Below are 72,089 nucleotides of genomic sequence, written 5' to 3'. Positions count from 1 at the left end.
AAAACATAATCCAAAGTATAACTTAGAACATCTTCAATTTTCACTTTCATCCTCTTATAGATCAATAGTATCATAGAAACTTGTAAAGAAAATGCCCCTGACAAAAAAATGCATGGTCCCATGGGGAAGCCCGTCCCGCCCTGCTGAAACCCGCCAAAGTCTACGGATTAGGCAATGCGGGTTAGGCGGATTTTTTAAGTTTTATGGTCTCAAATTTTTAATCCAGTTCGTTTTTTTTTTTTGCTGGTTACAGGGGCCGGCCCAGCAGATTTTGGCCCATTTGTCCTCCTAGACAAGAGGATTGTAAATATTGAAGTAAAGGAAAGAACAATGAAGTAGTGTATTTGAAGTTGAACAAGAGAAAGTGTATGATTTAGGAAAGTAATTAATGAGTGAGATATCAAAGGTTTCAAAGATGTTTAACTCTTAGAAAAAGTAATGCTTGTTGTAACACCCTAATTAGCCTAAGCTCTACCTCGCGTCGTAAAGTAAAGGTTAATCAGAGATTACGACAGTTCTAAGCTCATACGTATAATATATATAGAAAGAATAGTATAATCTAAAAGCCCGATGAAGAATATAGCTCAAAAACCAAATTTGAAAAGCGCAAACGTACTAACGAAACTTCTAACTTAAAGCACAAGAAACAGATAAGATATATCAAAATATAATAGTATAAAGTCATAAGAATCTAGCCACGGCTCGCGAAGTTTAAGCCGGCTAGCCATATATACAGACATACAACAACTTGACAGTAAAACAGCTTATACATGTTTTGTTCTCTCAAATACAAGCCTCTAGGCAAAACAAAATACAAAAGTGAGAGACATATACAAAATAGACCACAAAGACTCAAAAAAAAGTCCAGATCCTCTGCTTCTGTCACCAACCAAACAACTCACCGAGGTGGATTGCGACCTGCATCTGAAAAAAACACAACAGAAAATATGGTATGAGAACCGAAAGTTCTCAGTTTGGTAACAGTGCCCAGTGATATAGGATATAAGATCCCGGGACGCCAAAAGCAATCCTAAGCTCTATATCCATCACAAGATTCAAACTTAAAGCATTCTAAAATAGTAAAGCATGATTATATAGACCTTAACATAAATAAACTGGGTAATCTATCTTAAGGAATTTCTACTCTAACCAAACACCGCTGTCCCACAGCCTTCACCAACCGATCCTCCATGCGATCCCATCGCCACCGACTTCCGAACCTCCTCAATCCTAGTAGAAAACACAGATAATATACAATGCAAGTAAATCACAAGTAGAAACATATAAGGCAAATAATTCAAATAGCAATTAGGCATGTTATACAAATAGGCAAGCCATCTCAAGTAGTCAAAGCATACAAACAGATAAGAAATGCATATGATGAATGCCTGTCCTACTGGCTGTGATATCACATTGTTGGTTCAACTGCCAACCCAACACATCTCCATGGAGATGTCGCCCTTCAGAATCATCAATGGGAACCCCCAAGATATAGTGCTCGGATCACTGTCCAGGGTTTTGCGCCTGCACGCTCTATTGATCCAAAGGGATGTGAGCGGGATACTCTTACCTCAGACCTCACATTTCAATGTAAGCGGGATTAACCACCGTCCCTGCCGGGCGCATAACGTCTCAGAATCTCAGTAAAAATAATATTTCAGTGGTTTTCAGAAAACATTTTCAGTATCCATGAATCCACCATCTCATTCAGTGTCCTTGACTCACCTCAACCACTGTCCGTTCACATTTCAGTTTCCGAACATCAACAATTCCTAATTTTTCATCTCATATATCAATCACCCTTCACATGACATCAAACCATCCTCAGCACGCCAGAAACCTAGGCCTCTGTTTTCTAAGTTTTCCAAATAATATCACCTAGATCCATTAAATTCTTTCCCATGTTTTACCAAAACTAGGCCCAATAGTCTAAAAATGGTGTTAAAGAAGCTTACAACCTTGTTGAGAAGGTAGAATAGTTGAAAATAAAGAAAAATTTGAGAAACAGTGCGAGTGCGTCCGGACAGGGGTCTGCGCGCGCACGCTCTGGAGAGTTTTAAAATGTGTGCGTACGCACAGGGGTATGCGTACGAACAGGTGTCAAAATTTACAAGATCTGTTCACTCACACAACCTGTGCCAGCGCCCCCAATAGACTGGCCTTCTCAACGTGTGCGGGTGCACAGATGTGTGCGGACGCACAGGTTGCAATTCATCCTTAGATATGTGCGCGCACAAGCTGTGTTGGCGCTGCAAACAAAACGCATTTCCCTGCCTATGCGTGTGCACAGGTGTGTGCGTCCGCACAGATCAAAATTTTCGCAGTGTTGTGCGTCCGCACAGGGGTGTGCGTGCGCACATATCAAAAATCATAAAATTCTGCAACTTAGCAAAATTTCATATTTTCAACACCAACTTTGAATGATCATAACTTCCTTTACAAAATTCCAAATTTTACAAACTTTATATCAATATAAAGGATTTTCAAAGATCTTTAATTATAAACAAATCTCATCAAAATTTGAAAACTGAGGCATAAGTTATGATCGAACAAAGTTCACCAAAAACCCAATTTTATCAAACTTCACAATTTTCACAATTTCTTACCATACACATTCCAAACCATACCAAACCATTCAAAACTACATTTTTCATCAAAATTAACTTGTTGTGCCCTAATACACCAATATTACCATATTTCCCTTCACATTTCACTATTCTCAATCTCGACATCAGCTATATAACACTTATCATCAAACCACATTCAAATTTACCATTCCATCAACCTCAATCTCACATATATCACAATGAACCAACTTTCTAATCCATACACTCATTCAACATCATAATATCACTATAAATCATCATAATTGAACCCAACATTCATCAACTCATCATGAACCATCATTCATCAACATTCAACACACCAACAATCATTTTATTTCAAACCTATCCTATTGGTTACTAGTCTAAGTGTCCATGAATATTATATACTACATAGAGAAAATCGAAACCATACCTTGGTCGATCACCTATATGTCCAAAAATCAAAATTGAGCACCAAATGAGCTTTCAACCAAAATCCAACCACCAATGCAACTCCAACAAGCACCAACAAGCTCCAAACTCACGATAATCAAGCTATATACATATAAATCACCACAAATCAACCTAGAGCTCAACATAAATCAAAATCTTATAAGAGTTCAAAGTCTCTTACCTTGTTCAACAGTTTTGGTAGCCAAAACTCAATGCTAAGCAAGGATTAGAGCGAACCTAAACACCCAAAAATCACAAATCTCACTTAATCACAAACCCTAAAACTCGAAATTTTGGAGAGAAGAATAGAAAATATTTCGTGGTTACCTCTTCAGTTTCTTGTATGGGTTTTGTAGAGTTCTTCACAAGGAACGCGTAGCCGCAAACGGTGCGGCGATCGGAACTCTGTAGCTCAAGATATGAGCTAGAGAAGAAGAGGGTGAATAGTGTTTCTTCTTCCTCTCTTCCCCTTTCTATTTCAGCATGAGTGTGTTGTGTTTATGTGTGTGTGCTCGAAATAGGTTCATTAATGAACCTTATATATGTTGGGCTTGGGCCCAACCGGTTAACGTTTTTAACCCGTTTGACCTAACTTCGGGCCAAAACTTTAAAATTAATGCCCGATTTTTAACTTCTAATATTTTTCTAAGGTTTTTGACGGTTTTTACTTTTTCTTGTGCGGTACCGGACAGACTTCAACCGGTTCAACGGCCAGTTCGCGGTTTTTCGCAGTTTTTCGCAGAAAACACATTTCCTGACTCAGAAAAACCTACTGAGTCCAAAAATCACCTTTAAATCCTCAAATTCTCACTCTAATATTTCGGAACCTACTTTGGGTAATATAATCACTTAATTAACCGATTGATTAGTTGCGGTTCTTACACTTGTGCGTTCCTACTTTGACTCAGGTAAAAATCTTTTCACAGCAAATCGTTTATAATCAAATTCTAATTTCTTGGCAATTTAATTTCTCTTAACTTAATTAATCGTCAATCTCCTGGTCAACTAATTAAGAGAAAAGGTGAAGTACAATTTTGATTTATAGCCACACAGTTTTCAAAATACTATCCCTAGTTAAGTTGAGAATCATGAGAAAGAGTTTTAAGCTAATTCTGATATTAAAATTTTTAAAGTAATAAGAGAACCTAAGACATAATTAGAATATTTTTCAATACTTCTAATAATTAAAGATGAAGAACGAGACTCAATCTTGAAAAAGTAGAAAAACTATGAATCAAGATAAAGAAAACACTTACATTACTAATCCATAAAATCAAACAGAGCTCCTAACCTTTAATAAAAGGAGGTTTATTTACTCATGGCAGAAAAAAAAAGAACCTAAAACTAAGAGTTCCTTGATCCATAGATTGATAACTCTCCCCCTCTGTGAACCTTGTTCACTTATTTATATTCTAACTTTCTAAGTATTTTAAATTCAAAAACTAATCTTATCTTCTTATCTTCGAAGAATAAGATAACAACTTTCACAACAATAATTCAAATATAATCTAATCTAAACTAAATCCAAACAACCAAATTTTATCTTTCTAGAATAAGTTAATGCTAACTAATCATTTAAATCTTGAATCTTCTTTTGAGTTTAGAGCTTCCTAGAGTGGATTATGATCTTAGCGCGGACTTCATGGATTGGCGCTGGACTTTAAAAAATTCTAGGCCATTGGAAGTTGGAATTGCACTTGGATCTGGGCTCCAGGTTTGGGCGCCCAGTATGTAGGAGTTATGGCGCTGGACTCCACTTTTAGGAGCTGGGCGCTAGCCCATTCTAGCTTCTCTCAGGCACGAAGGCACCGGGTTTGGAGATGATGGAGTTGGACACCTATTTGGGCGCTGAGCTTGGAGGCATGGGCGGTGGGCACTGGTTCCTTGGAGTTGGGTATCTAGTTCTGGCGCTGGACTCCCCTCTGCTGTGAGTGTATTTATGTTTTCTTATAAAGTTCATCGTAATTTGCTTTAAACATGTCTTAAAAACAATCCTTCTAAATCAACTCCAAACATATGATTAAATATAAAAATTTTATTAAAACATAATAACTTTGGTTCAAACATAAAAACATTATTCAAAAAAAAAATCTAAAAACAACTAAAAATACTTAGACATAAATTTTTTTTTAATTAATATTTTTTATTTATATGTAGATATATATTAATTATTTAATTAATAATTTTCTTGTTCTCAAACTATACTTATTTTGTTTAAATAATTTTAAATATTTTTTATTTATGTATACGTATATATTAATTATACGTAAATATGTTTAAGTCATATAGGTTAATTATTTTTTTTGAATTCACATTCATTCGATGATTCTTTTATTCTATTAATATCACATACGTGTAATAATATTCCTAAATCATGATAATTTATATATATATATATATATATATATATATATATATTTGTGTAATTAATAATTTTTTTATTCTTAAAATATATTTATTTTATTTAAATAATTCTAAATATTTCACTATTTATATATACGTATCATATTCATTGTAGATAAATATATTTAAATTATATATATTAATTATTTTTTATTATAATTACTTTTTTATAATTAATAACTTTTTTATGTTTAAGATATATTTATTTCTTAATTATAATTATTTATATATATATAATATTATTTTTAAACCTACAATCATTCAAGAATTTTTTTGTTCCTTATTATTAATATTAGCGTAAGTGTAATATTCACAAAATCATGGTAATTTTCGTTAATTATGGTAATCTTCATAAACCACTATTAAAAATATAACTTTGTATGGATATAGTGGTATAATAGGAATAATAAAATTATGGATAGTATTATGATTATGTAAAATAATTTTTAAGCTATTCTAGTCCTTAGACACATATAGATTAGAGTCATTTTTGTAATGACACCCAATTAAAACAATATCATCAACTCGAACATTTAGAATATATGCAAATGCAGACTATTTTCTTGTTAAATAAGCTTCATCATCTACTATTCATGTAATGCGACAAGGTATAAAATAGTTAAATTGAGAAACTAAATTGATATTTATTCCCATCAATGGTATTGCATTTGTAACACCCTACTACACAGAGTTTTACGCTTAAGTCGTAAAACAGAGGTAGCATGATATTATGACCTCTAAAATAAAATGTACTATGTATATTAATTGAACGAATGGAGTATTTTAGGAGCCTTGAAGAATAGGTAAGGCAAAGTCGCAAAATTAAAAGCGCAACGCTCAGAAATAATGATTACTTACGTGAGAAGAAGACTAAATTTCATAAGAGTAATTAAACAAAAGTAGAAACAGAAGGTCAAGAGTACAAAATAACAAGCTCCTAACTCAGCCTGCGAAGCTAAGGCTGGCCGGAGAATATTTACATACATATACACATATCCCAAAAATCTAAAATACATAGAAAAATTCTAACTCTCTTTAAACCTCTAAGAGGGACAAAATAACAAGTTGTTCGGAGAGAAAGTTAAGGCTAAATACACAGAAACTATACAAACAAAAGGAACCCATAAATTCCGCTTTAAAAGCCCAGACGCCTAGCGAGGTGCCTCTCGACCTGTATCTGAAAAAAATAACAACACAATATCGGATGAGAACCGAAAGTTCTCAACATGGTAAAAGTGCCACACACATAAGATATAAGGTCTTGGGAATGCCAGAGGCAATCCTAGAACTCCGATACTCAAATTATAAAGCTTAAAGTATTAAATAGAAACCTTAAAAGGTGGTTTTCTAAGAGTATCTAAGTTTAACTTAACATAATCTTAACTCTAAGTCTTACCGCCTTTCCTCCACACCTCCATCTCCGACAACATATCACAACATATCACAGACAAATAAGCAGATAAGGCAATCACAAGAAGGTTACAAGCACTATAGGTAACAAATATACATTTAACATAGCAAGTACATTTAGGCACACCCAGTGAATGCACAAACAAGTAATTCAAGTAATATGCACATGATGCATGCTTGTCCTATGGCTGATGAGTCTCATCTGTCAGTTATCAAGCCAACCCGACAAGTCCGGTTTGCTAAACCCTTGGACTATCCCTCGTTGCGCATCCCAAGAGTCTATGCATAGCTTTTTCTCATATATAAATATCAATTGCTCAATGGGGTACTATTCTCCGGAATTTATACGTGCCCGGTCACTTTTACGACGTAGGGTCAACAGAGTATCGAGTTTCGACCTGGTACACGTGGTGGCAAGCCACGGTACTTTACCTAGAAAATCTCGTATCTCAGATCATTTGATTGTTTAAGCCAAGTATTATACATAATCATTTATAACATTTCATATTCAATTCATCACTTTTTCAGCTTTACTTCGTCTCCAAGTTATCCCCATTTCCTAACTTCATCTGATTATCAGGCTTAATACTATTATTTATGACTAGAAGAATGAAGATAGAAGTTTAGAAGTTTGAAATTATTTTGAAATCACAAAAATACATGTGTTGAGAAACAGGGTGTGTGCGTACGCAAAAATGTGTGCGTGCGCACACTTACGTAAAAATCCAAGGAGAGCGTACACACTAGGTGGTGTGAGTGCTCCCAGCAGCACGCATAATTGTTCTTATGCGTACGCATCAGGGTATGCGAGTGCTCCTAGCAGTGGGCTTTCCCCTGTGTGTAGTGCGCATGCACGTTTTTGAAAATTTTGCAGGGGTGTGCATTCGCACAAGAGTGTGCGTACGCACAAGTGAAAACTTGGCCCTGCTCAGAGCATGCGCACAAGGGTGTGCGTACGCACATATACCGAAAATCTTGGTTCTGCCAGAACTAAAAAAAAATAACTTTTTGTTCAAATTTTTCGATGCCCATAAATTTTTCGATTTAAAGTATTTTTCATCTATTCTTCGAATGGCGTAAACTTCACGAACCAAATTTTCATTTAAAATAAGTTGGAAATAATTTGAGGGTCCAAAAGTTAAGTTATAGCTCGCCGAAGTTTGGCCAAATCCAACTTTTCACAAACCCTTTAAACCTCTATTTCATTAATTTACCATTCACACATCAACCATTCCACACCTGAAATCAGTCCTAATATATACAATATCCCAGCAACATAACTTTACACCATTCTAGCATCCATCATACATCAATATTACACAATCTCACGCCTCAACAATTTCATCATACACTTACTCAATATGTATATAATCATATCATCACCAACTCAACCACTTTTCACACTATTATCAATATAGCAACAATCACCATCACATAACCAACTCACATCATAAATATCAAAGATACTAAGCATTATACATTTCCGTGCGTTCCAGGTTATCCTATGGTCATCTAGCCTAAGTTTTCACAGAACATTAAATATTATATACACGAAACCTAAATCATACATTGGCCGGTTTCCACGTAGTGATCAAGGAAACTCACCAAAACAAACATAGCCCTAAAAGTTCAATAAAACACTAGTGCTCAACCTCCACCAAGTTCCAACGTCCACAATTTCAAACTCCAATTATTTATACACAACCTAAAACATGTTCATAACACATGTACACCCAAATTTATATATCCATATCAGTATTCATACACTAATTCAGTGAATTAATTAGGGGCAATAATCCTTACCGTACTCACAGATCCAGAGAATCAAGTTCAACAAATTTCGCAAACTAATTCGAACCTAGAGAACTAAAATCAACAAATTCTCCAAGTTAGACACTCACAATTTTCGAAAATTAGGAGTAGAAGAACTGGAATGATAGAGTGGCTTACCTAAAAAATTACTCCAATAGAATCATAGAGGTCGACGCGGTGGTCGCGTGGCCGCAAACAGTGCGGCGATCGGAGTTCGGAGTGAGAAGTTGCGTGGGTTTTATTTTGGCATTAGGGTTGAATCTTCTTCTCCCCTTCCCTGGCTGTGTTCAGCGTTTATGCTGAATGGGGAGGAAGAAGATGAGCTTCAGCTCATTTAAGTGTTGGGCCGGTTGGGCCTACGGCCTCGGTTTGGGGCCCGTTCAACTAATTCGGCTCGTTCGGTCCAATCTTGAGTTGAATTTTTTAAAATTAGTGTCAAAATTTTCGTTTTGATGAGCTCTATCCTAATATAATATAATATTTATATTTCTAAATTTTTTTATTGAATTTTAATTTATTGACTAATTATTTACTAATTTAACGGGGTTTACAGCATTGATGCACCAAAAGACCGGTAGTTCCTGAAAATAAAAATCACAATATATTATCAAATTATTTTTATTATGAAAAACTTAAAAATTTTTTAATACACTAGCAATCTTTGAATTGCATCTCCAAACTTGACATAATTCTAGCAAAAGTGAACCTAAATTGAGAAAAGTCAAACTCATTATATGCTCCACTTCGAAAATTTTTTCAAAAATATTTTGGTTGACATAGAGAGTATAGAAAAGATGAAATTTAAACTTAGCTTATAAAACTCCTTAGAAGCAATTGCTTGATAAACAAAAAGAATAAACTTAAATAAGAACAATTATCAAATTATCAAAAGAATAATAATATAATGACTACATAAAAAAATATCATAAAAATTTATAACGTTAACTTGTATCTTAAAAAAAAAATTTCATAAAAATTATAACTTATAGAAAAATAATAATTTATAAAATATTATTTAATGTGAAATAACTTAATTTATAATTATAATATATATTCCATAAATAGATTAAAAAATAATAATTTTCTAATAATACATTATCCCAAAGACGTATGCTTGTACTACTTGTTTGAAGGGAATACACACAAGATATAAGGGAATACAACCAGCCATACATGAAACATGAATGAACATACACACAAGATATAACAACTTTTACAATACAATAGAAACATAAATCAAACAATATATAGTTACTTCTCAAATTGCTAAAAAGAGCACGAGAAATGTGTGATTGAATTATGTATTTACTTTTGTCTTAAAATTCTGAAATGTCTGAAATTAATTACTATTTGGTCACAAATATGATTACAAAAAAAAAAAAAAAATCACATTACTCTAATTTTGGAGATCAATAAAACTAAGAGTTTATTTCAAATACAATTGGATCGCCTTGATGAAGAGAAAAAAAAATATGAATTTTTTCAAGTTATTTGAAGTCCAAACAATCACGAGAAATTCTCTAAATCTAGACTACCTCTAAGTTGGTAAATTTAATTTAGATTTGGTAATTATTTGAAATTCAAGTTGATTATGATTAGGATTTTTATCGTTAGTTTAAATTTTAAGTAGGATAGTTTAGATTTAAATGTTAAGTGTTGTTAGCTTTGTCAAAATATTTGATTTTTTAGCAATATTTTTAGGAGTTTAATCATATTTGATCTAATCTCTTAAGATTTAATTACCATATCTGTTAGGAATTTAAAGTTCAAATCTAAGTTAATCTAATATATTAAGATCAAATTTTATTTAAATTAGATAGAATCATATATTTAGTTTTATTTCAAATTTTATAACTTTATTATTTTAGGGAGAGCTAACCCACATCAAGGCTGATCAATATGTAAACAATTTTGTAAGATATTTTAAAAAACTTTTGATGAATAAATTCTTTAGTTCTTGAGAAATATAAAATATTATGTATTTGAGTGATTTGCCTTTGCTTGTTGTATGAATAAATTGAAGGATCTAATCTACGATAATTCTTAATTTTAGTTTTTTCAATTTATATCTTTGATCTATGTATTAAAAATAGGTTCTTTAAAGAACTAATAAAAAAAACTACTCTTCCAATAACCTAAATGACTAAGAACAACTGTTTTTTGTTTTTAAAAATCTAGTAAAAAATAATTATCGATGCCTCTATCTTTATCTTATTATTTTCATTGTGGTTTTTATTCATTGTTTATTTTTTTTTTTTGGTAATGCTAGGTAGACAAAAAAAAAACAGTCAGAATTCATCTTATTTAGTATTAAACTATTAATTAATTGTCGCAATAATTAATAAATGCTAAATAAGGTAAATTATGGATGTTTTTTGCTGATTTTCTTTGGTTACCAAACATTTCCCCTTTTTTTTTTTTTTTATCATTGTTGGAAGACGGTAATTTCTCAAATAAATTAATTGTTTTAATGAACAAGTAGTAAATATTTTAAAATATAGTTTCTGAGATAGTTTTACATTAATGCTCTTGGATTACTCCCACCCAACCCTCTTATGCTTCTATTCCCTTTTCTTCTTAAATAAGAGTGATCTATCTTTTGCACACAACAAAAAATTGTAATTTCTAATCTAACACCAAAATCCTTGCTTTCTATTTGAATAGACACCCACTCTTAAGTGTCGAGATAACAATTTATAATCTTTGACAAAATTATCCGATTAAGATATATAGTGGCTCCTAATTTGAGGTTACAATCATTCAGGAGGTGTGTGAGGCTAAGTTGGTGGAGCAGCACCTTTGCATGTGCACATCCAAAAAATAAAAATAAAATTTCATAGCATTTCTCATTTTATTCTCAAAGTCTAAAGTGCACTTTTCATGACAAACAAACACATTGAAAAGAGGAATAGAAACCAAGCGAATACCTTAATGGCAAGCAACATGAAGCTTTTGGAAGTGTTCCTCCTACTGATTTTGATTCCATCAACCACTCAAACAGAACCCAATCCGGCGAGGAACCAAGACCTCGTTGCCGCGACTGCGGAGATGCAAAGGGCGAATTACTTCACATTCGTGATGCTCGTCAACATGTCCCCGCCGGACGTAAGACTCGAAGAAAACGTGACATTCTTGATGCCAAATGATAGAATGCTATCTAACATTTTGTTACAAGAAGGGTCAGTTTCAGGGTTCTTGCTAAGGCATTCAATCCCATCACCATTGTTATTTGACACATTGAAACAATTCCCAACAGGCACAACAATCCCAAGCTCATTGCCAAATTGCATGCTCAGGATCACAAACAATGGTAGGAAGAATTATGTTATCAACAATATTAGAATCATTAGCCCAAATATTTGTGTAGCAGGATCTTCAATTAGGTGCCATGGCATTGATGGGGTATTATCAGAATCTTGTGTGCCATCATCATCAATGAATAATAATAACTCTAGTGTTCCCACACTAAAACCATGTCCTAATAGCACAGATTCTTCTTCATGTTTGGCCTCACCTCCAATTCCATCTCCTCCGTTGTTACCTTCCGCACCTTCTAGTAGAGATCCCAACCTCCTAACCCCAAGATCAAGTCCAAGCCCAAGCCCAAGCCCAAATGTTAAGTCAGCAGGTTCATCCTATTTGCTTTCTTTTGATGGATCATTAAATTTTGTGGCTTTCTTGGTATTGTCTTTAGTAGGGATTTATCTTTAGTCCAAGAAAATTTTGAGGTGTTTCATGCAAATGAAGGTCATGAGGAGCTTACTTATTGTTTGTTAGATGACATAATTAAGTTCAAAAATAAAACTTTTTTATTGTTGTAATGGGTATATTCTTATGTTGTAATGAGTTACTTCCAGCTCTCTTTTAATTTTCACCCTTTAAAAATAAACTCTAGTAGTGGTGTTGATATTTAGCTGATATAACAACTTAAATTCTAGTTTATGAGCACAGAACCAAGTAAATACACTAAATTTGATTTGCAGCATGCTTCTTGTTCTGAGGCGAATAAGACCATTTTTAAAGGGACCAAAAATTTTAACCGCCAAAAAAATTGATGGCATTTTATGATAAATTTGTAAATATTTTTAATTATTTTATAATATTGTTAAAGCAATTTAATATACTTATTATTGGGGCAATTTACATAAATAAATTGTTTTTTTTTTTATCAAAGATAGGAGACTCGAACCCGTAATCTCTTAATTGAGTATGGGGAGACTATGCCATTTGAGCTATTACTCATTGGCTTACATAAATAAATTGTTACAACTTCAAAATTATGTAAATGCATTATTTCCAAAATGAAGACGCAAATACATTGTGTTATGTATCTATAGAAATCGCTACTGGCAGTAGCGGTTTACACAAACACAGAATCCACTGTCAACTGCGGATTACGTTGAAATGTGGCAGTATAGCCTGCCGCAGTTTCTGCTTGATTTGAGTTGGTCATAAAACTGCGATTTATGTGTATTGGACACGTGCGTAAATCGCTAGAGACAGCAGCGGTTTACGTTAAATATGGGTTGTGTTCTTTGCTGTTGATTTGCATTTGAGGTTCTAGCTAAATGAATTTTTTTATTTTATTTGTGCAACTTTGTTGTCTTATGCCAAAAGCTAATGTAATGGGAAAATAAAAGTTATAGCTAGTGCCTGCTTAATTTTGGTATGAGCTATTTGGTGCACTTAAAGTTTGGAGGAGGATAATTATATGAATTACTTTTCACCTTTTCATCGACTCAATAATAGTTTGATTTGTCACAAAAAAAAATACTACTTTAAAAAAAAAATCTCATAAAAGAACTTTCTAGTAAGAATTTTTTAAAAACCATAACAATTCTAGTTAAGTTGAGAACTTTTTAGAATTCGCGCTATATTAAGTATACTATCAGCAAATGCTTTGATAAAATAGGCCATCATCCGCTGCATAGTATCGCTATCGGGGTGAGGTAAGCATGAAATTTTGTCCAAGTAAAACATTTGCATTCTCAACATTACCAACAGCTATATGGTTTGCATAAGTAAAAAGCAAATGGATTAAGCATAAACCCCTTTCCTCATATTTAGTTTCTTAAAATGGGGCGTGGAGATCTCAAACTAGATGAAGTTGATATCATTGAAACGAATTCATTATGATTATTATAACACAAAAACACACACCTTGAAATCATAACTAATGTATGGAGAAGAATAGAGTGAAATTAACGGCTGCACGATCTATTCAGCCGTTTTTTCTATTATTTTTTAAAGAGATATATATTTTCTGTAATTGTAGAAGCCTTTTGTTAAAATTATATTTTATTTACATATTTAAAAAATTAAAATAAAATTAATTTTGTATTTTAAATTTTAAAATATAAATTTTTATATATTTATTAAATCTATGTTGATAGAGAGGTATAATTATTCTGATAGGTATTAGTGATTTTATTTTTTTTAATTTATAAAAATAAATTAATATGTATTTAAAAAATCATCTTTAAATCTTAACCATTGCATTAGCTTTTGGCATAAGACAATAAAGTTGCACAAATAAAAAAAAATTCATTTAATTAAAACCTCAAATACAAATCAACAGCAAAGAACACAACCCATACTTAACGTAAACCGTTGTTACCTCCAGTGGTTTACGCACGTGTTTCAATACACATAAACCGCTACTGCCAATAGCGATTTATGACCAACTCAAATCAAACAGAAACTGAGGCAGGCTACCATGCTGCCACATTTCAACGTAATCTGCAGTTGGTAGCAGCAAATTTTGTGTTTGCGTAAACCGCTACTGCCAATAGCGATTTTTATAAATACATGAAACAATGCCTTTTTATTTTAAAAACAATGCATTTACGTAATTTTAAAGGTGTAACAATTTATTTACGTAAATTGTCTTATTATTGGACTACATTTTAAACTTGCCCCGAATAATACTGTTATATATATATATAAAACTTAAATCTTTTTTTTTTACCAAAGATATGAAGACTCGAACCCGCAATCTCTTAGATGAGTATGAAAAATTTATGCCATTTGAATTATTACTCGTTAGCATATAAAACTTAAATCTTTGATCGGGAAGAATCAAGTGAAACTATTCTAATAGAAAAAAAAAATAGTTATTTGTCTGAATCACACATATCATTATTCATATTAATTTGTTACTTTACATTCTTATATTTGTTTAATAAATTTAAGCATAAGGTTGTTTAGAAAAATAAAATATAGATAAATTTAATATATAATATAACAATTCGAATTTTTAAAAATTATTTTAAAAAATCAATTTTTTTAAAAAATAATTAAATTAAATTTTTATGATATTTTAAATTTATAATGAAATATTTCAAAAGAAAATATAATAAATAAAAGAATTTTAATTATTATTATTATTATTATTATTATTATTATTATTATTAAAAAAGGAAGCAAAAGTAAAAAAAAATGAAACGTGGCTGATATTCATGTGAATATATATACATATATGACACTTGCCCTTTTATTAAAATATATCATGATCATCATCCAATTTTATTTCTCTTATCATTCACGGTCAAGAAGAAAAGGGAAAGATAGCCGTGAGTGAGGGAAGAAAGAAACCGTGGCACCGTTGAACTTCTAACTTTGATTTCCTGAAATTCGTAAATAAAAAATTTAATCCAGTAAAAGTGTTCGAATTTTTCTCTTTTATACGTTAGCGTTATTTTTGTTCAGTAAAAGTTAACAGTGACGTAGCTCCTCTTCTCCTTGAGTTCGGCTAATTGAAATTTTAGGAGATACAGACAATTTCTGATATTTTCTTTTTCAACAGCTCGATCAGAAAATTTTTTCAAAAGTTCCGTTGGTTTGATTTCGTAGGAAAGTAGGAGATTTCATGTTAAAATTAACTGTTTTTAATTTATGAATATCATGGAAGTCTAGTAGATATTTGCAAATAATTTATGATTGTTTGAAATGACTGAATGATAAGGTTAAATTGCATTTGTGACTGAATGTGATGAATATGTATTTGATTTTTTGATTGTTTAGGAATGCTGAGAATTCTGATTGTTGAGTTGGAAAGTCGGTTTGATTTGTTGGTATTGAACTTATTTGAAAATGATTTCTGATTTTGGAAATATTTGAAAAGAGGTTGAGAATGGTTCGGTTGGGACCCGAAAAGAGTGGCAAAGTCCGAGTTTTAGGAGAGATACTATTGAAATTTTATTATGAAACTTAAGACTTTTTTTGAAATATATAGAAAAAGGTTGGACTTGAAAAATTGTATTATTTGACTTTTGATTTATTAAGAAAAGATTTACGTTTGTGTTTGATTTTTTAAGAAAGACTTTATGTTTTGAGTTTGACTGTCGTCCTCCCTAAAGTCTCAAGACTCTGCCGTGAGATTTACTTAATAAATGATTTTTTTAAAGAGGTTTAAACCTGAAATGGTTTTGAAGTTGGGTTGGAAAAATCATGGTTAAGAAAGAACTGATTTTTGTATGAAAGAAAAACTTGTTGTAAGTAAAGTGGTTTCAGAGGTTTGGAAAGATTATAAAGAGAGGTATTGGTTTTTAAATAAAAATGACTTGAATTCGGTTAATTAAGTAAAGGGACCTCTGCCACAAAAGAGCAGAGAACAGTGACTGAAAAGATATTGAGTGTTGTTGGGCCTTAGTGCCAAGTGTCTAGTGAGGACGGCGATACGTAACGCTCACTTGACACAATAGAGACGTCTCAGTGAGGACGGCGATACGTAACGCTCACTGGAGGCCGTGGGCTTTATGTGTGAATGATTGTGCGGGGATACCCATGTGTATGGAATGGCTTCCAGGAGAAAGTGGCACATGCTTCAGCTGGAGAATTAGCGCCTGCAAGTACTTGTAGAGGTCATGTTCGGCATACTTCAGCTGGAGAATCAGCGCCTGCAAGAAGTAAAAACTTGCAGAGGTTATGCCGCTGGAATGCCTTATCTGACTTGCGAGTCAGATTGCGTCGAGTGCGAGTCGAAACCGACAAATGAGCTCATTACCTGTGATAGGACTAGACATGCATCATCATTGTTTGCACATTTGCATTTGATTGAGTTTGCTTATCTTGTCTCTTTGTGATTGTGCTGTTTTTCTTATTGCTATTTGTTTGTGTGTTGATCTGTTTCCTGTGCTATTAGTTTGTGTATTGAGGTGACTGAGAACAGAGGTTATGATTAAGATTTGTCTTAAGTTCTGAAAATTTAAAGAAGGTAATTAATTATATAAAGTAATAGTAAAATTTCAAAAGGTTTGATAAAAATATAGTTTTATTGAGTAAAGTTAATTATTTGCATTTTATTTCATTACTCTTACGGCATTTCCATTTCCTACTGAGAACGCGTGGTTTATTCTCACTCTAAAATCTTCCACCCTTTCAGTGACACAGGTTCGAAGACTCAGTTTGAAGCTGCGGGCGATTATTAGTCTTATTTGAGTTAAGTTTATGCGTTGAGTCGCTTTCCTAGAATTCCCTCGCTTTTGTTAGTTAAGATTTTATTTTATACAGAGGAATAGGAGTTATATCTGAATTTCATTTGAATTCTTTTGTATGATATTTATTATTATTAATAAATATGTGACTAGTATTTCTTGGAGATCTTTGATATATGATTTTAATTAATAGAAACAAAACTTTTCGGCTTTTTCCTAAAAATTGAAACGCGAAATCGAACTAAAGGCTTAGTATTAATAGTAAATATGGAAAACAGGTCAGTAATGCCTCACTTTTAGTACGATCATGACGTGCTAAAAGTTAGGGTGTTACATGTAAAGTTACATACAAAAATTACTCTGAATAATTTCCATTCTTATTTTAAACGAAAAGTCTAAGAGGCCAGCATTTTGATTAAAATTTAGCCAGTATTTAACCAATAAAAAAAGAGTGTATAATCACACTATTACTATCAAATGCATTGAGTTTTTTTAGATTGATGTATAAAAATATCAATGATGACTAATTGATGGCCAAAAAACATAAAATATATTGCCCCCAAGCAATATTCTTTTTTAAACCTTTGATTAAATATAATTAAACCATAAAATTATTTTTTTAGAAAGAAAATGCCAAAATGTAAAATATAAGAGTGGTTAAAGTAAAAGTAATAAAATTTTATCACCATGTGTTTTGTCGATTTTTAGGAAATCGATGGTAGTTCGATTCTAATGGTTTGGGAGCGAAACCAACTCCTCTTTTGCAGGTACCAGTTTTCTATAAATGCATTAAAGTGCCTTCGATTAGACGAAATTTGAAATAACAAATAAATTGGAATTTGTAAAAGAACAAAAGAAATAAAAGTAAAGCGTTCGAAAAAGAAATTAATTGAAACCGAAAATGTTGCGTTGAAATTAAAAGAAAGCGAGTAAAGTACCTTCGACTGAGTCAAAAGGCTTTTGACATGAAAATTAAAAATACTGAAGTGTAAATTGCATTCGAAAGTTAAATCATTGCTTGAAACGTAAATTTGCTTGAAAAGTAAAGTTTACAGAAAGATAAATTGAAAGGATAAAGACATGTGGAAGGAACCCTACAGATAATTGACTCGAGGCAGACTCAGAAAGTCTCTGGGGATGTGAGTGTGCGTGAGTAATTTCTGAAACGAAGTTCCAACCTGTATTCCCTAAAACTTTCTAATATTTATAGTCTACTTTTTAACCGATTATCGATTACATGGTGCTGTCTTGAATGTCTTGAATGCGCACTACTTGGTAACCGTTCCCTCTCTTTTGCTAATGAAATGTTACCCATCAATTCCTCACGTGGTAAAAGCCTTCAACTTCTCCACTTATGTAACCGTTCGATCCCTTATTCGAACAATTATTCGATTTCTCATTCCACTACTTTATTCGATCAGTCCCGTTTGATTTAAGAAGGAATCCAAAATCGAGTCCATGACAAGCAACTCCCAACTAATGCTTGCACGTGCACCTTTTTTGACATCTGCTTCCCTTCTGATTATTTCTTCAATACTTCAAATTAGCATCACCTAATCGAAAATATTTTTTGATTAACAAATTTCCCCCTTGGATTAATGTGTTTGTCTTCGAAATCATTTTTGGAAGATAAAACACTTAATCCAAATTCAAAACTTCAATTTCCTGAGTCAGTAATAATTACCATTTAACTTCCCATTAATACTGATCCGTTCGACACATTTCCCATGACTCGCGCTTTCTCTCTCTCCACCACTTCGTCTTCTTCACGAAGTTACCTCTTTTTCCTTTGAATTCATAATGGCTACAGTAAAATTCCATTTAAATTCGACACTTCTATTTTTTGTCAAACTTTTTCGAACCTTTATTCTCTTTATTCCTCTTGCATCCATCTTTTACGCGACCACTATTCTTCAATCCCCAAACTTTACTTTTCTCTGTTCTGCAATGGCTGCTTCATCATCTCATGCTGCCACTCAAGACAATGGCAAAGGCCCTGCAGTAGAACCACCGGCTCCACCAGCTCTTCATATATTAAATCAAGTCAATGATGAAGTTATTGATGATCCTCAACTTCAAGTCAGTGATAACAGAATCCTGATCCCTTTTAATGTGGGTGGAGATGTTCATTGTTTCCTTGGGCCTGTCGAAACCTTGGAAAGGGCAAACAAGAAGCTACCTTTTTTCTCCAGTGCTCAGGGAGAGGATTTGTTGATCAACCAAGTCCTTGACATCTCTTTCTTCATCAATCAGAAACCTTTCAAGAACAATCCAAAGGTTAACCCTTGAAGGGCTGACTTTACAGCCTGGCATTAGCGCCTTGCCCCTATAAAGAGCACTGCTTCGGGGACTCTGGGATTCAAGAACTTCTAAGGCTTTCCCATTTCTCACCTTCAACGCTCCCTTGGATGATTGGAGCTGTAACCTATTTTTGGAACAGGACAACTAATAATTTCCACCTCCCTTGTGGAATGATTGTCTCTTTTGGATGTAGCCGCTATTACAGGGTTTCCAATAAATTCTCCAAACTGCACTTCTGACATGCAACCCAAACACCAATACAACATTGCCTCTACCAATTCCTATAGTGAATTTATTGCTCATCACATGGGTAGGGAGGGAACTGCTGTTACAGACGATGAGCATGTGGCCTTTCTGTTTTATTGGCTAAATGCAATTGTTTTCTGCTCCCGAAATGTCCAAATGTCAAAGTTTTTTCTTCCTCTGGCTGCTTTGCTTCATGAAAGAAATAATCTTAATTTGGCCAAGCTTCTTCCAGGGCATATTTAAGAAGAGCTTGGTCAATTTATAAATTGTCTCCGAAATAATTATCTGATAAGTACAGGTGGCCCTCTCTGGCTTCTCCAACTATGGCTCAATACCATTTTCGAAAAGTATATGACAAAGCATGGAGGTGGTGCTACCGATAAACAGCACATCGAAGGCTTTCGATTGGCTGATTATAAGCCAAACTTCCTGAATACACAATCGGATGAAGACCGATTTTGGGCTGTCTTTTCTCTCTTCCATTCTTGTAAAGACTTTTATAATGAAAACCTCAATTTCGCCCCCTTTTTGTGTCAAAATTGTGGTCCTGCATGGCTCGATCGCTTGCTTTTTCCACATGATGCTGAGGAAAATGAACTGGCTAATCGTAATTGGGCGAATTTGCTGGCCGTTCAAGTAATTCCTACAGAGCGGCCCCAGCACAAAAAAGAAAAGTTCAAGATAACCCTATATGCCCCTCATTTCACAGCCAGGCAACTGGGTTTCTCACAGGCCATTCCAACCCTTCTTCCTCGAAACAACAAACCATTTTTCCACATCACTCTGACTTCTCAAAGTGAACTTGATTTCTGCCTCTTAAAAAATCAACAACAAAAGGAGCATTACAATTTCCTCATTTATGATCGCAGCTCATATATCACCAAGTCTTGCTTCAAATGGTGGACTGCTTACTACTCTAGGTATAGTCGTACTTTAGAGGAAATTCAGCAATCTGCCATTCGAAAAGCCCCTACTGCTGAAGGTTCTCCCAAAAAATATCAAAAAAAAAAAGTTGACACCACAGCCTCCTCACGACAACCACAACACAAGAGTCGAAGGACTCCCACCAGGACTTCCAAAAGGGTAACTATTTCTACACATACCCATGCAATTTAAATTGAAATATTCTGAAAATCACATTTACTTAACAACTCTTAATTTTGATTTTTCCATCAGTTACGGTTAAACCGTCAAGTGAGAGCTCTGATGGAAGTGAGTAATCCATCCGGAACATCCTTGCTGCTTCCTCTCAATCAGAGGATACATGATAAACCACTATTTTATGGTTTATCTTGTACTCATTTGAGTGATTTTTATCAAGTCCTTACCCACTTATTCATACAAATTGCATGATTTTACAATTTCTTCCTAGTTTTGTTCTATGGTTGAAAACTTGCTTCCTAGAAATCTTTAATTTGTATATTTTAATTCCCCTTTATACAATTCGATGCTGTGATCTGTGTGTTAAGTGTTTTAGGCTTTATAGGGCAGGAATGGCTTAGAGAATGGAGAGGAAGCTTGCAAAAAGGAAGGAACATAAGAAACTAAGGAGATAACCAGCGAGCATCGACGCGCACGCATGGCTCACGCGAGTGCGCGATATGGAGAAATTTGCAGCGACGCGTGCGCGTGCCTGATGCGTACGCGTGGATTGGAGTTTGCACAAAGACGCGTGCGCGTGACTGACATGTACGCGTGACACGCCAAAACGACCAGCGACGCGCATGCGTGACTGACGCGTACGCGCGACATGCGCGATCTGCAGAATTAACAGAAAACACTGGGAGCGATTTTGGGCCGGGTTTTGACCCAGTTTTCGGTCCAGAAACACATACTAGAGCCAGAGAACATGTAGAGACTCAACATACATTCTCATTAGCATAGTTTTAGTTTTTAGATCTGAATCTAGAGAGAAATTACTCTTTCTCTAGGTTTTCTTTTACATTCACATATTCTTAGTTTTATGCTTTTGCTTTGGATATTGAAGAGTCATCACCTCCGTTGAAGATATTATTCTAGTTTGTTTTCTTATTTCTTTATTATTCCATATTCTTAATTCTTGTTTAGAGTTACAATTGGATTACTTTTAGAATTTATTAATGCAAAGGATTACTTTTACTTTTAATTAAATTGTAGTTATTGTCTATCATGTCTTTCTTTTATTCCTTATTTAATTCTATGCAAGTAATTCTCATGTCAATGGAGTAGATTCCCAACTTGACATGGGGGTTGATTAAAAGGAGACACTTGAGTTGGAATGCTCAAGTGATTAGTTAAATTAGAAGTTGTTGGCTAATTCTGTATTTACTAACGCTAGACCTTCCCAAGGGAGAGGACTAGGATTTGCAAATAAGAGTTAGCTCAATCACTTGACTTTCCTTTATTTAGTAAGGGTTAACTAAGTGAAAATAACAATCTCTTTATACTACACTTGAGAGAATTCCAACAAGGATAGAATTTCCGATTAATCATTCCCCCAGTTAAGGCCTTTTATTTTGAATATTATAAATCTCTTTTAATTTTCACTGCTTTAATTTACAATTATTTTTTTGCCCATTGCCCAAACTCAAAATTACCCAGAAAACTCCTGATTAATAAGATAGCACCCTTTTGTCAACTCGTTGGGAGACGACCTGGGAGTCATACTCCCAGTATTTTTATTCTAATTTTGTGACAACCTTTCTAAATTGATGAGGCAGATTTTTGATGGTTAAGAGCTATACTCGCAACGTATTTCCTATATTTATTTCTTAATCGGTCAAACTTACGCGAAGCATCAATTTTTGGCGCCTTTGCCGGGGAGTTGCAATTGTGTGCTAAATTATTAATTAGTGTACATATTTTTAATTTTTGCGCATTTTATTTTATTTTATTACCATGAGCTGTATGTTTCTTTCATTGAATAATGCGTTTGTTGCCTGATCCGAGCTTAGCTGCATTTGATCCTGAAATTGAAAGAACTCTTTTCACATATTAGGCGAGCTCGGCGTCGGTTAGCCTCTAAGGGTGGTGAAGTGATTGTTATCGATACACCAGTCTCATCTGAGGGCGAATCTGAACCGCCATCTGAGGAGAAAACAAGCTCTTTTACTACTGATTCAGTTGATTCACGTGCAGATAACATGGCAGCACCTAGGAGGATTACTCTCCAGGAAGCTGGAGCCCCAGATTTTACACTACAACCGTATCAAATGCCTCATCCAAATTTGGCTGCAGATTTTGAACTGAAAACTGCACTAATCAACTTGATGCCCAAGTTTCATGGCTTAGCTGCTCAGGGGCCTATCAAGCACCTAAGGGATTTTCAGACTGTCTGTTCTACTGTTAGGCATCATGGTGAAAATGAAACTTCTATTCTGTTAATCGCCTTCCTGTTTTCTCTTGAGGGAAAGGCGAGGGAGTGGTACTACTCCCAACCTGAAGCAACTGTTACCAACTGGGATATGCTTAGGAGAGAATTCTTGGAAAAATACTTTCCAGCTGAAGTTACAGATAGATTGAGGAAAGAGATCTCCTGCATCATTCAAGGTGAATCAGAGACTCTCTATGAGTACTGGGAGCGCTTCAAGAACCTTCTGGACGCCCCCTATCATATGATTGACAAGTTGGTGTTGATCAGCTACTTCACTCAAGGCATGAAGCCTCGGGATAAAACTACATTGGATGGTGCTAGTAATGGTTCTCTGAAAAAGTACAAGACCGCAGATGAAGCATGGCAACTGATCAGTGACTTAGCTGAATCCACTCGGAATCACAGGCACAGGAACAGTCACTCAAAGGCTGTTGCAGAGGTTTCCTCTGGCATTGAGACTTCTGCTCTTACACAGAGTATATGTGAGATGACCAACCTACTGAAGCAGATGCATTTGAATCAATAACAATCTCAGCCTCCCCCTCCACAACAAAGCCAACAGTTGGTCCCCCAAAGAGTATGCAGAATTTGTGCTGATTATAGTCACTACACTAATGAATGCCTGCAGCTCCAACAAGAAGGCAACACTGTGGCAGTGATAGATGAGTTTTGCTCGATGGTCTATATTTTCTTCTTATAGAAATTAGAACTTCGTTGTAAGCATAGTTCTAAACCAAAAAATAATTCCCACATAAAAAATTTGAGTTGTCACATGTAACAAACCCCAATGAAAAATAACCGAAGTATTTAGACTATGGGTCGTCTCACAAGGAATTGCAATGAAATGGTCAATTATTGGCTATGAAGGATGTAAGGGGGGGTTTTGATTGATAAGGGGGCAATAAAATAAATGACAAGAAAAGTAAATCAAGCAAGTAATTAAAGAAAGCAATTAATAAAGAGAGACATTCATAGCAAGGTTTGAGATCATAGGCTTTCTATCCTAGTCATACAATATTAATTCATCTTATTTAGTCAACTCCAACAAATGAAAGAAGGTATCATGTTATCTTCACATAGGGAGAATGTCAAACAAGACTAATCAATCATATCACAATAATAACAAGAATCTATCTCATTTTGTCATCCCCAACATTGGAAGAAGGTGTAAGTTATCTTCCATGAGAGAAAATCAAACAAGACTAGTTAATCTCAAATCAAAATTCCTAATCAAGTCACTAATTGAATTAGCAAAAGATTAGAGTCATTGAAAATGATATTAACTAACAATTCTAAATCACCAACATAGGTTGGGTTTTCATGATTCAAGATTGCTCAATTACTCTTCCCAAGCCAAGAATGCTCTAAATCTACTCTAAAGCCCAACCAAGAATTTTGTCAAACACTTGGTGGGTACAAATGGAAAGCATAATAAATTGCAAGAAATAGTAAAATCTAACAACTACCAATTGCAAGGAAAGTAAGATCACAACTCAAATCAACACTAAAAGAACATCAAACATTAAATTTCATTGAAAGAAAATCCAAATCCAACAAGTACATCCATGAACATAAAAGAGAGAATAAAAGGAAAATTAACACTACAAATCATGAGAATGAAAGAGTAGAAGCAAGAATTCATAAAGGAAATAAGATGAAAACATGAGATTGAACCTAGATCTAGAAGAGATTAACCTAACCTAACCTAATTCTAGAGAGAAGAGGGAGCTTCTCTCTCTAGACACTAACCTACATGATGCTATACTACCAAACAATTGCTCCCCCCTTACCCAAGCTTGAATTCTGCATGAAATAACATTAGAAATGAGTTAGGTTGGGCCCAAAGTGCTTCAGAAATTGCCCCTAGCGATTTCATCTTTAGTGGGCCACGAGCAGCATCAGCGCACACGTGTATATGGCACATGCGCGCCCCTAAACGCGAAGCAAAATATGAAAAATTTTATATCATTTCGAAGCCCCGGATGTTAGCTTTCCAACGCAACTAAAAGCGCCTCATTTGGACCTCTGTAGCTCAAGTTATGGTCGATTAAGTGCGAAGAGGTCAGGCTTGACAGCTTTACGGTTCCTTTATTTCTTCATGAGTTCTCCCACTTTGCATACTTTTCTCCTCACTTCTTCCATCCAATACTTGCCTTATGGACCTGAAATTACTCAACAAACATATCAAGGCATCGAATGGAATTAAAGTGAATTAAAATCACCAATTTTAGGGCCTAAAAAGCATGTTTTCACATTTAAGCACAAATCAAGAGAGAATTGCAAAACCATGCTATTTCATTGAATAAATGTGAGAAAAGGTGATAAAATCCCCCTAAATTAAGCACAAGATAAACCACAAAATCGGGATTTATCAGGCAGCTACTCATAACTTCTATGACTGCCCGAATCAAGGATACAATCAACAAGGCAGCAACTACAACCAAGGTGGGAACTATAACCAAGGGTGGCAGGACAACTCCAACCAGGGTTAGAGAGATAATTCCAACCATGGCTGGAGGGACAACTATAACAGAAGAGGCAGAGACAACAATGGAAATCAGAGGCAGAACAACAACAACAGACAGCAGAACCAGAACCAGCCTTACAGAGCACCTCACCTAAGGCAGTCCTAAGGACCCCAGCACAACCAACAACAGGTCCTTCAGATCACTTATCCTCCTTCTTCATCAAATGACGAGATGCTTCGTTCTCTTGCACAAGGACAACAAGACATGCATACTACACTAAACTCTACTCTAAATGGTCTGAATGCCACTTTACAAGCTCTCGTCTCCCGGATAAATTCATTACTTGCTTCCACCAACCAGCCTTCAAGCTCTAGTGGAATTCTTTCTCAACCCTTACCCAGTCCCAAAGGTGGCATTAATGCCATCACTTTGAGGTCTGGAACCACACTGCAAGAGAGGAACCAGGAGGATCCAAGCCCACAAGAACACACCCCAGTTGAAGACTTAGTTGAAGTGGAAGATGCTGAAGAGGAAGAGGAAGTACAAGACAAGGTTGAAGAAGAAGTAGCTCAGCCAAGGAATGGAGCACCAAAAGACACAGAAGCTATAAGTGGCGCCATTCCTATCCCATTTCCACACCTTGCACGGAAGCCCAGGAAGCAGATGAAACTTGATCCCCAAAACGGTAGAAATTTTCAAAAAGGTTGAGGTAACTGTTCCCCTTTTTGATGTTATTCAACAAGTACCTAAATATACAAAGTTTCTGAAAAATTTATGCATACATAAAGATAAAATTAATGAATTAGAAACTATTCCTTTAGGTAGTTCTATATCTGCTTTAATGGGGGGTATACCTGAAAAATGTAGTGACCCAGGTCCATGCATGGTTAACTGTACCATTGGGGGTTTAATATTTTCTGACTGCATGTGTGATTTTGGAGCGTGTGTTAGTATGATGCCATTGTCTATATATGATACTTTGAGGCTTCCTCCCTTAAAAAGGTCGGCAGCTCGTTTTGTGTTAGCAGATAAGAGCATTATTACAGTGGTTGGAATTGCTGAAGACGTGCTAGTGAGCATTAAGGGGCTCACATTTCCCATTGACTTCTATATCTTGAAAATGTCCCCTAACGACTCAGGAAGACCATCATCAATCCTGCTTGGAAGACCATTCCTGAAAACTTCAAAGTTCAAGCTGGATGCCTTCTCAGGAACTTACTCCTTTGAGATAGATGACAGAGCTGTAAGTTTCAGTTTAAATAAAGCTATGAAGCACCCTCCGGAAGATCATTCTATCTTCCAGTGCGACATCATTGATGAAACTGTAGCTGAAGTTCACCAAGAAGAAGTAGAAGAGAAGTATATGGAGCAAGGTCTAAGTGTGGGGACACCCTCTGAACACAATGAGGACACTTTGCCATTATCACTAGCTCCAGATGATCCAGAGCCCAGCCATGAGCAGACATTGGAATTAAAGCACCTTCCATCCCACCTCAAGTATGCTTACCTTCAGGATAATCAGAAGCTCCCAGTTATCATTACAAGGGAACTCACTTCCCAACAAAAGGAGCAGCTGCTCAGTGTGCTAAGAAAACACAAGAAAGCAATTGGGTGGAGCTTGGCGGATATACTAGGCATCAGCCCTCAAGTTTGTGAGCACAGAATATTCTTAGAAGAGGGATCAAAGCCTGTCCGTCAACCCCAAAGAAGATTGAATCCCACCATCTTAGAAGTTGTCAAGAAAGAAGTGACCAGGTGGTGCACAAAATTGTGATAGCCAGGTTTAAACAATACCTGGCACGTGAGCTACTTGGTACGCGTAATCATGATTACACATTCATAATTTGTCACAACTTCGATACAACTAACCAGCAAGTGCACTGGGTCGTCCAAGTAATACCTTACGTGAGTAAGGGTCGAATCCCACGGAGATTGTTGGTATGAAGCAAGCTATGGTCACCTTGTAAATCTCAGTCAGGCAGATATAAAGTGATAATGGTGTTTTCGAATAATAAATAAAAGACTAGGGATAGAGGTACTTATGTAATTCATGGGTAGGAATTTCAGATAAGCGAATGGAGATGCTTTTCGTTCCTCTGAACCTCTGCTTTCCTGCTATCTTCATCCAATCAGTCTTACTCCTTTCCATGGCTGGCTTTATGTGATACATCACCACTGTCAATGGCTACTTTCGGTCATCTCTCGGGAAAATGATCCAATGCCCTGTCACGGCACGGCTAATCGTCTGGAGGCATCACCCTTGTCAATGGCTTCATCTTATCCTCTCAGTGAATAATATGCTCACGCACCCTGTCACGGCACGGCTATTTATCTGTCAGTTCTCGATCATGCTGGAATAGGATTTACTATCCTTTTGCGTCTGTCACTAACGCCCTGCAATTGCGAGTTAGGAGCTCGTCACAGTCATTCAATCATTGAATCCTACTCGGAATACCACAGACAAAGTTTAGACCTTCCGGATTCTCTTGAATGCCGCCATCATTCTAGCTTACGCCACGAAGATTCTGGTTAGGAGATCTAAGAGATACTCATTCTAGCTTAATTCATGTAGAACAGAAGTGTTTGTCAGGCACGCGTTCATAAGGGAGAAGGATGATGAGCGTCACACATAATCATCACCTTCATCACGTTCTTGGGTGCGAATGGATATCTTAGAAGCGAAATAAGAAGAATTGAATAGAAAACAGTAGTACTTTGCATTAATCTTTGAGGAACAGCAGAGCTCCACACCTTAATCTATGGAGTGTAGAAACTCTACCGTTAAAAATACATAAGTGATGGTTCAGGCATGGCCGAGATGGCCAGCCCCCTAAAACGTGATCAAAGGATCATAAGGTAATCCAAAGATGCCTAATACACTAGTAAGAGGTCCTATTTATAATAAACTAGCTACTAGGGTTTACATGAGTAAGTATTTGATGTATAAATCCACTTCCGGGGCCCACTTGGTGTGTGTTTGGGCTGAGCTTAAGTGTTGCACGTGCAGAGGCCAATTGTGGAGTTGAACGCCAGTTTTTGTGCCAGTTTGGGCGTTCAACTCTGGTTTTGGATCCTTTCCTGGCGCTGGACGCCAGATTTGGGCAGAAGGCTGGTGTTGAACGCCAGTTTACGTCGTCTATTCTTGGCCAAAGTATGGACTATTATATATTTATGGAAAGCCCTGGATGTCTACTTTCCAACGCAATTGGAAGCGCGCCATTTCGAGTTCTGTAGCTCCAGAAAATTCACTTTGAGTGCAGGGAGGTCAGAATCTAACAGCATCAGCAGTCCTTTTTCAACCTCTGAATCTGATTTCTGCTCAAGTCCCTCAATTTCAGCCAGAAAATACCTGAAATCACAGAAAAACACACAAACTTATAGTAAAGTCCAGAAATGTGAATTTAACATAAAACCCAATGAAAACATCCCTAAAAGTAACTAGATCCTACTAAAAACATACTAAAAACAATGTCAAAAAGCGTATAAATTATCCGCTCATCACAACACCAAACTTAAATTGTTGCTTGTCCCCAAGCAACTGAAAATCAAGTAGGATAAAAAGAATAGAATATACTATAAATTCCAAACTATCAATGAAACATAGCTCCAATCATATGAGCGGGACTTATAGCTTTTTTTTGCCTCTTGAATAGTTTTGGCATCTCACTTTATCCATTGAGGTTCAGAATGATTGGCATCTATAGGAACTTCAGATTTCGAATAGTGTTATTGACTCTCCTAGTTCAGTATGATGATTCTTGAACACAGCTTTTTTATGAGTCTTGGCCGTGGCCCTAAGCACTTTGTTTTCCAGTATTACCACTGGATACATAAATGCCACAGACACATAATTGGGTGAACCTTTTCAGATTGTGACTCAGCTTTGCTAAAGTCCCCAATTAGAGGTGTCAAGGGTTCTTAAGCACACTCTTTTTTTTGCTTTGGACCTTGACTTTAACCGCTCAGTCTCAAGTTTTCACTTGACACCTACACGCCACAAGCACATGGTTAGGGACAACTTGGTTTAGCCGCTTAGACCAGGATTTTATTCCTTTAGGCCCTCCTATCCACTGATGCTCAAAGCCTTGGGATCCTTTTTATTTGCCCTTGCCTTTTGGTTTTAAGGGTTATTGGCTTTTTGCTCTTGCCTCTTGGTTTTAAGAGCTTTTGGCTTTTTCTGCTTGCTTTTTCTTTTTCTTTCTATATTTTTTTTTTCGCCTATTTTTTTTTCTGCAAGCTTTGTTCTTTGCTGCTTTTTCTTGCTTCAAGAATCATTTTTATGATTTTTCAGATTATCAAATAACATGTCTCCTAGTCATCATTCTTTCAAGAGCCAACATATTTAACATTCTTAAACAACAATTTCAAAAGACATATGCACTGTTCAATCATACATTCAGAAAACAAGAAGCATTGTCACCACATCAATATAATTAAACTAAGTTCAAGGATAAATTCGAAACTCATGTACTTCTTGTTCTTTTAAATTAAAACAGTTTTTATTTAAGAGAGGTGATTGATTCATAGGACATTCATATCTTTAAGACATAGTTACTAACTACTAATGATCATGTAATGAAGACACAAACATATATAAGCACATAACATATAAAAACGAAAAACAGAAGAAATAAGAGCAAGGAATGAATCCACCTTAGTGATGATGGCGTTTCAATGATGTTCTTGAGCTCTTCTATGTCTTTTCCTTGCCTTTGTGGCTTGATTCCTAGTGATTTTTGGTATTTCTATCCTCAGTTACTTCCCATAATTACGTGGAGGGAAGTGCATCTCCTGAGGTATCTCAGGGATCTCTTGATTTGCAGCCACATGTTCTACCACTGAGCTATAGATCCTTTACATAATTGTTTTACCACACCAAACTTAGAATGTTGCTTGCCCTCGAGCAAAAGAAGAAGGAATAGATGAAGAAGAAGATGTGGAAATAAAAACTAGGATTATGAGAAGGTAAAGTGGGGATCCTGTGGGGTCCACAGATCCTGAGATGATCCTGTGGTGTCCACAGATCCTGAGGTGTCAAGGATTTATATCCCTGCACCCATTAGGCATGTAAAATGCCTTTGCACACAACTCTGGGCGTTCAGCGCCAGGTTGGTGGCCATTTTGGGCGTTCAACGCCCATTTGTCTGCCATTTCTGGCGTTGAACGCCAGAACCATATCTGTTCTAGCGTTCAGCGCCCATAAGATGCCTATTTTGGGCGTTCAGCGCCAGAACCATGCTCTGTTCTGGCGCTGAACGCCAGACAGATGCTCCTCCAGGATGTGATTTTTCTTCTGCTGTTTTTGATTCCGTTTTCAATTTTTATATTGATTTTGTGACTCCACATGATCATGAACCTAAGAAAACATGAAAACAAGAATGATAGGGTTAGATAAATAAACATTGGGTTGCCTCCCAACAAGCGCTTCTTTAATGTCAATAGCTTGACAGTGGGCTCTCATGGAGCCTCACAGATGTTCAGAGCATTGTTGAGATTCTCCAACACCAAACTTAGAGTTCAGATATGGGAGTTCAACACCAAACTTAGAGTTTGGTTGTGGCCTCCCAACACCAAACTTAGAGTTTGACTGTGGGGGCTCTGGTTGACTCTGCTTTGAGAGAAGCTTTTTCTGCTTCCTCTCCATGGTTGCAGAGGGAGATCCTTGAGTTTTAAACACAAGGGAGTCCTCATTCCATTGAAGGACTATTTCACCTCTGTCAACATCAATCACAGCTCTTGCTGTGGCCAGGAAAGGTCGTCCTAGGATGATGGATTCATCCTCTTCCTTTCCAGTATCCAGGACTATGAAATCAGTAGGTATGTAAAGGCCCTCAACCTTTACTAATACATCTTCTACTTGTCCATAAGCTTGTTTTCTTGAGCTGTCTGCCATCTCCAGTGAGATTTTAGTAGCTTGCACCCCATAGATTTCCAGTTTCTCTATTACAGAGAGGGGCATGAGGTTTATTCCTGAACCAAGGTCACACAGAGCCTTAAAGATCATGGTGCCTATGGTACAGGGTATTATGAACTTTCCAGGATCCTGTCTCTTCTGAGCCAATGTCAGTTGATCCAGATCACTTAGTTCATTGATGAACAAGGGAGGTTCAAATTCCCAAGCATCAATGCCAAATAATTTGGCATTCAGCTTCATGATTGCACCAAGAAACTTGGCAGTTTGCTCTTCAGTGACATCCTCATTCTCTTCAGAAGAGGAATACTCATCAGAGCTCATGAAGGGTATAAGGAGGTTCAATGGAATCTCTATGGTCTCTAGATGAGCCTCAGAGTCCTTTGGTTCCTCAGAGGGAAGCTCCTTATTGATCACTGGATGTCCCAGGAGGTCTTCCTCCTTGGGATTCACGTCCTCTCCTCTCCTCACAGGTTCGGCCATGGTGCTTATGTCAATGGCCTTGCACTCTCCTTTTGGGTTCTCTTCTGTATTGCTTGGGAGAGTACTAGGAGGGATTTCAGTGATCCTTTTACTCAGCTTATCCCATGAGTTCAGGCTATTCTTAGGTTGAGAATCCAACCAGAGTCTAGCTCTGTCTCTTACAGCAAAAAGGGAAAAGCATGAGCCTGTAGACTTTAGGATCTACTCCATTAGTCTTTACAGTATCACATATCTGCAAGAATTTGGTTAAGAACTGAAAAGGGTCTTCAGATGGAAGTCCATGAAACTTGCAGTTCTGCTGCATCAGAGAAACTAATTGAGGTTTCAGCTCAAAGTTGTTTGCTCCAATGGCAGGAATGGAGATGCTTCTTCCATGTAAATTAGAATTAGGTGCAGTAAAGTCACCAAGCATTCTCCTTGCATTATTATTATTTTCAGCTGCCGTTTTCTTTTCTTGTTTGATAATTTCTGACAGGTGCTTGCTGGTTTGTTATAATTCAGCTTCTCTTAGTTTCCTCTTTAGAGTCCTTTCAGGTTCTGGATCTGCTTCAACAAGAATGTTCTTGTCCTTGCTCCTGCTCATATGACAAAGAAGAGGGCGCAGAAAAATAATAATAATAGAGATCCTCTTTTTTTTTTTTTTTGAGTGAGGGAGAGATGTTAGTGGATGAATAAACAAATAGAATAAGGTGAGAGAGGGGAAATTTCGAAAATAATTTTTTTTGAAAAAGAGTTAGTGATTTTTGAAAATAGTTTTTTGAAAAAGGTTAGTAATTTTTCGAAAAAATTTTAAAATAAAAAAAATAAAAATAAAAATAATTAGTTAAAAAGAAAATTTTTTTTGAAAAGGAGGGAAGATATTTTCGAAAATTAGAGAGAGAGAGTTAGTTAGGTAGTTTTGAAAAAGTTAAGAAACAAATAAAAAGTTAGTTAGTTAGTTGAAACAAATTTTGAAAAGATAAGAAGTTAGGAAGTTAGAAAAGATATTTTGAAAAAGATAAGATGAGAAGATATTTTTGAAAAGATATGATAGAAATTAGTTTTGAAAAAGATTTGATTTTTAAAATCACAATTAATGACTTGATTCACAAGAAATCACAAGATATGATTCTAGGACTTAAAGTTTGAATATTTCTTAACAAGCAAGTAACAAACTTAAAATTTTTGAATCAAAACATTAATTGATTATGGTATTTTCGAAAATTTGATATAAAAATGAGAAAAAGATTTTTGAAAATTATTTTTGGAATTTTCGAAAATAACCAAGAATTTTGAAAAAGATTTGATTTTTGAAAAAGATTTTGAAAAAGATAAGATTTTCAAATTGAAAATTCGATTTGACTTATGAGAAACAATTTGATTTAAAAAATTTTTGAAAAAGTCAACTCAAATTTTCGAATTTGATGAGAGAAAAAGGGAAAGATATTTTTTTGATTTTTGAATTTTTATGATGAGAGAGAAAAACAAGAAAAATGATGCACTGCATGGCAATTTTAGATCAAAATTATAAATGTGTGCAAGAATGCTATGAATGTCAAGATGAACACCAAGAACACTGTGAATATCATGATGAACATCAAGAACATATTTTTGAAAAATTTTATATGCAAAGAAAACATGCAAGACACCAAACTTAGAAATCTTTCATGTTTAGACTCTAATAAATAAAAAAATGTACATGTAAAACAAGAAAAGACACAAAACAAGAAAAACATCAAGATCAAACAAGAAGACTGACAAAGAACAACTTGAAGATCATGAAGAACACTATGAATGCATGAAATTTTCGAAAAAATGCAAGATGCACATGCAATTGACACCAAACTTATAACATGACTCAAGACTCAAACAAGAAACACAAAATATTTTTAATTTTTATGATTTTCTAATTTTTTTGTATTTTTTTTTCGAAAATTATTTGAAAAACAAAAATAAGGATTTCAAAATTTTTAATATGAATTCTAGGAATCTCGCCATGTTAGTCTTAAAGCTCCAATCAAAGGGTCAGGCATGGCTTAATAGCCAGCCAAGCTTTAGCATATAATTACATGGACTGGAGTGATTAGTTGAATGCCAATCCCAAAGTAGTTTGGGTATGGCTTTACAGCCAGATAGGCTTCAACATGCTTCATGAAACACTAGAATTCATTCTTAAAAATTCTGAAGAAAAATAATATTTTTGAAAACATTTTTTTTTTCGAAAACAAGTGAGAAAATTTTGAAATATTTTTGAAAATTTTTTGAAAAGAAAACAAAAAGAAAATTACCTAATCTGAGCAACAAGATGAACCGTCAATTGTCCAAACTCGAACAATCCCCGGCAACGGCGCCAAAAACTTGGTGCACGAAATTGTGATATCCAGGTTCAAACAATACCTGGCACGTGAGCTACTTGGTACGTGTAATCATGATTACACATTCATAATTTGTCACAACTTCGATACAACTAACCAGCAAGTGCACTGGGTCGTCCAAGTAATACCTTACGTGAGTAAGGGTCGAATCCCACGGAGATTGTCGGTATGAAGCAAGCTATGGTCACCTTGTAAATCTCAGTCAGGCAGATATAAAGTGATAATGGTGTTTTCGAATAATAAATAAAAGACTAGGGATAGAGGTACTTATGTAATTCATGGGTAGGAATTTCAGATAAGCGAATGGAGATGCTTTTCGTTCCTCTGAACCTCTGCTTTCCTGCTATCTTCATCCAATCAGTCTTACTCCTTTCCATGGCTGGCTTTATGTGATACATCACCACTGTCAATGGCTACTTTCGGTCATCTCTCGGGAAAATGATCCAATGCCCTGTCACAGCACGGCTAATCGTCTGGAGGCATCACCCTTGTCAATGGCTTCATCTTATCCTCTCAGTGAATAATATGCTCATGCACCCTGTCACGGCACGGCTATTCATCTGTCGGTTCTCGATCATGCTGGAATAGGATTTACTATCCTTTTGCGTCTGTCACTAACGCCCTGCAATTGCGAGTTAGGAGCTCGTCACAGTCATTCAATCATTGAATCCTACTCGGAATACCACAGACAAAGTTTAGACCTTCCGGATTCTCTTGAATGCCGCCATCATTCTAGCTTACGCCACGAAGATTCTGGTTAGGAGATCTAAGAGATACTCATTCTAGCTTAATTCATGTAGAACAGAAGTGTTTGTCAGGCACGCGTTCATAAGGGAGAAGGATGATGAGCGTCACACATAATCATCACCTTCATCACGTTCTTGGGTGCGAATGGATATCTTAGAAGCGAAATAAGAAGAATTGAATAGAAAACAGTAGTACTTTGCATTAATCTTTGAGGAACAGCAGAGCTCCACACCTTAATCTATGGAGTGTAGAAACTCTACCGTTAAAAATACATAAGTGATGGTCCAGGCATGGCCGAGATGGCCAGCCCCCTAAAACGTGATCAAAGGATCATAAGGTAATCCAAAGATGCCTAATACACTAGTAAGAGGTCCTATTTATAATAAACTAGCTACTAGGGTTTACATGAGTAAGTATTTGATGTATAAATCCACTTCCGGGGCCCACTTGGTGTGTGTTTGGGCTGAGCTTAAGTGTTGCACGTGCAGAGGCCAATTGTGGAGTTGAACGCCAGTTTTTGTGCCAGTTTGGGCGTTCAACTCTGGTTTTGGATCCTTTCCTGGCGCTGGACGCCAGATTTGGGCAGAAGGCTGTCGTTGAACGCCAGTTTACATCGTCTATTCTTGGCCAAAGTATGGACTATTATATATTTCTGGAAAGCCCTGGATGTCTACTTTCCAACGCAATTGGAAGCGCGCCATTTCGAGTTCTGTAGCTCCAGAAAATCCACTTTGAGTGCAGGGAGGTCAGAATCTAACAGCATCAGCAGTCCTTTTTCAACCTCTGAATCTGATTTCTGCTCAAGTCCCTCAATTTCAGCCAGAAAATACCTGAAATCACAGAAAAACACACAAACTCATAGTAAAGTCCAGAAATGTGAATTTAACATAAAAACCAATGAAAACATCCCTAAAAGTAACTAGATCCTACTAAAAACATACTAAAAATAATGTCAAAAAGCGTATAAATTATCCGCTCATCACCAGGCTACTTGAAGCAAATATCATTTACCCCATCTCAGACAGTGAATGGATCAGTCCAGTACAAGTGGTGCCCAAGAAGTCTGGAGTCACAACAGTAAGGAATGAGTATGGAGAGCTCCTGACAACTAGAGTGTAGAATTCATGGAGAGTTTGCATTGATTACAGGCGTCTCAACCAAGCTACTTGCAAGGATCACTACCCCTTGTCATTTATTGATCAGATGCTTGATCGCCTGTCAGGTAAATCCCATTACTGCTTTTTATATGGTTATACAGGCTATTTTCAAATTCATATAGCTCCAAAAGATCATGAAAAGGCTACTTTTACATGTCCCTTTGGAATGTATGCATATAAGAGAATGCCTTTTGGCTTATGTAATGCACCGACTACTTTCCAAAGATGCATGATGAGTATCTTTTCAGATCTTATGGATGATTTTAGCGTATATGGTGATTCCTTTAAACTTTGCTTGGATAGTTTGGCTAGAGTATTGGATAGGTATGTTAGTTCAAACCTTGTATTGAATTTTGAAAATTGTCATTTTATGGTAAGACAAGGGATTGTTCTAGGACATGTTGTCTCTAATACTGGTATTTCTATGGATCTAGCAAAGGTAGATGCCATTTCTAGTTAACCTTACCCCTCCTCCGTGAGGGAAGTCCGTTTGTTCCTTGGCCATTGAAGAACGAAACTCTCGCATGATCTAGAATTTTTACAAATAAATTTGCGTTGTAAGTATAGCTTCTAGACCGACAAGAATTCTTTTCTTACAAAAGTTTTGGTTGTCACAAGTAACAAACCCCTTTGAAATTGATAACCGAAGTATTTAACCTCGGGTCGTCTTCTCAAGGAATTGCAGGGACGTGTTCTTATTATTGGTTATGAGTCTTGTAAATTGGGGGTTTTGAAAGTAAGGAACAGGTAATTTAAATGACAAGTAAAATAAATTAACAATAATAAAATCTCTTGGCAAGGTATAAGAACTGGAAGTCCTATCCTAGTTATCCTTATCAATTGTGATGAGAATTGAATTTTTCTCCCACTTTGTTAACCTCTAACTATGAAGGTAAGTTAAGTGGATTAATTAATTTTGATTCCTCAGGTCCTAGTCTTTCCTTGGGAAAGGCTAGAGTTATTGGAACTCGAATTAATTCTTGAAGAATTCCAATTTTCAATCAACAATGAGTTTGATAACTCAAGTGTCTCCAATGACTCAACCAAAGTCAAAAGGGAAAATTCTAAATTAAATTAAAAGCATTCATAAATCTGAAACACATCAAATTACGTCTAAACATAAATTCAACTCTAACATGGAAAGGTTCATAAGTCAATTGGGCAACATAAATCAAATACAAATAAAAGTATTAGAGTAAATAAAAGTAGAAAATAAATATTGAAGGAACATAGAACCTGGAATGAAGAGATCATAGCTTAAACATAATAAAAATCCTAAATCCTAATCCTAAGAGAGAGGAGAGAACCTCTCTCTCTAAACACTACATCTAAATCCTAAAATTGTGTATTATGAGCTGATGATTGTGAATGGATGAATTCTCCCACTTTATAGCCTCTAATCTGTGTTTTCTGGGCCGAAAACTGGGTCAAAAACAGCCCAGAAATCGCCCCCAGCGATTTCTGGTACGTTCAGGTCGCGGGAAAGTGACACGGAAGCGTCGTCCACGCGTTAGCGTGGATTGGGGTTTTGCCAGGTCACACATCCGCGTGATCCATGCGTTCGCGTCACCTGGCTTCGGGGAAGCTATGGCAAATTATATATCATTGTGAAGCCCTAGACGTTAGCTTTCCAACGCAACTGAAATCGCGTCATTTGAACCTCTATAGCTCAAGTTATGGTCATTTGAGTGCTAGGAGGTCAGGCTGGACAGCTTTAGCAGTTCCTTCAGTTTCCTGTATTCCTTCCACTTTGCATGCCTCCTTTTCATCCTCCAAGCCATTCCTGCCCTGTAATCTCTGAAAATACTTAACACACATATCAAGGCATCTGATGGTAATAAGAGAGGATTAATATTAGCAAATATATGGTCAAAGAAGCATGTTTTCAATCATAGCACAAAATCAGGAAGGAGAATGTAAACTCATGCAAATAGTATGAATAAGTGGGTAAAGAGTTGATAAAATCCACTCAATTGAGCACAAGATAAACCATAAAATAGTGCTTTATCAACTTTCCCACACTTAAACATTAGCATGTCCTTATGCTAAGCTCAAGAGAAGCTATAAAGATGAAGAGGAATGGTAGATTAATATGAAATGCAACCTATCTATATGAATGCAACTACATGCAAAATATTTCTACCTACTTAGTTAAAAGTAAACAAATCTTTCAAGAAGAAATATGAACTGGATTTCACTAATTCAAATCATGAAAATGAAGTACAAATAGACTTGCAAGAAGAAAATAGCTCATGAAAGCAGGGAACAAGGGATTGAGCATCGAACCCTCACTGGTAGTGTATACACTCTAATCACTCAAATGTTTAAGGTTTGATTCTCTCAATTCTCTACTAACCTTGCTTTCTAAGGCTTGCTCTTCATCTAACAATCAACATAAATTTAATGCACAGATACACATATCAAGAGGTCTTTTAAGGGTTGTAATGGGGTTAGGGTCAAGGTAGGATTGTATTTGGCCAAGTGGACTAAAATCTGAATCCTTAATTAACTTAAACTTTTCCCACCTAACTTAAGACTATCCATGTAATTACAATGCAAAATCTAACTACCCATTAACTATGTTTTCCACATATTCATGCATCCGATTTTGAGTACAGTACATATGCATTGCTTTCATCATTTACTTTGGGGTATTTTGTCCCCTTTTTCTTATTTGCTCTTTTTGTTTTCTTATTTTTTTTCTTTTGTTTTTCTCAATGCATATGATTAAATTATTGAATGCATGAACATGTCTCAAATATTTCTTTCACATTTTCAGAAAATTCTAACATACTCAATTCTCAAACCAAATGTTTCCAAATTTAACTTTCCCCATACTTTATTCATGAGCACTCTCACTAGTCTAGGCTAACCAAGGATTCAAATTAAGGACATTATTGTTTTCTGCTTAGAGTTAATGATGTGCTAAAGTAAAGAACAAAGGGGTAAAATAGGCTCAAATTGGTTTGCAAAGGATAATGAAAGATAAGGCCATATGGGTATGTAAGCTCAGTGAAACAAAGGCCTCAATCATGTAAGTGTATGCATACATCAAACCATGGAAATATAGAATTAAGCAAGACAAAGATCACAATTTTAGAGAGAAAAACACACACCAAAAATAAAATATTGGTTGGTAAAATGCAACCAATTCCAATAGGCTCAAAAATCTCACAGGTTTTGTGTGTTCGAGCTCTAAACCATGTTCCAGTAAAATATTTCTTCAAACAATTAACATTAAATTTTATTCAAATTAGTGAAATGCTCTAAAAGTATTTGAAAAAGAAAATATTTCTTCAACCAAGTGGTAAAATATGCACAAAATCAAACAAATATGCAATCAAACATGTAAATGTAACAATTAACAAAGAAAATAAAATATTGGTGAAGAAAATAACTAACCCATGGAGATCGGTATCGACCTCCCCACACTTAAAGATTGCACCGTCCTCGGTGCATGCTAAGATGTGCAAGTGGACCGGTTGCTTCAACTGACGCTTTTCTCATCAAGGAATGTGCATAGGAACTTGTTTGTCTCTCCCATGCAAATGTCTTCCGGTTCTTTTCTCGGTGGCTATCCTGAAAGAAAAAGGGAAGAAAAGTAACCCAAAACAAAGATAAAAAAACAATTAAAACATGGGTTGGTTAATGCCAAATAATGAGGGTCTCAATTACATGGTAGCTACAACATACAAGTGAGAAAACAATAGAAGCACATGGCATACCAGTGGTGCAAAATTTTGCAACAATGAGGGAGAGTGTGGGTAGGGAGAGGTAATGTAAATTCATGTCAATGCAAAATTAATACAGGTATAAAAGATTGGCATTGATTTAAATAATATTATCTAACCAGAATAAAATAAGTCTCTAAGCACCTAAAATAATTCAAGAGAAGATGCAACAGTTAAATAAGAAAATTTTAACACCAAAGGAAAAATAATTAATTTAGAAAAGAAAATAAAAATATGCACAAAATTAAGATGCAATGAATGAAATATGCAAATGAATTAAGTAAAATAAAATGAAAGATAAGAAGAATGAGAAGGGAAAGGAGGGAAGAAGAAGTAAGTAAGAAAGGAGGGAGGAAAAATTAGGATTGGAGAAGAAAAGATAAGATAATTGGCACTGATCTGGATAGGTTGTGCGCCGCATGTGACGCGGACGCGTGGGTCACGCGTTCGCGTGGAGTGATTTGTGCCTTTAGCGCGAGGGCAGCCTCGCGGTCGCGTAACTCTCTGTTTTAAATGCATTTTGCCAAAAATCTGGGTGACGCGGTAGCGTGGTTGACGCGATCGCGTGAATGGCCAAGATTGGAGGATGATGCGGACGCGTGGGGCACGTGTTCGCGTGGTAAGGCTTGTGCGTCTAGCGCCAGTCCAGCCCTACTCCAGCACAACTTTCGGCCATGCACCCTTTTACGTCGATTTGTTGGAGCACGCGTTCGCGTGAGTGACGCGGACGCGTGGGAGGCTATTTTTTCAAATGACGCAGCCGCGTGGGTCATGCAGACGTGTGGGCATATTTGTGCCTAAAGCGCGCCTCCAGCCACGCTCTCGCGTGACTCTCTGTCCAATTCTCTTTTCTTCAAAATGCACTAGTGACGCGGACGCATCAGCGACGCTGACGCGTCGCGTGCGTGCTTTTTTTTTTTAATGCAGGATGCAAAATGCAATGATAATGTGGATGCTATGAATAATTCCAGGTTCAATGAAAATAGAATAAAATAAAACTCAAAAACAAACAAAATGAAATAAAATCAAAATTGAAGAAAAAGGAACGATCATACCATGGTGGGTTGTCTCCCACCTAGCACTTTTAGTTAAAGTCCTTAACTTGGACACTTGGTGAGCTCCCTGTTATGGTGGCTTGTGCTTAAACTCATCCAGGAATCTCCACCAATGTTTGTACTTCCAGTAACCTCCGGGGTCCCAAACTAGGCGTATAAAGCCTTCAAGCAAGTCAAAGCAAGTGACAAAGCCCCAAGAGTGTTGATGGTTGGAATGAATTCCGGGGTCCCAAACCTTGCTTTTGCACACATCTTCTATTTGATCATCATGATTCCATCCGGGTGGTTCAGCCTTAGAATTCTCACTGAAGCGTCCAAACAACTTCCTAGACCCATTTAGTTGAGCTTTACACCAACCCTTGCATTTAAACTTAAAGCTTCCAACCATAATGAACCTAGCAGGACAATTCTTACCACTGACCATCTTCCTCTTACTCTTAATGCCACAAAGAGCTCTAAGTTGACCATCCGTCTCCAGTAGCCCATATTCAAGTGGAATTAGAAAGCTAAGGGATATGAATTTTACCCACTTGAATGTTGTGAAGGATGATGGCAACTTAGGGAAAGGGGTTTCTAATGAACTTGCAAGCTCCACTCCTTTGTGTTCCTCTTTGACAACTACCACATCTTTGCAAGCTTTTTCAATATCAACCTCTTCCTCTTGGTAGCTTTCTTCCAATTCAATCTCTTCTTCATTGTTTACCAAGGGCATGGGAGGTTATGCTTTGTCTTCTTTAATCTCCATGTCTAGTCCAACGGGAGAGGATTCAAACGTAGGTAAGAATTCATCAATGATTGAATCTATCTCTTGATCATCTCCTTCAAAGTATTCAACCATGATATGCCTTGGAGGTTGTACACCCTCCTCAACATCAATTTCAAACGTCTTTGAAGGAGGCTCTATAACTTGAGTTTCCCATGGAGGTTCCTCATCTCCTAAGTCTTCAACCACTTCTTCCTCCTCAATGGCAGGCGTAGCTTCTTCCAATTGTTTCAATACAAAATCGTGCTGCTCACTGTCCACCGGAGTTTCTAATATCTCCTTCATGCTACGTTCTTCATTAGATTGCCCACATGAAGCCATGGGGGTTCCTTGAGTGTCCGAACGTCGGGAAGGTAATCGATTTATCGCTTGATCCAGTTGGCGAAGGGTTGCATGAAGTTTTTCCACTGTTTCCGTGAGACGATCCCTTGATTCTTGTTGCGCTCGGCTATCATAGGTAGGATCATAGTGCTCTTGGATTGATGGATATGGAGATGGAAAATATTGAGGTGGTGGTTCTTGGGAGTAATTGGGTTGGAATTGGGGTGGTTCTATATATGGTTCATATGGCTTATAAGGTGGTTGGTGTGGTGGATACGGGTTAGGGTCATATGGAGGTGAATGGTGGAAGTTGGCTTGTGAGTGTGGTGGTTCAAAGCTGCGTTGAGGAGGTGGTTCATAGGTATATGGCGGGGCTTGTTGGTAATTACAAGTGGTTCCACCATATCTATCATCTTGGTATGCATCTCGGAATAGTTTCTGACTATAGTAATTTGGTGGGTGATGGTTATCACAAAAGGGTCCACCATAATTATTTTCTTGACATGCATTGTTGAATGGTCGTCGTCCATGGTAGTTTGGAGGGTGTTGTTGCCCAAAGGGTTGATCAGATCCTCGAGGCTCCTTCCATCTCTGATTGTTCTGACCTTGATGCATGTTCCTGTTATAGCTTCCATTCCTTATAACAGCATTAGAACCAAACTCAAAGCGATGGGGGTGAGAACTCATAATAGCAAATAAAAATTAAAAACGAAAATAAAAACAAATTTAAATTAAAAGGTTATTGAAATTTAAATTTTGAAAATTAAATTTTGAAATTTGAGATTGGAAATTTGAAATGTAAATATTGAATTTTGAAATTTGATTTTTGAAATAAGATAAGATAAGATTTTGAAAAAGATATGATTTTTTTGAAAAAGATTTGAATTTTGAAATTTTAAATTTTGAAATTTGAAATTTGAATTTTAAATTTTTTAATTTGAATTTTGAAAATTGAAATTTGAAATTTTGAAATTTGAATTTTAAATTTTTTTAATTTGAATTTTGAAAATTAAAAATTGAAATTTGAAATTTGAGTTTTAAATTTTGAATTTTTGAATTTAATGAGGAAAGAGAAAAACAATAAAATAACACCAAACTTAAAATTTTTAGATCAAAACGAAAAAAACAACTAAGAAAAACTTGAAGGTCAAGATGACACGAAGAACAACTTGAAGATCAAGATGAACACCAAAAAAAAATTTTTTTGAAAATTTTTTTAATAACTAAATAAAAACCAATAACCTCTTAATTTATGAGAAAAAAAATAAAAATAAAAACAAATAAACAAGCAAAAAGCAAATATTTACAATAACCAATAATAAGGCACACGTTTGCAATTCCCCGGCAACGGTGCCATTTTGAAGAACGAAACTCTCGCGCAATCTAGAATTTTCACAAATAAATTCGCGTTGTAAGTATAGCTTCTAGACCGACAAGAATTCCTTTCTTACAAAAGTTTTGGTTGTCACAAGTAACAAACCCCTTTGAAATTGATAACCGAAGTATTTAACCTCGTGTCATCTTCTCAAGGAATCGCAGGGAGGTGTTCTTATTATTGGTTATGAGTCTTGTAAATTGGGGGGTTTTGTAAGTAAGGAACATGTAATTTAAATGACAAGTAAAATAAATTAACAATAATAAAATCTCTTGGCAAGGTATAAGAACTGGAAGTCCTATCCTAGTTATCCTTATCAATTGTGATGAGAATTAGATTTTTCTCCCACTTTGTTAACCTCTAACTATGAAGGTAAGTTAAGTGGATTAATTAATTTTGATTCCTCAGGTCCTAGTCTTTCCTTGGGAAAGGCTAGAGTTATTGGAACTCGAATTAATTCTTGAAGAATTCCAATTTTCAATCAACAATGAGTTTGATAACTCAAGTGTCTCCAATGACTCAACCAAAGCCAAAAGGAAAAATTCTAAATTAAATTAAAAGCATTCATAAATCTGAAACACATCAAATTACGTCTAAACATAAATTCAACTCTAACATGGAAAGGTTCATAAGTCAATTGGGCAACATAAATCAAATACAAATAAAAGTATTAGAGTAAATAAAAGTAGAAAATAAATATTGAAGGAACATAGAACCTGGAATGAAGAGATCATAGCTTAAACATAATAAAAATCCTAAATCCTAATCCTAAGAGAGAGGAGAGAACCTCTCTCTCTAAAAACTACATCTAAATCCTAAAATTGTGTATTATGAGCTGATGATTGTGAATGGATGCATTCTCCCACTTTATAGCCTCTAATCTGTGTTTTCAGGGCCGAAAACCGGGTAAAAAAAAGCCCAGTACATTCAGGTCGCGGGAAAGTGACGCGGAAGCGTCGTCTACGCGTTAGCCTGGATTGGGGTTTTGCCAGGTCACGCGTCCGCATGATCTACGCATTTGCGTCGCCTGGCTTCGAGGAAGATATGGCAAATTATATATCGTTGTGAAGCCCGGAACGTTAGATTTCCAATGCAACTGGAACCGCGTCATTTGGACCTCTTTATCTCAAGTTATGGTCGTTTGAGTGCCAGGAGGTTAGGCTGGACAGCTTTAGCAGTTCCTTCAGTTTCCTGTATTCCTTCCACTTTGCATGCTTCCTTTTCATCCTCCAAGCCATTCCTGCCCTGTAATCTCTGAAAACACTTAACACACATATCAAGTCATCTGATGGTAATAAGAGAGGATTAATATTAGCAAATATAAGGTCAAAGAAGCATGTTTTCGATCATAGCACAAAATCAGGAAGGAGAATGTAAACTCATGCAAATAGTATGAATAAGTGGGTAAAGAGTTGATAAAATCCACTCAATTGAGCACAAGATAAACCATAAAATAGTGGTTTATCATCCATGCAGATTTTTACAGAAGATTTATTAAGGACTTCAGTAAGGTAGCATTGTCTTTATCCAGACTGCTGCAGAAAGATGTTGAGTTCGAGTTCAGTGAGGATTACATTCAAGCATTTGATAAGCTGAAGATCGCCCTGACTCAAGCTCTAATTATGAAAGGACCAGACTGGAGCCAGCCTTTTGAGATTATGTGTGATGCCTCCAACCATGCAGTAGGAGCGGCGCTATCTCAGCGCGAAGGTAAGGATCCTTTCATACTTGCTTACGCTTCTAAGACATTAGACGCTGCTCAGTCTAATTACACCACCACTGAAAAAGAGCTTTTGGCTATTGTTTTTGCTCCGGATAAATTCCGAGCCTATTTACTTGGTACTAAGGTGGTAGTGTACTCGGACCATGCAGCTCTAAAATATTTATTAGCTTAAAAAGAGTCCAAACCAAGGTTGATACGTTGGATACTGTTGCTGCAAGAATTTGATTTAGAAATTAAGGATAGGAGTGGTAACCATAATTTAGTGGCAGACCACTTGAGTCACCTTGAGCACATTAAGGATGACTCCACTCCTATCAATGATGCTTTTCCATTTGATAGCTTGCATGAAGTATCTGAAGTAGTTCCTTGGTATGCACCTGTAGCTAATTATCTAGTTAGCCATACTTTCCTTCCTAATTTTACTAAGCATCAAAGAGACAAGCTGAAAAGCGAGTCCAAATATTATATATGGGATGACCCATATTTATGGAGGTGTGGTGCTGACCAGGTAATTAGAAGGTGTGTGCCCCAATCAGAATTCCAGTCCATTTTAGAGGCCTGCCACTTTTCTGAGAGTGGAGGACATTTTGGCCCTCAAAGAACAGCTAGAAAAATTTTAGACTGTGGATTCTGGTGGCCTACTCTTTTTAAAGATGCTGCTGCTTTTTGTAAATCTTGTTCCCCATGCCAAAGGTTTGGTAATATATCCAAGAGGGATGAGATGCCTCAACAGATTATGCTTTTCTGTGAAATTTTTGATGTTTGGGGCATTGACTTCATGGGTCCATTTCCAAACTCTAGTGGTTACCTTTATATACTGTTAGCTGTAGACTATGTTTCTAAATGGGTGGAAGCGATTCCTACCCGTACTGATGATGCTAACACTGTTGTTTTCTTTGTTAGAAACCATATTATCTGTCGCTTTGGATCACCACAAGCAATCATGAGTGATCAAGGCACTCACTTTTGTAATAGGAGATTAGCAGGATTACTGAAGAAGCATGGGATTGTTCACAAAGTAGCAACAGCATACCATCCCCAGACCAATGGGCAAGCAAAGGTATCTAATAAAGAAATAAAGCGTATTCTGGAGAAGATAGTAAAGCCTCATAGAAAGGACTGGAGCACCAGACTTGTTGATGCGCTTTGGGCATATCGGACAGCGTACAAGACACCCATTAGGATGAGCCCCTTCCACTTAATGTACGAAAAGGCTTGCCACCTTCCAGTAAAAGTGGAACACAAGGCTTTCTGGGCTGTGAGGTAGTGCAACATGAATTTCGAGCAAGCTGGTGCTGAAAGGAAGCTGCAACTGGCAGAACTGGAAACTCTTCGACTCGAAGCATATGATAACTCCAGATTAGACAAAGAGAAGATGAAGGCTGTGCATGACAAGCATATCAAGAGAAGAGAGTTCAGACCAGGAGATCTGGTTCTCCTTTACAACTCTAGGTTGAGACTCATGCTAGGAAAGCTGAGATCCAGATGGGAAGGTCCCTACAGAGTGGAGAAAGCAGAGCCATATGGAGTTTTCCACCTGCGTCATCCTTCAAGTTCCAATTGTATTAAGGTCAATGGACATCGCTTAAATCTTTATCATGGTGAAAGGATGAAGGAACACAAAGAGTTAGAGGTCTTCCTCTTGGAAGACCCACCAACAGAAGCAGAATGAGCCTGAAGACCGTCCAACTTAAGGACGTAAAAGCAAAGTGCTAAGTGGGAGACAACCCACCATGGTATGATCATTTCTTTTCAGTCTTAGGTTTATTTTATTTAATTCTCCTTTATATTTATTAGTGTCATTCATAACATCAGCATCAGCATCTTCATTTTGCATTCTGCATAAATAAATAAAAAAAGGGCACGCGACACGCGAGCATCGCTGACGCGTACGCGTCATATGTGCATGCGAAACAAAGGAGAATGAAACAGAGAGTTGCGCGGGAGCATGGCTGGAGGCGTGCCTTAGGCACAAACATGCCCACACGAACGCGTCCTTGACGTGTCCGCGTCACTTGCAAAATCAGCCTTCCACACGTACGCGTCACCCACGCGTACGCGTGACCCTGCAAATTCGACGTAAACAAGGTTCGGGCAGAGAGTTGTGATGCCTTGATGCTGGAATGGTGCTAGGATCACAAGCAACATCATGCGTACGCGTCCCTGACGCGAACGCGTCATTTTTCCCTCCAGGCCATCCACGCGTACGCGTCCCTCACGCGCACGCGTCGGTTGAATTTTTGGCAAATGTGCGAATTGAACAGAGAGTTGTGCATACGCAAGGCTGCTCTCGCGCCAATAGCACAATTCAGGTCATGCGTACGCGTCCCCCACACAAACGCGTCACTTGAAAATAGCGCGACCCACGCGAACGCGTGAAGCACGGGTCCGCGTCGCATGCGACACACAGTTTATCCAGATCAGCGCCAGAATTTCTATCTTTTCTTCCCTAATCCTAATTTTTTCTTCTCCCTTCTTATTTCTTTCTTCTTTCTTCTTTATTCTCTCTTACTTTCTACTATTTTCTCCCTCCTTCTTCATCTTCTTCATCAAGGTTCTTTTCTTCCTCGCCTTTTTACTTTTCCATTATTACTTTTATTTATGTTTTCTTTTTCTTTTCTTTTTAATTTCATTATCTATGTTTTCTTTGTCTATCTTTTTCTTTTTACATTCTTTTGATTGGTGTTGGAGATTTAATTGGGTGATTATTTTCTTCTATAATTACTTGTGGATTATTAAGGAGTTGTTTGACAATTATCAATCATTATTTTTGGTTTGTTTGCATGTTTAAATTTAATACTTTCAATAACATATTTACCATGCATGCTACGTGTTTGTGAAAAAGCTCGTATGGCATTGTGCAATTTTAAATTATTATATTCTTCTACTCTAATGCCTGTTTTTTACAAAACCCCTTTTAATATTTTATTGATTGAATATAATTATCAATACAAACAGATTGTTAGTTTGAAACATTTGATAATCAAATTGGGCAATTAATGCTTGATCTATACTACTCATGCCTTTGCCGGCATGCCAATAAACATCTTGCATCTACTTGCCATAGTATGCACTTGCTATATTTCCACGGATGAACTGATCACATGTAATCGCGACCATGTGTTAACGACATCCTTCTTTACCGTGCAATGATTATCACTTGTACCGTCCTCTTCCTTGCTTTAACCCTTAGCTTTACATGTTACTTTCCTTTTCCCTTTTCAGGATGGCCACCAAGAAGGGTAAAGAGAAAGCTACTCCTAAACCACCGGCAAAGAAAGGAACAAAAAGAGCACTAACTACGAAACCATCTTTAACAGCAGTAAAGCCCTCAACAAAGCGAGTCAAGAGGATCATCAAGGTCGATGAAAAAGAGAAAGCCTTTCTATCAAAGGACACTGTGCGGTTCACTAACCGCTACTGTGAGCAGATGTTCCCCATTCTGGCTAAGAGGAACTATAACAATGAACACCTACTCATCCTCCCGACCCACATTGTTGATTTTGTTGAGTCCCGCATTGAGCAAAGACAATGAGAATTCCTACGGAGACAGCCACGGTAGGTTAACCTTTCATGGGTAGTTGAATTCTACTCCAATTTCCACATGCCAACCCTGCAGTCTGTCTATGTCCGTCAGAAGCAAGTCCCCATAACTAAAGAAGCCATTCAGTGAGCTTTAGATTTTCTCCCTGCTCCAGAAGGATTAGACTCATACCAAGAAGCCTCTTTCAAACGCCAGACATACCAATTTGACTGGGACGCCGTCGTCAGAATTATAGCACAACCTGGCAGCAGATGGATCTATGGATACCATCAATCCTGACCTAAGGGCATATTGGCTTCAGCACTCACCTTAGAGGCTCGAGTATGGGCACAAATTATGTCCCATTACGTCTTTCCGAGCGCTCACGAGTCCTCCTTCACTGCAGATATGGCTGTTCTACTCTGGTGTATCCTTACAGACCAGCCTCTCAACTTACCAAGATACCTCCAAAATGCCATGGGACACGTACAAATTGCGGGCAACCTACCTTTTCCCGCCTTGGTTTCAGATCTAGTCTCAGCAGCCGGAGTTTTCTACAGAGCTGGGAACACCAAGGCCATGATTCCACGGGATGATCAGTACGTCCCTAACGGAAAGTACATCAGACCTCCAGCAGCCACTACTGGCTAGACCACAGAACCGGTGGAAGATATCCCTCCTCCTTCCACATCACAAGAACCTTCAACAAATCAGCTACTCCTACAGATAATTCAGAGGTTAGACCGACTAGATTGGCAGGCAAAGTGAATAGAGCGCCGTAACAAGTGCCGATTTACATACCTTAAGGAGCTGATTGTTGGCAACCACCCACCTGAAGAAGAACCAGACACTCCGAACTCCACTTCATCTACTAGCACAGGGAGCCATGACACTCCCAACTGTGGAGATGCTGCTACTAGCCCCCTTTGTTCCTGACTGATGGCACCGAGGATGGTGCCAAGCTTTAAGTGTGGGGAGGTCGGTCAGTACCTGACTTTCGGAGGTAATTTCTCTTTCTTAACACCAATAAATTATTTATTTTTCTTTTGTTTAGGATAGGATAGATTGCATAGTAATAGGTATTTGCATGCATGTTCTAATTGGTTGAAAAATAATAAGTTTATTTTCAAAGACTCTATTTTGAAAATTTCACTAATTTAAATCAAAACTTTTATGTTAAAACTTGTTTGAAGATTGTAATTTGGAACATGGTTTTTGAGCTAAGAACACACAACCTGTGAGATTTGAGCTTAATTACATGGTTACACTATTTAACCATAATATTTTATTCTTGTATGTTTTCTTCTCTATGATTGTAATCTATATTTTGTTCCATACTATATGTCCAATGTTTAATGTGTTATATGCATGCATATGATTGAGGCCATTATTTGATTATTAGCTCACTAATCCCAAATAGCCTACCCTTTCAATTACCTTTGTTAGCCACTTTGAGCCTTTTAATCCCCTCCTGTTCTATATTTTACCACATCACTGGCCTTAAGCGGAAAAAAAATTAATTATCCCAAATTGAATCTTTGGTTAGCTTAAGATAGAGATTGTGTATCAACTAAGTGTGGAAAACACTGTGGGAACTTGAGTTAATGAAAGTGTACAGTATTTAATTGATAAAATATTGAAAATTTGGGTACCTACTCATGTGAAACCAAAAAAATTAAAAATTCATGTGCATTGATGAGTTATGTTTATTTTTACTTTAAAAAAATCCAAAAATATTCAATAAATAAGTAAATAAATAAGGGGACAAAATTATCCTAATGTTAAGTTAATGAAGAGATCAATGCATATGTGATACAAATTAAAAGAAAAGTTTATGCATGAGTATGTAATGCAAAAGTGGGAATTTTGGGTAGCTAGGCATGAATTTAAAAAGTATATAGAGTGTGTGTATAGGTGAAAGCTTAGGTTGATCAAGGATTCAATTCATAGCTCACTTAGCCATATATATACACTCACCTTTACCTTAGCCCCATTACAACCTTGAAAAGATCTCATGACTTTTGCATTAGTACATTAAATACTTGTTGATTAGTTAGGTGAAGAACAAAGTTTAGAAAGCATGACTAGAGAAGAGTAGAGTGATTACCCTATACACTTGAGTGATTAGAGTGCACATACACCATCAGTGAGGGTTCAACGCTTGATTCTATGTTCCCTGCTTTCATGAGCTGTCTTCTTACAAGTTTACTTGTCTTTATTGTATGATTTTAATTAGTGATATCTGATTTATGTTTGTCTTGAAGAACTTATTTGCTTTTAACCAAGTAGGCAAAATCATCTTAGCATATAGTTGCATTCATACATAGGTTGCATTGCATTGCATGAGTCTTACTTTTCCCTACTCATTTATTTTATCTCCTTGAGCTAAGCATGAGGACATGTTAATGTTTAAGTGTGGGGAGGTTGATAAACCACTATTTTATGGTTTATCTTGTGCTCATTTGAGTGGTTTTTATCAAGTCCTTACCCACTTATTCATACAAATTGCATGATTTTACAATTCCTTCCTAGTTTTGTTCTATGGTTGAAAACTTGCTTCCTAGAAATCTTTAATTTGTATATTTTAATTCCCCTTTATACCATTTGATGCCGTGATCCATGTGTTAATTGTTTCAGGCTTTATAGGACAAGAATGGCTTAGAGAATGGAGAGGAAGCTTGCAAAAAGGAAGGAACATAAGAAACTAAGGAGATAACCAGCGAGCATCGACGCGCACGCATGGCTCACACGAGCGCGCGATATGGAGAAATTTGCAGTGATGCGTGTGCGTACCTGACGCGTACGCGTGGATTGGAGTTTGCACAAAGACGCGTGCACGTGACTGACGCGTACGCGTGACATGCCAAAACGACCAGAGACGCGCACGCGTGACTGACGCGTACGCGTGATATGCGCGATCTGCAGAATTAACAGAAAATGCTGGAGCAATTTTGGGCCGGGTTTTGACCCAGTTTTTGGCCCAAAAACACAGACTAGAGCCAGGGAACATGCAGAGACTCAACACACATTCTCATTAGCATAGTTTTAGTTTTTAGATCTGAATCTAGAGAGAAATTACTCTTCCTCTAGGTTTTCTTTTACATTCACATATTCTTAGTTTTATGCTTTTGCTTTGGATATTGAAGTGTCATCACCTCCGTTGAAGATATTATTCTAGTTTGTTTTCTTATATCTTTATTATTCCATATTCTTAATTCTTGTTTAGAGTTACAATTGGATTACTTTTAGAATTTATTAATGCAAAGGATTACTTTTACTTTTAATTAAATTGTAGTTATTGTCTATCATGTCTTTCTTTTATTCCTTATTTAATTCTATGCAAGTAATTCTCATGTCAATGGAGTAGATTCCCAACTTGACATGGGGGTTGATTAAAAGGAGACACTTGAGTTAGAATGCTCAAGTGATTAGTTAAATTGGAAGTTGTTGGCTAATTCTGTATTTACTAACGCTAGACCTTCCCAAGGGAGAGGACTAGGATTTGCGAATAAGAGTTAGCTCAATCACTTGACTTTCCTTTATTTAGTAAGGGTTAACTAACTGAAAATAACAACCTCTTTATACTACACTTGAGAGAATTCCAACAAGGATAGAACTTTCGATTAATCATTCTCCCAGTCAAGGCCTTTTATTTTGAATATTATAAATCTCTTTTAATTTTCACTACTTTAATTTACAATTATTTATTTGCCCATTGCCCAAACTCAAAATTCTCTAGAAAACTCATGATTAATAAGATAGCACCCTTTTGTCAACTCGTTGGGAGACGACCTGGGACTCATACTCCCAGTATTTTTATTCTAATTTTGTGACAACCTTTCTAAATTGATGAGGTGGATTTTTGCCGGTTAAGAGCTATACTCGCAACATATTTCCTATATTGATTTCTTAATCGGTCAAACTTACACAAAGCATCAATACAGCTGATTCAGATCCTGGTCCTCAATTAATTCGAAAGCCAAGACTCATTCTGGTAACATTATCATTTCTACATATATTTCATTTGAGTTAGAATAAATTTTAACTTATAACTGAGTACCTTTCATATCATCCCATTACTGCTGCTCAATCAATCACATCTCCTTTGGCACCTGATCAGCTACTTCTACAACAGCAACATGACCAGGGACACTCTACATCTCATGACTCAATCCAAGTTACAGGGTCCGTTCAGCCACTAAAATTTGCCTTTCTACATCTCCCTGGAATACAAGTGGTTGACTTGACAAAGGAGCCCATTCAACACTCTCCAACGCAAACTCTAATCCTTGAACATACTTCTCCAACCAACTAGGCTACGCTCTCTGCTGAAGGCCAAATAGCCCCTGACTCTGATTCTCTTTCTCAAGTTGTTAAAACTGCCAATTCAGATTTGCCTCAATCTAGAGTCTTAGAAACTCCCCAAGGACTCTCTAGTCCCTCTCAACAGGCTGAATTTCAAACTCGCCCTGGTCAAGAATATGGAAACTTGGGTGCTTCTACCACACCTACAAGTGACACCTTAGCCAACTGGTTTCCATCTTAAATCAAGCCATCCAAGAGGACGAAGTGCTTATTTCTGCACCAATACTTCCCAGCCTTCTACATCTAGTTCATTATTCGAGTTGAATGTTGATACTTGAGAACATCTTCGGTCACTTCTTAAACTCTTGGATCATCCACCTGTTGCATAGATCAATGATACAATTCTCAACCAGTTTTTATCTAATCTTTTGAATTCTGCCTTTGCACTTCCGGCTTCTACTCCACATTCTGCCATAGTCCGCCAATTCAAATAACTTGCCAACAATAGCGTAGCTTTCCAAAACAAACTCCAAGAGATCGAGAATGAGGAAGCTAAAATCAAAACTGAAGTAGAAAGTTTTGCTGTAGCCCTTCAACTAATCAAAACTTCCCATGAAGAATTCGATCTGAGAATCTCTCAGGCTATTTCAGTTCAGGCTTTTTATGACAAGGAAAAGATAAAACTTGAAACAGAATTAGCCCAAATCAATGAAAAACTTGCCAAAATATGCAAGAGACGAGCTGATATAGCCATATCTCTGACTACTGTCCAACAAGAACAACAACAACTCATCCAAGAAATTAGTTCTATTGACACCAAACAAGACGAATATGGGAAACAACTTGACAAGGTCCAATACGAAAAATTCAAGCATGCTGAGGCACTTGCAGCTCTGGATCATGAAAGAGCAAAGCTACGCTCAAACTTGGCAAATCTCATGGTGCCTCATACTTCTTAAATTTCAGTATTTGTAATAGTCTCATTTCCTTTCGGACTTATGCACTTTGACTCTAATTTAGCAAACAGTAATATTGCTTCAAGTATTTTTCATTAATCGAGTCAATCATGTTTCCTGATTCGATATCTTTGATCCGATATGTATTTTCTGAATACAATCATATCACTTGGAAAGGTCCTTCCCAAGTATGGGACCATTTGCCAAGAAATCTCTATTTCTTTTCCATTGGCAAAATAACCTTTAAAACCAACTCACCTACACTGAAATACTTTTCTCTTATTCAACGATAATAACTTCGAGCAACACCTTCTTTTTGTCAAATCATATTCTCAAGTTCCAAGATTCGCTCTGAGTCTAATTCATTCAACTCATCAAACATTGCATTCCAGTAATCATCTAATGGCAAGTCATTCTGTTTCGATACTCTCAAAGTATTCAAATTAATCTCTAGTGGTAGCATTGCATCATCGCCATAGACCAATTTATAGGGCGAAGTACCTGTTGACCCCCTTGGTGAATTTGGATAAGCCCATAATACTTGGCTTAAAGTTTCATGCCATGTTCAAGGTCTATTCCCGATATGCTTTCTGATCAGACTTATCATGATTTTATTTGCTGCCTCTACTTGCCCATCAGCCTGTGCATATAAGGAGTTGAGGTGATCATGTTGATATTCCTCGAAGCTGCAAAGTTTTTAATTCGCTGACCAGTAAACATAGTCTCTTGATCAATACTTAACGTTTGAGGAATCCCAAATTGGTGAATTATATGTTCCTCAATAAAGTCAATTATTTCATTTTGACCAACTTCTATTAGAGGGACTGCCTTAACCCACTTTGTGAAGTAATCGATTGCTACCAAGATAAATTTATGCTGTTTCGATGAAGAATGGTGAATTAGTCCAATTAGATCCAAAGCCCAACCTCTAAATGGCCATGGTTTTATAATCGAATGCAACTTAGATTCTGGGGTCTGTTGTATCGAACCATGCTTTTGACACTCCTGACATGCCTTTGCATATTCAAAATAATCTTTAATCATAGTTGGCCAATACACATGATTGCGATATAACACCCATTTCATCTTCTTTCTAGCCTGATGGGCCCCATATATCCCTTTATGGACTTCGCTCAGAGTAATATTTTGATCATCTTGGCCTAAACATCTCGACAAACTTCCATCAATTCCTTTCTTATACAATTCATCAGCCATTAAGACAAAATTTATTGCTTGTAAACCAAGGGCGAACACTCATCGTTTACGGCATGGACTACCAGGGTATCTAATCCCGTTCGCTCCCCATGCTTTCGCACTCCAGCGTCAATAGGGACCCAGAGAGCTGCCTTCGCTTTCGACTGGAATGCTAGGATTCTTTAAATAATCAGCAATAGGCTTTCTCCAATCACTATCTTCCCATTCATCCATACACAAAGCCTCTCTTTCATCCACATGCACTAATATTTGATGGATACTAGCCAACTTTCTTAGGGTCGTTGGGCCGATTTGATATCTCAAAGCAATTTGGGCTAACTCATTAGCAATTTCATTGTGAATCCTTGGGATATGAACCAAAGAAACTTTTCGAAAAGAAGTTAACAACTCCCAAGCCGTTGCTAAATATTTCTGTAACTTCTCATTATTACACTTAAACTCCTTCGACAACTGCTTTAAAACTAACTGAGAATCTCCTAGTATTTGGACTTTCGAAGCCCCTTTATTGATTAATATTGCGAGACCTAGAATTAAAGCTTCATACTCTGCCACGTTATTCGAGCAGGGATATTTTAACTCAAATAAAAATTCCGATGGAATCCCTTCTGGTGAAATAATAAGAATTCCAACGCCCGCACCGTCCTTATGCTTTGATCCATCAAAATATAACTTCCAATAATCGACTACAATGTCGATTACATTTGCCCCTTAGTCATTCAGATTATTCGAATTATCAACCAGAAAATCTGTAATGACCTGACCTTTCACTGCTTTAACAGGGATATACTGTAAATCAAATTCTGTTAAAGCTAGCATCCATTTCCCTAAATGTCCTTGTAACATTGGAAAACTTAACATATATTTGATAAGATCGGTTTGTGCTACAACTTTTACCAATTTGGCAACCATATAGCATTTTAACTTCATACACGCATAATACAAAGAGAAACACAACTTTTCTATCGGGAAATACCTGGTCTCGATATCAGTGAGCACTCGACTAAGGTAATAAACTGCCCGTTCATGTCCATCCTCGTCATCTTGGGCTAACATACACCCAATTGTATTCATAGATGCTGCAATGTATAATTTTAAGGGCTCATGTGGACGGACATTCGCCATAATCGGAGCCTTAGATAAATAACCTTTGATTGAATCGAATGCTAATTGGTGTTCGTTTGTCCATGCGAACTGTGAGTCATTCTTTAATTTCACTAAAGGTGCAAACACTCGGGTTCGTTCAGAAAGATTCGAGATGAACCTTCTGAGGCAATTCACCTTTCCTAGGAAGGATTGCACTTCTTTTTTCGATTTAGGCACAAACAATGCCAATATTGCATCTGCTTTATTTTTATCGATTGTAATTCCTTTCTTATGAACCCCAAAACCTAGGAAATTCCCAGCCAATATACCAAAAGCACATTTTAAAGGATTCATTTTTAATCCCTTCTTTCTCATGGTAACAAATGCTTTCCTTAGGTGATCAATGTGTTGACTCACCGAAATCAACTCGACTATAATGTCATCGATATAAACCTCCATAAATCTCCTCATGAAATATAGTATTCATTGCCCGCTGGTAAGTTGCACCTGCATTTTTCAAACCAAAGGGCATAACTACCCACTCATAAGTGCCTAACGCTCCAGGACAACGAAATGCGGTTTTGGACACATCATCCTTTGCGATGAAGATTTGGTTATATCCTGAATAACCGTCCATAAAACTTAAAATTTCGTTTCCTACTGCAGAATCAATCAACATATCTGTAATTGGCATAAAATACTCATCCTTTGGGGTAGCATTGTTCAAATCTCGAAAATCAATGCATACTCTTAGCTTTCCATTTTTCTTCATTACAGGCACAATATTCGAAACCCATTTGACATAGTGTGCAGTTTGAATGAACCTCACTTTTATTAACCGTTATATTTCTTCTTTAATCTTTTGATTAATTTCTATAGCAAAACGACGAGGGGTTTGCTTCACAGGTCGAGCATTTGGTTTCAACACTAATCGATATTCTACAAGAGAACGATTGAGACCAGGTATCTCATGATAATTCCAAACAAACTAATCTTTAAATTCATGTAAAAGATGGAAAAGTTCAGTTCGAAACGGATCAACAAGATCTTTACAAATATATGTAATTCGAACATCATTAGGAGTCCCTAAATTGATCTCTTCTAAGGGATCTTGAGATTCAAATCATTGAAAATGATCATCATCTTTTACTAAATATTTTTCGAAACCCAAAGGTTCTAAATCATAGATGCAATCGAAAGAGAAATCAACAGATTCCTTAGAAATAGAATATATTGGATCATTTACTAAATTAATATCAACTTGATTTTCAACACAATGTGCCTCTGCTATTAAATCAGTAGTTTGTTTTGAAACATCACTTGCATTACATGAAGAAGAAAAACTAAAACCATGACAAAACTCGATAGAAGGCATCGAGCTACTACCACTACTTAAAAGATTTGCACTCCTAAATGATTCCACTTCATCAAAGGAACCACTTTTATTTTCTATGGAAAGAGAATTACTTAAATAATTATATAAAGTTACCAGGTAGTTTGAAACATCCTGACCCTAGTCCATCGAGCAACCTTCAGTAACCCTTAAGAGAGGAAATCCCAGCCAGTCGGACTCACATTCAATTGTGGATAACGTAACTTCACCGTCAGACCTTCCGAGGACAAGTAACAACCTTCGTAATTATAAGAGTTTAGCGTCCTGTCAACAGTCAAAGGCTTCAGTTTTAGATTATACATCCTAAAATCGACATGCAGTTGCTTGACATAAAGTTTCGAGTCTGCCTTAACGATCTCATGTTTGCCATCTTCTGTCCAAAGAAGGACGCTTTGATGCGCAGTCGAAGGTACCGCTCCAACACCATGGATCCAATGTCGCCCTAACAAAGCATTATAACTTGCTTTTGATGGTACCACCACGAACACAGTATTTCGTTCGGATGATCCAACCTTTACTCCTAAAGTAACAAGTCCTTTTGCTGGCGTCAAAACACCACTAAAGTCTGTCACCGCAATGTTAGTAGGGACCAAATCATCAGGATGCTTTCCCACCTACCTTAGCATCCTTTCTAGCAGGAGACTTATTCCTGCTCCTCCATCAATCAAAACCTTATTTACTTTAATCCCACTCAAAGTAGTGGTGATATAGAGTGAGCGGAGATAGGATTTTTACTTTTTAGTAGGCCTCAGAAAGTAACCCGGTTCATCCTCATATCGGATAAAAGAGAAAGCTTCTTCGGCTTCCATGTCATAGTCTTCTTCTGGGTCACCTTCAAATTCCCCCAAATATTCAGTTGGAATAATTGAAATTGTTCCAACCATTTCGTCATCCCCTTCCTCAAAGTACTCTTCATCTAAATCAACTTCCTTGCTTTTATCAACCCTTGAGGACTGAGCTATTGCCTTACCTTTCTCCATCTTTGCAGGAGATGAAATCCCCTTCAGGCACGTCTCCCCATCAGAAGGAAAGACAATGCGGGAATGAACAGAAGGCATTGCCCCCTTGCTTACATATGCTTGAGGCTTGTTATTTTGATTGAAATTTCTTCTACCCCTACCCCTAGGGTATCCTCTGGCTCTACCACGGCGATAGGGAAACTGATTTCAAGGAGTTCCTCGATGTCCCCATTGTGGGTTCCGTCAATAGAGAGCTTTTCGATTCTGGAATTCCTTACAATTCCGAATCCACTGTACACTTATAGCTTGAGACTGACTTAGAGGTGCAACCACATTTTGTTGAGGGGTCTTGGAACTTTGACCCTCCATATGTCGAATCGGCTGCCTCTGACGAGCTTGCTCTTCTCTATGAGCTAACTCCTTTTTCATTCTCTCTTTCTCGAAAATTGCTTCAGCTTCAGCATCGAATACAGCATTACATCGTGGACATAAAGACACGTCACTATCCTTAACCTTTTACTGTACCAAGAAATTGAGTAAGCCATCTCCTGCCCGAGGATAAACAGATCAAACTTGTGACTCGAAGTCATCCAAAGCCACATCAAAGTCATAGGAAATACCAACCATATTCACTCCGAAATATGGTTTAACAAAACTAGCATCCGCATCAAAAGGATCAACATCCACTTTCATTTCCTTCTTACCATCATCGAACTTTATCCGTCCTTCCATTATAGCTTCCTGAATTAAGTCCCTGAAACGAACACAGCTGTTAGTAGAATGACCGGTTGCTTGGTGAAATTTACAATAAGGTTTCCCTTTCAAATCTTTCACCGAAAGTAAAGTTCTACCCTCAGGCAGAATTAATTGTTTATCTTTATGCAACACATCAAAAATCTGATCAGATTTTGAAATATCAAAACTATATTTCTTTCCACTTTTCTATTTTGAAGCATTCGACTTTTCATTACCAGGAAGCTTTTTAAGTAAAGAACAAACATATGGAGGACCTTTTTTAAGTTCAACCAAATCGATCTCTGTTTCGAAATTGAGTTCCTCTTCCGTGGACTCCATAGTCACATAAGCAACTTTCTCTTTTCGAGTGAAAGGCCTACTCTTTATCCTTTGCTCATTCTTATGTTTCTCATTTTCCTTTTTCATCAACTCTACCTGACGAACCCTTTCAGCCAGATGGGCCAGATCAGGATATGTACATTGAGCAATTTTTGACGCACATAAAATCCTAACCCCATAACCGCTATTTTCACCACCTCACTCCCGGGTAATGAAATACAGTATCTACTTCTAGCATTTTTGAAATGTATCATATAATCATCAATGGTTTTACCATCTTCATGTTTCAAAGCAACTAGATCAGTAACTGCTACATTTAATTCCCCTCAATAAAACTGAGCGTGAAAAGCAGTTTCCAACTGATTCCATGTTGTTATCGAATTTGGTCTGAGATTCAAAAACCAAGTAAACGCATTCTTTGTTAACGAATAAGGAAAAAACTTCATTTTTAAATTCTCATCATTGGCTAAATTTTCAATCTCAACCAAATATCGAGCAACATGTTCAGTAGTTGACTCTCTAACTTCCCCTGCAAATTTTGTGATTATCTTTGGATTTTTTACCCCTCTTGGCACTTCAGCCATTTGAACAACTTGAGGAAAAGCAAACAAAAAATGAGGTCGATTTATAAAACCAACATTCAAGCCAACTTGATTAAGTACTTCCTCCACAATTCTTGTGACTTGATAACGTTCACTACCATGATTAGCACGTAATCTGTCTAGAATCTCATCAGCATCTTGACCATGGGGAACTATATGAGGATTTCATCTATTCAAAACATTGTTTTCATTTTGAAAAACATTTTCAAATCCTTCATTATTCCCCCTGGCATCATGCCTCTCACCTTCCTCATAATCTACGATTCGAGCAATTCGTTCGACTTGTCTAGCAAGGCGTTTGAATTTTGATTCGTGATAAGCCATCATAGGATTTAGAATTGTGGTCATTTGTTGAGTCAACAAATTGACTAAGTCATGATGACTTTCCTCTACTTGTTGTCGATATACTGCCATGGAGTTAGCAGCATTCGAAGTAGAGCCCACATTATAGTCACGAGAATACTCAGAATATTGTTGTGGGTTTTGAGAATTATTCCCTCCATTTACACTCCCAAATCGAACAGGAGGAACAAAATTACCCACTGGTGGAACATAACCAGGAGGAAGACCATAGGTGGCCAACCAGTGGTTAATGGAGGCTGGGTCGGTGGTAAAGTACCACATGGACGAATATGCGTCCAACACTCCCAGTTTGTACGGTAGTAACCACTATACTCTCACTTCTAATTACACCTTCCGAACGTGAAGTCATGTCCGCTGATTGCACAGTTACTGGTATGCTATCATTGGTGGATGAACCACCATTCACATTCGACAATTCATCAGCCATGTGAATGATCTTCCCACTTCTTAATCACATACACCAAATGATACCAAAAACTATTTGACACACTTTAATTTAAAACTATCCCACTGGGCGTGCCAATTTATTTTGTCAATTTTTAGCAAATCGATGGTGTTCGATTTTAATGGTCTGGGAGCGAAACTAACTCCTCTATAAGTGCATCAAAGTGCCTTCGATTAGACGAATTTTGAAATAACAAATAAATTGAAATTTGTAAAAGAACAAAAGAAATAAAAGTAAAGCGTTCTAGTACATGTGAAATTGTTACTCTGAGGTTGTAAAATTTGTTGTTCGTTCTCTCCCTGGCAATGGCGCCAATAACTGGTGCACAATACCATGGTCCAAACATAACTTCACAACTTCGCACAACTAACCAGCAAGTGCACTGGGTCGTCCAAGTAATAAAACCTTACGTGAGTAAGGGTCGATCCTACGGAGATTGTTGGTATGAAGCAAGCTATGGTCACCTTGTAAATCTCAGTCAGGCGGATACCAAATAGTTATGGAGTTTTCGAATTATAATAAATAAATAGAAAATAAAGATAGAAATACTTATGTAATTCATTGGTGAGAATTTCAGATAAGCGTATAGAGATGCCTTCGTTCTTCTGAACTTCTGCTTTCCTGCTGTCTTCATCCAATCAGTCCTACTCCTTTCCATGGCAAGCTTTCTGTAAGGGCATCACCGTTGTCAATGGCTACATCCCATCCTCTCTGTGAAAATGGTCCAAATGCTCTGTCACGGCATGGCTAATCATCTGGAGGTTCTCGATCATACTGGAATAGGATTTACTATCCTTTTGCGTCTGTCACTACGCCCAGCACTCGCGAGTTTGAAGTTCGTCACAGTTCCCAGATCCTACTCGGAATACCACAGACAAGGTTTAGACTTTCTGGATCTCAGGAATGGCCATCCATGGGTTCTAACTTATACCACGAAGATACTAATAACTCGGACTCGGTCACCTGTATTAGATATCTAAGAGATACTCATTCTAGCTTGGTTGCATGTAGAACGGAAGTGTTTGTCAGGCACGCGTTCATAAGTGAGAATGATGATGAGCGTCACATAATTATCACATTCATCATGTTCTTGGGTGCGAATGGATATCTTAGAAGCGGAATAACTTGAATTGAATAGAAAACAGTAGTACTTTGCATTAATTCATGAGGAACAGCAGAGCTCCACACCTTAATCTATGGAGTGTAGAAACTCTACCGTTGAAAATACATAAGTGAAAGGTTCAGGCATGGCCGAGAGGATAGCCCCCAAAACGTGATCACAGGATCAAAAATACAATCCAGGATGTTCCAAAGATCTCTAATACAATAGTAAAAAGTCCTATTTATACTAAACTAGTTACTAGGGTTTACAGAAGTAAGTAATTGATGCATAAATCCACTTCCAGGGCCCACTTGGTGTGTGCTTGGGCTGAGCTTTAGCTTTCCACGTGCAGAGGCTTCTTTTGGAGTTGAACGCCAAGTTGTAACGTGTTTTTGGCGTTCAACTCTGGTTCGTGACGTGTTTCTGGCGTTTAACTCCAGACTACAGCGTAGAACTGGCGTTCAATGCCCTTTTGCGTCATCTAAACTTGGCCAAAGTATAAACTATTATATATTGCTGGAAAGCCCTGGATGTCTACTTTCCAACGGAATTGGAAGCGCGCCATTTTGAGTTCTGTAGCTCCAGAAAATCCACTTTGAGTGCAGGGAGGTCAGAATCCAACAGCATCAGCAGTCCTTCTTCAACCTCTGAATCTGATTTTTGCTCAAGTCCCTCACTTTCAGCCAGAAAATACCTGAAATCACAGAAAAACACACAAACTCATAGTAAAGTCCAGAAATGTGAATTTAACATAAAACTAATGAAAATATCCCTAAAACTAACTAGATCCTACTAAAAACATACTAAAAATAATGCCAAAAAGCGTATAAATTATCCGCTCATCACGTTCGAAAAAGAAATTAATTGAAATCGAAAAGGTTGCGTTGAAATTAAAAGAAAGCGAGTAAAGTTCCTTTGACTGAGTCAAAGGACTTTTGACATGAAAATTAAAAATACTGAAGTGTAAATTGCATTCGAAAGTTAAATCATTGCTTGAAACGTAAATTTGCTTGAAAAGTAAAGTTTACAAAAAGATAAATTGAAAGGATAAAGACATGTGGAAGGAACCTTACAGATAATTGACTCGAGGCAGACTCAGAAAGTCTCTGGGGATGTGAGTGTGCGTGAGTAATTTCTGAAACGAAGTTCCAACCCGTATTCCCTAAAACTTTATAATATTTATAGTCTACTTTTGTAACCGATTATCAATTACACGGTATTGTCTTGAATGCGCACTACTTGGTAACCGTTCCCTCTCTTTTTCTAATGAAATTTTACCCATCAATTCCTCACGTGGTAAAAGCCTTCAACTTCTCCACCTATGTAACTGTTCGATCCCTTATTCGAACAATTATTTGATTTCTCATTCAAATACTTTGTTTGATCATGCCCATTCGATTTAAGAAGGAATCCAAAATCGAGTCTATGACAAGCAACTCCCAACTAATGCCTGCACATGCACCTTTTTCGACATCTGCTTCCCTTCTGATTATTTTTTCAATACTTCGAATTAGCATCACCTAATCGAAAATATTTTTTGATTAACACGATGTTTCTCAAGGTAGGGGGTGTCTCGTATGGCTTTGCCTCTCTATGTACCATTTTAACCATTATTATCAGAATGGAATGGAATCGATAGTTGAACCGATCAGATTATTGGGTCATCGAGTTATTGATTCAACTAATGAGTTATAGGTTCAATAAGTTGTTTTAATCATAATTAAATAATTATATAAAATTTATTTTTACTTTCTCATTTTCATAATAAATGTCTATTTTTAATTTTATTTTGTATTAAATTAACTATTATTTTTAAATTTTAATAACTTATCAATTAGTTTATATATATTATAATCTTTAATATTTATAAAAAAATAAATATTACAATTATAGAAATTAAAAGTATATTGTAATTAATAAAAAATTATTATTCTTTTAAATTTATAAATATAATTAATTTTATTTATGTAATATATAATTAAAAAAATCATATATAAAAAAATAACTTAGCCTAATTTAATCGAATTTTACTAAATTTGACCGAATCGATTAATTCGCTTTTAACCGATTTTGACTGAATTTAAATGATGATTCAATTAGTTCGATGACCGAATAATCAAATTTTTGTATTCGACCAAGCAAATCGGACCGAGTTTAATAATTATAATTTTAACTCATTAAAATCTATGAAAACCAAATGATTCACAAATGTACTAAAGACCAAAATGAATACTAAATTCTCACGTTTGAAACACTTTAGTACTGTTACGGATCCAACCCACGGATCCATGACCCGGGAACAAACCCAAACCCGGTTACCGTCCGACCCGCCAGGGTCTTCTAGAAGGACCTAAGCCGGCCTTCTAGGACTCCTAACCAACTTTCGAATACAAACGTCTCCCTTATCTTAACCAAACAAGATAAGATAAGATAACCACCATCATCTATAAATAAGAGGACCTAGGTCCCTCCAGGTACTCATTCATTCCTCACACCTTATACCTCTTAGATCCATTTTGACTTGAGCGTCGGAGTGTCTTTGCAGGTACCTCCCCCCATTGTTCCAGTCAGATAATCCGACATCCGCCTTGACCCGTAAGTTCCCGATCCATCTCTCAACCCGTACCGGAGGCATCCAGTATATTGGCGCCGTCTGTGGGGAAAATTACGCCGGTTGAGTCGGAATGGCGGACGAATTTGAGGAACATTCTGTCAGCCATCAAGACGACTCCAGAACGTAGAACCCTACCCCTGAACACCAAGAAGCCATACTCCACAGAAGGATTGCAAGCGCCATCCATAACAAAGAAAATGCTACTATCGTCACAAAATCCCGGCATCCCGAGAACCTGGAAGAAAAGTCAGCCCAAATAATCCAAGAGCTCTGCCTCCGAGTACAAGAACTCGAAGGCCGGATTGCCCCGAAAGAAAAACATATCACCAGAAACGAAAGTCACGCGACTTCTAGATCCAGATCCCGCCACGGCAGATCGCCGAACGGCGACACGCCAAGAGGCATGATAGAAGCACCTCGCGCTGTCAAAGACGCGACAGATCACCAGAACGGCGACACAACAAAAGATATGACCGCAGTATCTCCCGCGACCCCGCTCACACGGAAGATGACCGACGATACCGAGAAACCAAGCGCACGAGGAACGACCACACGATAATGGGAGCTACCCCCTTCACAGAAAGGATCTTAAAAGCAAAACTCCCCAAAGGTTTCGATAAACCCACGGATATAAAGTATGACGGAACCAAGGATCCCCAGGAACATCTAACGGCCTTTGAGGCCAGAATGAACCTAAAAGGAGCAGCCGACGCAGTCTGATGCAGAGCTTTCCCGGTAACCTTAGCAGGGCCAGCAATCAAATGGTTCAACGCCCTCCCTAACGGATCTATAGCCAGCTTCCACGACATCTCGCAAAAGTTCATGGCCCAATTCACAACTCGAATCACTAAAGCCAAACAACCCATCAGTCTACTAGGGGTCACACAGAAACAAGACGAATCCATAAGGAAATACCTCGACCGCTTCAATGATGAATGCCTAACGGTCGACGGACTCACAGATTCTGTCGCAAGCCTCTGTCTAACCAACGGGCTCATGAACGAAGATTTTCGCAAACACCTTACCACCAAACCAGTATGGACCATGCACGAGATCCAGAACATTGCCAGAGATTACATCAATGACGAGGAAGTTAGCCAGGTCGTCGCCGCCAATAAACGGCAACACGGCAATGCCCAACACGGCAACTCGGCCTCCCGGCATAACCCACCACCCAGAGAAAATCAGAGGGACCACCCTAAGCCGACAAATACAAACCGACCACCCAGAATCGGCAAGTTCTCTAATTACACACCCCTAACAGCTCCAATCACCGAGATATATCACCAAATAGCGGACCGAGGTATCATCCCAAAGGCCCGGCAACTCAAAGAAAGAACGGGCGGCAGCAAAACCTTTTATTGCGACTACCACCGAGGTTACGGGCACATGACACAAGACTGCTTTGACCTCAAAGACGCCCTCGAACAAGCCATAAGGGACGAAAAACTCCCAGAGTTTGCCAAAATCATCAAAGAACTAAAACGCGTGGAAAAAGACAGGTCGCCAGAAAGAGAAGGGGGCAACCCGAGAACGCAAAAACAACCCCCCAGAGAAAGTCCAGAAGACGACCCAACCATAATAGTAAATGTTATCACAGGCAAGGACGTGTCAGGAAAATCGAAAACAACACTGAAAAAGGACCTCAAAGTCCTGGCCATCAGAGACCAAGCTCCAACCACTACCACCGGCAAAATGATAACTTTTCTACCCGAGGACTGCCAACACGGCACCTCGGCTAAAGACGCACCTTTCGTCATCTCGGCAAGAATCGGAACGGGACTAGTCTGGAGAATACTGGTGGACACCGGCGCAGACTCCAACATCATCTTCTGAGGAGCCTTCAACAAGCTCGGACTCCACAACGAAAATCTCCAAACGCACTGCAACGGCGTCACGGGACTCAGGGACAACTTTCTCAAACCAGAAGGTTCCATAACCCTCCCCCTCACCATAGGAACAGGTAACCAAAGGATGACAATTCTATCTGAATTCGTGGTCCTAAAAGACTCCACTGCTTACAACGTCATCCTCGGGAGAAAAACAATCAATGACTTCTCGGCCATCATCTTTACCAAATACCTCCTTATGAAATTTATAACGGAAGACGGCTCCATCGGGACTATCCACATAGACCGGGAAGTTGCGGCAGAATGCGACAACACCAGCCTGGCTTTACGGAAAAAGTCTCGCGACGCGGCTGGCATATTCCTAGCCAACCTGGACGCCCGACAAGACGGCCAACCTAGGCCAGAACCGGAAGGTGACATGGAAAAACTACAAGTAGGGCAAAACAAAGACGAATACACCTTCATCAATAGGAACCTCCCATACGACCTCAAAGAAGACCTTTCCCAATTTCTGAAACAAAACAAAGATTTGTTCGCTTTCACGCCAGCCGACATGCCTGGGATAGACCCCGACCTCATGTCCCACCGGCTAGCCGTAGACCCTAAAGCCAAACTCGTGGCGCAAAGGAGACGAAAAATGTTGTCAGACCGAGTGGCCGAGGTCAAACGACAAGTACAAGCCCTACTCGAGGCAAACTTCATCCGAGAACTGCCCTACACGACGTGGTTAGCAAACGTCGTACTGGTAAAAAAGTCCAACGGGAAGTGGCGAATGTGTGTCGACTACACAGACCTCAACAAAGCCTATCCAAAAGACGCCTTTCCCCTGCCAAACATCGACGGACTGGTAGACGCCACATCCGGACATCGGTACCTCAGCTTCATGGACGCATACTCCGGCTATAATCAAATACCCATGCATCGACCTGACGAGGAAAAAACAGCATTCATCACCCCTGATGGAACGTACTGCTACACAGTCATGCCCTTCGGCTTGAAGAACGCCGGAGCCACCTACCAACGGCTCATTAACAAAATATTCCAGAACCTATCCGGAACAAAACTAGAAGTCTACATAGACGACATGCTCGCCAAGACCGACTCTGGCGAACAACTCATCAGCGACCTCAAGGTCATCATGGACACCCTGTGAAAGCACCAAATGCGACTCAACCCGACAAAATGCGCCTTCGGATGGAGGCAGGGAAGTTCCTCGGCTTTATGATCACACACCGCGGAGTTGAAGCCAACCCAGAGAAATGTCGCGCCGTCCTTGAAATGACAAGCCCAAAAAACATAAACGACATCCAAAAGCTCACCGGCCGACTAACAGCGCTATCCCGCTTTCTCGGAGCATTGGCTCAAAAGGCAATCCCCTTCTTCAGACTGATGAAAAAAGGAGCCCCCTTCAAATGCGAAGCAGAATGCGAAGAAGCATTCCAATATTTCAAGAAAGCCCTAGCAGAACCACCAGTCCTCGCCAAACCCCAAACAGGGGAGACTCTCTACTTATACTTCTCCATAATAGAAGAAGCACTCGCGGCGGCACTCATCCGCGAAAACGAGAAGAAAGAGCAAAAACCCATATACTTCGTAAGCAAAGTCCTACAAGACACGGAAACTCGCTACTCGCGCCTGGAAAAGCTAGCCTGCGCCCTCCTCACGGCCTCCTGACGTCTGCGGCAATATTTTCAGGCCCACCCCGTGACAGTTCGAACCGACCAAGCAGTTAAACAGGTACTACAAAAACCTGATCTAGCGAGCAGAATGCTAGCCTGGTCCATCGAACTGTCCCAGTTTGATATCAAGTTCGAACCCCGATACGCAATCAAAGCACAGGCCATGGCCGACTTCATCGCCGAGATGACACCGGGAAACTCCACCCCCGAACCATGGAAACTACACGTTGACGGCTCATCGAACGTCACTTCCGGAGGTACCAGAGTCATTCTCGAAAGTCAAAATGGAGTCGTGATCTAACAGCCAGTACGATTCGAATTCCAGTCTCAAATAACCAAGCAGAATATGAGGCCCTCCTGGCAGGCTTAGCCCTAGCCAAGGAAGTCGGAGTAAAGGTCCTGGAAATAAATATGGATTCGCAAGTAGTCAGTTCCCAAATTAACGGAGACTACCAAACACGAGATCTCCTGCTACAACAATACCTTGCCGAGGTTAACAAACTAAAGGAAGAATTCAATCACGTAATCATACGGCACGTCCCCAGGGAACGTAATGCCAGGGCTGACCTTCTCTCTAAACTAGCCAGCACTAAACCAGGACACGGCAACAAATTGCTAATTTAGGAAGTCACCAAATCACCGTCCATATCCACGACGGCTAACGCCTATCTGACACTCTCCCACCAAGGGTCATGGACCTACCCCATCCTACAATATCTCCTCAAAGGAACATTGCCCGAAGACCCCAAAGAGGAAAAACGGACAAAAAGAGAAGCCGCCAACTACACAGTTGTCGCAGGACAACTATACAAACGCGGATTCTTGCAACCCCTGCTCAAATGCGTCGAACCTAGGGACACGGAGTACATACTCCGTGAAATCCATGAAGGTTGTTGCGGCCACCACGTCGGAGGTAAAACCCTTGCCCAAAAAGTCATCCGGGCCGGCTACTTCTGGCCCACGGTCATCCGGGACTCCATGCAGCTAGTAAAAAATTGCGACAAATGCCAAAGGCACGCCAATATCCACCAAGCCACCCCACACCAGCTCAGCATCATATCGGCAGAGCAGCCATTCGGTACCTGGGGGATCGACCTTGTCGGACCTTTTCCCACGGCACCCGGCCAACTCCGATACCTCATCATCGCCATAGACTACTACACTAAGTGGATCGAGGCCGAGCCCCTGGCCTCTATCACGGCAACCAAATGTCGAAAATTCCTCTGGCAATAGATCATCACCCGATTCGGGATCCCTGAGATCGTCATCTCGAACACCAAAACCCAATTCGCTGACAAAAATTCAGAGAATTCCTAAAAGGACTACGCATATTCCACCATTTTAGCTCGGTAGAACACCCCCAAACAAACGGACAGGTGGAATCCGCAAACAAAATAATCGTCAAAGGACTCAAAAAACGGCTCGACGAAGCCAAAGGACTATGGGCAGACGAACTCGGATCGGTCTTATGGTCGTACCGAACAACCCCCCAGACTGCCACCGGGAAAACCCCCTTCCGATTAACATACGGCACAGAGGCTGTTATCCCAGTGGAAATAGAAGACCCCAGCCCACGGAGAACGATCGGGGGTAACGACGAAGAAGCAGAACGAGACCTCACTGACGAAGTAAGAAGCATAGCCCACCTCAGAAAGCTGGCCCTAAAACAGAGAATCAGCCTAAGATACAACAACGAAGTCATCCGACGAGAATTTGCAACTACCGACCTCGTCCTACGATGAAACGACATTGGTCCCCCAACCCCAGAAGAGGGGAAACTCACCCCCAACTGGGAAGGACCATACAGAATCAAGGCTGCAATCGGAAAGGGAGCATACAAGCTCGAACGGCTTAACGGCGACGAAGTCCCGAGGACATGGAACGCCGCCAACTTACGACGATACTATACCTAGACCGACCTTCCTAGGTCACCCTTTTTTTTTATTTATTTTATGTCTTTTCTTTACTTATCTTCCCCTTTTACATTTTTAAATTTTAAAATTTTGCTTAAGTGTCAGTCTCGGGTACTCTTTCCCGCCATAAACGGAGGGTTTTAACGAGGCCCAACCATCAATAAAATTCCATTAAGCTATTTATGTCTTCTTTTTCCTTTTTAAGTGTCCCAAATATGGAATAAAAACACGGCCACGACTGGGGAACCGATCACCCCCAGGCCCAAAATACGGATATCCACGAAAAACTAACCTCACGACGGTTCGCTTATCCCGAACAAAGGGAACAAATAAACAAAAATCAGAACACCTTAAAACGGAATGTAAAAAGAGGCCCGAACGGCCCAAAAGCCATTAAACGAAGTCCAAAACTACGAATTCACGGTTACACGGCCCACGGCCAACCAAATATCCAAAACAAAGACTAAGTTCAAAGCAAATTCAAAATTACAAGATATAAAACTACTCAAGGTCAACAATTCGGCCATCACGAACGATCTTAAAAGCCCCCATCATAGACACGTCCACACCCGGAGCCAACACCAAAGCCTGAGCCCTCATCGTCTCCTAGGTAGCAACAATCGCACCCTTAGCATCAGCCAACAACTTCGTCTTCTCCCTCTTCAAGGCAGCAACTTTGGCCTTTAAAACTTCCAGCTCGCCAAGAAGCACAGCAGCCTGAGAACTTGCGTCGGAAGCCCATTGCCGCTCTATACCCAGTTGGGAAAGAAGCGAAGTCTTGACCTCGGAAAGACGGAGGATCTCTGCCCCAGCTTCCTCGGAAGATTTCACTGCCTTCTCCCTCGCAACCTCGGCAACCTCAAGCTGCTCTTTTAACTTGACCACCTCAGCTTGCGAATGACGGAGTTTCTTGTCCAACAAACTGACTTGAGCCATTATGGGCTCGGCCTTCCGAACAACAACAGCAGATCGAAGGAGGGCACGATACACGGACTTAGCCTGGAACGAAACATCACAATCATCAAAAAACGGCTCTGTGCCAGGCATCAAGTGCTGATCAATGAACCCCGAAGCATCAAAATGCCGATCCATCATACTGGGCACAGCACCCTCCTCCTCAAAGTCTCGCTGCTAGGTTCCTCAGGCCTCTTTCTCTTCCGAGAAGCCTCGGCAGCCGTAACCACGAAGACTTCAGGCGAGTTCACGGGACCAGGCGAAGCCCGAGCGTCGGCCCTCACCCCCGACGAAACCACCTCCTGAGAAACAGCCTGAGAATCCACAGCTGGATTAGAGACAGGGGTAGCAGAAGACGACGATCCCTCCTCCCGACCCATCGCTGCCTTTAGGCGCGCCAAAGAAGTCAAACCGCCAGCCAACTCAACTGAAAGAAACCAAAGAAAAATCAAGTTACAAAGTCGGGAGAACAAACATGAAAACCAAGAAAGAGACAGCCACACACCAATATACGTCCGACAAGCCTCAGGATTCCCCATGACATCCCGAGGATTTAACGGGCGCTCGCCAAACAAATGCCACAAGACACTAGCAATGTCCTTATCCTCGGGAGACAAACCATCATAAGTAACCTTAGTCAAAATCGACGGCCCGGCACGGAAATTCCAATAGGTCGGAAATCGGCGCTCGCCCTCCGCCGTCAGCCAAAATGGATGATGCCCCCGGACGGGGCGCATGATAAACCCCTATTTTATGGTTTATAATGTGTTTAATTGTGTGGTTTTATCATGATCTTTACCCACTTATTCATATAATCAGCATGCATTTATATTTCTGTTCCGAGGGTTACCTGAAACTGGAGGTCGATCTCGGATGAGATCTTCTGTACTGGTCGGAGATGACGTGTCCGGCTAGCTGGTGGCGGCCGGAGCTGTTGTGTCTGACTTGTTGGACTTGCTGCACTGCTGATCCTT

The sequence above is a fragment of the Arachis hypogaea genome, chromosome 11 (genome assembly GCF_003086295.3).
Source record: "Arachis hypogaea cultivar Tifrunner chromosome 11, arahy.Tifrunner.gnm2.J5K5, whole genome shotgun sequence".
Classification (NCBI taxonomy): Eukaryota; Viridiplantae; Streptophyta; class Magnoliopsida; order Fabales; family Fabaceae; genus Arachis; species Arachis hypogaea.
This window is presented reverse-complemented; position numbering follows the sequence as displayed.